This window comes from Pan paniscus, chromosome 3 (assembly GCF_029289425.2).
Source record: "Pan paniscus chromosome 3, NHGRI_mPanPan1-v2.0_pri, whole genome shotgun sequence".
Classification (NCBI taxonomy): Eukaryota; Metazoa; Chordata; class Mammalia; order Primates; family Hominidae; genus Pan; species Pan paniscus.
The window spans coordinates 59,525,956-59,598,044 of record NC_073252.2 but is presented as its reverse complement, the minus strand read 5'-3'; the positions used below and the strand labels follow the sequence as shown (position 1 = coordinate 59,598,044).

At 38.3% G+C, this 72,089-nt stretch overlaps 1 protein-coding gene across 2 annotated transcripts; it reads left to right on the top strand.

The window, feature by feature from the left end:
• Positions 1 to 31,624: 31,624 nt before the first annotated feature.
• Positions 31,625 to 45,783, top strand: AMTN (amelotin). 2 transcript variants are annotated; one of them, XM_057302242.2, is made up of 9 exons: positions 31,625 to 31,710; positions 31,819 to 31,887; positions 35,803 to 35,883; positions 36,913 to 36,978; positions 37,917 to 38,006; positions 41,769 to 41,804; positions 42,230 to 42,256; positions 44,079 to 44,340; positions 45,495 to 45,783. In XM_057302242.2, exons 2-9 carry the CDS (start codon positions 31,834 to 31,836, stop codon positions 45,503 to 45,505), a joined length of 627 nt encoding a protein of 208 aa, XP_057158225.2. In that variant the 5' UTR covers positions 31,625 to 31,710; positions 31,819 to 31,833; the 3' UTR covers positions 45,506 to 45,783. The 2 variants fall into 2 exon arrangements, with proteins under 2 accessions (XP_057158225.2, XP_003809041.5); XM_003808993.6 differs by having other exon boundaries at positions 35,800 to 35,883.
• The last annotated feature ends 26,306 nt before the right edge of the window (positions 45,784 to 72,089 follow it).

Sequence of the window (72,089 nt, the reverse complement as noted above, 5' to 3'; positions counted from 1 at the left end):
TAGCAATCCAACTTCCCCTTAGTAGTCCAGATCAATCACCCCAATCAATGTCTTAACTCCCTTTTTAATCTATTGACTTGGAGGCACTAGGTGCTTAAAGCAGCCAGTGGCAGTCTTACTTTCCAATTCTTTGGAATTATTGTTGTGTCTCCCAGTAAAGAATTCCTTCCTCTGAAACTAAGACCTCTAGGCCAGCAAAATATAATCTCATGGGAACAGGAAGCAAAAATTTTGCTAGCAGATCACTAGGGTTGATGGTGAGTGGTGCCACTCCCATTTCCACCCCTTGATTGCTGAACCTGTGAATCCTAACTATGGGAGAAACAGTGTCATATATTGGATGCTGATTCAGAGCACTACAGCCTTCTGGAGAACTCTGGCCCAACTGTGCAAAGTACTGACACCTACCTGGCACTGTAACTGCAACTTCAAAAAGCCATTTCACTGATCTATCAAGCCAGCTACTTCAAGATGATGTGGAATATTGTTAAGACCAGTGACTTCCACAAGCATGAGCCTATTGCTGCACCTCTTTGGCTGTAAAGCAAGTTCCTTGGTCAGAATCAATATGGTGTGGAATACCATGACTGAGGCTAAGATATTCAGTAGGTCCACAATGGTAGTTCTGGCAGAAGTGAGAGCTTTCCTTTGGCTTAATAAATTCTCCTCCACTCACTCTCCAGTGTCCATGCACCTAATTGTTCCTGGTTGTGAGACAAGAACTCGGACCTAGCTGAGCTAAGGAATGGAAAGTCTGTATCACAATGCTTCACCAACCATCTAGGAATCCTTCAATCGAGTCCAGTTAATACCTAACAGTAAGCATCACAATATGGATAAACAAATACCTAATTTACATAGTTACCTAAAAGAGAAATGAGACAGGGGCATTGCAGAAACTAGACTTCTGTGTTTATACCCTTGTGGATAGTTTTGTATTTTGAACCATGTAAATACACTACTTATTAAAAATAAATTTTAGTTGAAAAAGCTGACAACAATAAACACAATAACGATGTAAGTCATAGGCAGTATATTGTATTAGTTTTCTATTACTGCTGCAACAAATTACCACAAACATAGTGGCTGAAAACAACACAAATTTATTCTTTATAGTTTTGTAGGTTAGACCTTCCACACAGGTCTCACTGGGCTAAAATCAAGGTTTTGGCAGGGCTGAGGTCCTTTCTGGAGCTTCTAGGGAAGATTTATTCCTCACCTTTTCCAACTTCTAGAGGCTGTTTTCTCCATCTTAAAGCCAGCAATACTGTGCTTTTCTTCCATTATCACATCTCCCTGTGACTCTCTTCTGCCTCTCTCTTCTACTTTTTATTTTTTACGGCTATTTCCACATTAAAGATTATACTCGTGATTATATTGTGTATACTTGTGATTATATTATGCCCACCAGGTGATCCAAAATAATAGCTCAATTTTAAAGTCAGACGATTAAAAAAAACCTTAATTTAATCTGTAACCTTAATTACCTTTGTATCACATAATTTGACATATTCATGGGTTCTGAAGATCAGAATGTGGATGTCTTTTGGGTCATATGTCAAAGGTAATGAGTTTACATCAGCAAGGAGAACATGCTGCAATTCTAAACAGAGTGTGAAGATACGCCTCGCTGAGAAGATGATGTTCGAGCAAAGATAGGAAGAGAAAATCTTCTGAGCCTTTCTGATCTCATTGTTGTTCTTCAAACTATGCACTCGCTGACCTCTGGGTCTATGCATGACTGTCCTCTTTGCCTGAAACTCCCTTCAGCCAAATATCTTCATGCTTGACTTCTTTACTCCTTCATGTTTTGCTCAAAGATAGGAAACAGCAAGTGGGGTACAATTTATAGTGGCCAAGCTTAGAAGTGTCATACATTTTTTTCTGATCATATTCCATTGGCCACAACTAGACACGAGGCCCTAGATACAAGGATGGTAGGAAATTCAGATTAGCTGTGTCCCTAGGAACTAAAAATGGGTTTGAAAATGGGGTTGAATATTGAGCCAATGTCTTTTACAACTTTCCTTTTCATAGCACATGGAACTAATTAGGTATGCTTTTGAAAGACTTAGTAAATATTTGCATGAGTCCCTAACTGCCTGGCAGGTAAATTACATATTATGAGTATAAAGTTTTAATAAAGAATTGGGCATCTTAGTGCTAATGGCAATGGGAATCCAATGACCCAAAAGAATTTACATAGCTTAATCCCAGCACATGAAACTCACTGGGAAATCATGACTCAAAAAAATCACTGTTCCTCAGCAATGAATAGATATGAGAAGATCTGCTGCCAAACATCGTAACTGCTATTTCCTTGTGTGGATAAAGATTATAACTCTATAAGCGATCTTCCCTTCCAACAAAACTTTCTCCTATTGCCAATAAACACTGAAGACTATAACAAATAGTATGTCCCTTAACATAATACAGCCACTGGCCACCATCGAACTTCACCAACATTTTGACCTCTACATAAGAAGACGAAACCAAACACCGCATGTTCTCACTCAAAAGTGGGAGTTGAATAATGAGAACACGTGGACACAGGGAGGGGAACATCACACACTGGGGTCTGTCAGGGGGTGGAGGGCAAGAGGAGGGATAGCATTAGGACAAATACCTAATGTAGATGACGAGTTGATGGGTGCAGCAAACCAACATGGCACATGTATACCTGTGTAACAAACCTGCACGTTGTGCACATGTACCCCAGAACTTAAAGTATAATAATAAAAAATAAATGTAAAAGAAAGCAACTCCTTATAAAGGTAGATACTGGAAATTCTGAATTTGAGACTTCTTTTACTCAGATTCTTTTGCATAAGAATTCATAGCATCATATTATCTTTTCGTTTTTTTATTTTTAAAATGTGGATGCTTTATCCTGAGGAAACAGACTTGAAACAGGAACCCAGATTTCAACATTTGTAAAGAAAAGAGAGAAAACGACTTTTTTTTTCAGAAATACAAAGAATGGAGAGTTGCAAACTCCAGAGATTCAGAGATGACCTAGTCACCTGACAGGGTTGTATAAAAAGTTAACTCTCAGCAAATGGAACATTTTTCAGGCTGCTCTGAGTCAAGGCAGTGACAAATATACCTCTGTTACACCTCTATGATTATCACGTTTCCTTCTGCTTTTATTGCAATAATCTTACATATAACTTTTATTTTAAACATTGACCTTCTTCCCACAGGAAACTTGCTTTAGAGATTTCTGTATTCCCTACTGTGCCCAGCGCAGAGCCTGGCATAGATAAGTTATGTAACAAATATCTCTTACATAATTGAAGATGCTGGGGATTTGGGAACTGAGATATCTGCAATGATTATATTTACATAAGGGCCATACAGCTGGAGATCACTTTACATCTCTCAAAGTCCTGTCACATTACCAGATCATTTACTTCTTACAGTGACTCCAGATATGAGATATGTAAAATTCCTGAAGATTTTCTCATCATTATTATTCACAAGGCCATGTCTCTTAAAGATTATATATAAAAACATAAACTGCATTTTTTTCAATTAACTTGAACTTAATCAATGTATTCATCAGTGTGGCTGAGGAATAACCATCTGACCATTTTCAGGACATAACAGAAAAAGGTGAAAACACTCTCCCTGATTCTTGGACTTCGGGTAATGACTTCCAGCTTCTTGGTAAGTCTCATCAAGCACTATCTTCATCCTTCTTATTTTATTCAGATCACCTTTGCAAATACACAGTGATAATTCTCAACCTTTTTTGTGTTATCTGAACTTCCCAAATGTTAGAAATTTTGGCAGCACACTTAACAAGATTGAATTGTATCCATTTATTGAGCTATTCACTTGTCATCCTTCAAAGATGACTATGGCTACCGTGTGGAAAAAATGTACTGGATGAAGATGCTGCGTTAGCAGCTCTGAGTCCCTTCCCCAAGATTAATCCCAAATTAACTACAGAGAAAAAAAAAGCACTATGAAGGAAGAAAACTGGGAAAATATGGAGTGAAGGGATGGGGAGAAGTGTTTAAACTGATGTATGACATGGAAGGTTTTGGCTTTGGCAGAAGGCAGGTAGGCTTGGCAATGCAAAGAAGACAACATAGAAAGGGAACCATAGGGGTTCTGCAATCTGCTCTCCCCGACTTTGGCCTTTGGACCTCTGGCCCAGAAAACCTGAGGGGTGAGTTGGGGCAGCACAGAAGCCCTGTCTCACACAGTCCAGATTTCTCCTTCAGGACCAAGGCATTCAAGCCTACAGCTGCCTGCATTGCTGGTTGCTGACAGCTGATAGCCAATTCCCTCTCCAGGAATTGCCCTAGAAGAGAACCAACATATAAGCCCTCCCTAGGACAACCTACATTCAATTATTAATTAATGGAGTCAGGATAGTGGAACCAAGTTCTGGCCCCGTTGCCTCAATGTTAGACACACTGAATGGCTCTCCTTGCTCAGAAACTTTGGAGAGTTGCTTCCCTCGAAAGCCCAGCTATGAAATACAATCTGAGGAGCACTTCCTCCTATTGGTGCTTCTCTCTGAGATGCAAAGAGCTATTCTGCAGCAATAGGAGCAAAGAAATACGAGGAAGTGTGGCCGGGCATGGTGGCTCACGCCTGTAATCCCAGCACTTTGGGAGGCTGAGGGAGGCAAATCATGAGATCAGGAGTTCGAGACCATCCTGGGCAACAAGGTGAAACCCCATCTCTACTAAAAATACACAAAAATTAGCTGGGCGTGGTGGTGTGTGCCTGTAATCCCAGCTCCTCAGGAGGCTGAGGCAGGAGAATCACTTGAACCTGGGAGGCGGGGGTTGCAGTGAGCCGAGATAGCACCACAGCACTCCAGCCTGGGGGACAGAGTGAGGCTCCATCTCAAAAAAAAACAAAAGAAAGAAAGAAATATGAAGAAGCAGGTCAGCGAGCGAACTGACTCCTGACGAATGCTGAAAGTGCTGCAAGCTCAGTTCATTTTCCTTTCTCCCCTTCCCTTCTTCCCTGATTAATTTTAAAAAGTTTATAGGGACACTCAGACTTATATCTTCCATACCCATCCTACTACACAAAATAGAATGGAAACTATCATGATTTGCCCCCTATTTATCACTAGCTCAACAGCTCTACTAAGAAAAAGCAATGTTCCTAGACAGAAAATGGCATGTGAATGTCTGACATTTGGGCCTATCAGTACATAGATTAAATAGTACTAAGCCTTTTTTAAACTAAATACTGGATAAGTCCTATCATTTTCTTCCTACACTTAATTGATCATCTTTCACACACCTGGGGTGTGTGCACCCAACCCTGTAGATTTTCAAGGAAATGCAGTTAGCACCATGACTTCTGTGCAGTCCCTGTGCCCAGTCAAAGGCCTATCTTTGTTACAAGAGTACAGACAATACAGTCAAGTAATGAAACAACTTCCAAGATAAAGGACACCCTATTCAAACTTTAGGATTCCTAGGTTTGAAGTTGTGAGAAAAAGAATAAGGAAATGCCAGTGCCAAGAGTAGGTTTAGTGTAAAGCCTGTAGAGTTTTTGTTGACAGCCTCTCAAAGTTCAATTGTCACTAACACAAAAATATACTAGCATCAACCAACATTGCAAATTGTTTGTCTAACCTTTCTAAAATCCACACTTTTGTGGAAAGTGGAATAGAAAATATTTTGATGTTCCTTCAACTTATCTTTAGTTAAATCTCTCTGTGAACACAGGTCAATGTGCCAGGATAGAAAACAGTTTGGCTTCATTTAATAATTTTACTCTTTTCTCAAAATAATTTATCTCAAATAAATATATGGGTAACTGATCATATTATGTCTTTAAATTTTATTACGGTGCTGGAGATATGTATCCAAACACAAAGAAAAAAACTTTAAAATATAAGAAAAGTTATACTTAGGAATCATATTTTTTAATGGGAAGAACAAATTTATGTTAGGATAAAGCATCTTTGCACTTAATTCTCCCACACCACCCTCTCAACAAAGTTAATGAATTTAGTCATGTAATATTATAAACATAAAACAGTCCACCTGTTTAAGATCATTTAATATTAAGTTTTCACAAGTACTGAAATATACAAACATGGCCAGATGTGGTGGCTTATGCCTGTAATCTGAGCACTTTGGAAGGCTGAGGTGGGCAGATCACTTGAGCTCAGGAATTCAGGACTAGCCTGGGAAACACAGCAAAATCCTATCTCCACTAAAAATACAAAAAATTAGCTGCACATGGTAGCATACACCTGTAACCTGTAGTCCCAGCTACTCAGGATGCTGAGGTGGGAAGATCCCTTGAGCCCAGGAGGCAGAGGCTGCAGTGAGCCAAGATCATACCACTTCACTCCAGCCTGGGTGACAGAGTGAGATCCCATCTCAATAAAAAATATTAATAAATTTAAAAATAAAATATACAAACATTTGAACAGCGAATTAAAACCCTGTATCACATTGCATAAGATATTATACCATCCCTGGAATTTACCATGAAGTAATGGCTGAAGATCTTAGACAGGTAAATAGCTCCAATTTGTATCTGCTATCCCTTTTCAGTAAAATTGTCTTGCTGATATTAAATATCAGTTCTCTCTAACCCCTAACCAAGAATAGATTTCTAACCCACTAAAACAAAAAGGATATTCTATTATTCTCTATGTCTAGTACAGTAAATGTGTTGCCTAGTACAGTAAATGTGTAGTATGAGTAATGGTCATCCCACATCCGGGAGAGATCTGCTATGCAAACTGTCTTCCACCTATTCATTCAGAAAACAGTACTTACTTACTTAAATGCCATTCATTTTTCCAGATATCCAAAACATAAGATAAGCCATGCCTTCCCAAACAACTCTTAGTCAAATGTGATATTTGATTCCTGGAACACTTGCACAGAATCCCCTGGGGGACCTTCCCAGGCCTTTGTTAATTCTCTTAAGCCAGCTCCAAACCTCCTCTAACCATATTTACCAATCTCTCCATTTCACTCTTCAAAACTTCTTCAAACAACCCACTTACTCAATTAAATCCACAGTTGAAGTACTTATATACACTTACATTTCCATCAAAGAAACTAAGTACACCAAGATATATTTGAAGAATGACTCTGAAAATCAAAACCCTGTACTGGGTGATATGCAGAATACTAAGGAGGGTGATCCCTAGCCCTCCAAAGTCATTAGTTTCAAATGAATGCAAGAAAGTAAAAATTACTGACAATTCAAAGCAACTTAATAGGGTCAATGACTGGTGATAATAAATGCTCAGAAAAGACAAGGAATATTTGATGATTTTGTAAACATTTGCTTAAATTAGAACCTAAAAGAAATTTGTACACAATTTTAGACAGAGAAAAGGGAGGTCCAGGAGAAGCAATAAGAAAAATGTGCTTGATGTATCAGGGTAAACGAGCAAAATAACCTCGTTTGAAAGGAGAGTTCATGGTAGATAATTGCATTAGTTTGTCCGGACTATCAAAACAAAGTACCACAAACTGGGTGGCTTAAACAACAGATGTATATTGTTGAATTGTTGCTAGAACTGTGTCGAAAATCAATGTGTCAGCAGGGTTGATTCACTCTGGGAGCTGTAAGGGAGAATCTTTTATGCTCCTCACTTAGCTTCTGGAGGTTTGCTGGCCTTCCTTGGCACTCCTTGGGTTGTTCATTCATTACGCTAATCCTTGTCTTCATGTGCACATGGTATTCTCCTGTGTGGGTATCTATCTGTGTGTCTGAATGTTCCCTTTTTGTAAGAACATCAGTCATACTGGATTAAGGCTCACCCTAGTGATCTCATTTTAACTTAATTTCCTCTGCAAAGACCCTATTTCCAAAAAAGATCATACTTTGAGGTACTGAAGGTTAGGGCTTTAACATATCTTTTTGAGAGGGTTACAACTCAACCCATAACAATAATAAAGCGAGAGATGGTGAAGATGTGGGATCATCTTGCATAGCAATATCTTACCTGCTAAGCAACAGGGAAATTTTTAAATCTCATAAGGAGACATGTGACAGGATGAAAGTGTTTGGGAGGAGGTTATAATGGAGGGATAAGGGTGATAAATCTTGCACAGGAGAGAGAGAAAACTTAGAATTCAGACAATGTGGAAGCTATTACAATAACCCAAATGTAAGGTCCCGGGGGCAGCCTGGACTTCCTTTTACAAGAGACTAGTAAGAAAAATATATATATGCAAGAGACATGAGGGAAAGAATAAAACGTGTTGACTAATTAGATATAGGCGGTAGCAAAAGGATTCCATGCTCCGAATGCAAGTGCTGGAAAGAATAATGGAGTCAGGTTGGGAAACCAACTGCTCAGAGGCAATAAATTTGATTCTAGATATGTTAAATTTGAGGTAGCCTCAGGACTTTGAAGCTGAATGCTTAGTAGGCAGTACCAGAAGTTAGAAAGAGATCAGGTTTAACCTTGTAAATGTCAGAGTCATCATCAGCTAAGAGGATTCAAGGTTTCCTTTCACAGATCTTCAGAAGTCTTTTCTGAAATAAATTCTGAGAAGATTTAGCTCAACTCTGATCAATTAATTTTGCCACCGATTTTGTGAGCACCTGCTCTTGAGCGTGTGAGGCTGAGAATCAAGGTTAATGAGGTTTGTGAGTTTTGTTGTGTTTTTTTTTCAAAATAAGCTAAAATGGTAAAAGGTTTTATTCCAAGACTCAAGTGAGTATCATCAGCGTGATGTCATTTCCAGGAAAAGTTCAATATTTTAAATTCTCCTAATATTTTAGTTCCTCCTAAAAGCATGTTAGACACTGTATAAAATCACATTGAAAGACACCAAGAACAATAAGTTTCTATCAACTAAAGGTCTTCCTGTGGATGCACTCCCAGTAATGCAAAAGAGTTTAGATAGTTTTCAAAACTGACTCTGAAAGTACAAGTTGTGTACCAGAAGAATATGAATCTGTATTTGCTTAAGAAAAAAAAGTATATATATATATATATATATATATATATATATATATATATATATAGGATTCCTGCCAATTTCTACTCACTACAACTACCCTTTGTTTAAGAGAAGACCATCAGTCTAGAAATGAACTCATCAAACCTTTTTACATCATCCATAGAAATCCAGTATGAGGGACATATATAATCACCAATATTTTTCTACAACTTCTCCTTGTTAATGTTTTAAATTTTGAGTTACTATCAAGAGGAAGCTTATACACAATACTAATACAAGCCAATCTGACAAAGGCTTCTACCAGGATAAGTATATGGATATTTGAAAATAAGAACTTTACCTAAAATTCTTCAACTTAAAATAGAGTTTTTAATTAAGAATACTTATGAAAAATGCTAGGAAGCATTAACTGCAGCCAATCCAAAAACTCAAATGTGCCCTAAGTGAAAGAGGTGAAATATAATATTTTAAATTAAGATTCAAAGTTTTGCACATTGGAAAAAGAAACATGAAAATTTTTAAAAGATTTGAAGTTTTCAGTGACTGAATGTGACAAAGAAAAGAGTTTTGTTGTATTTTGTATTCGGCGACAGTTATTTTGGGAACAACCCTTGCAACTAAGATGAAATACAAAATCCAAACTCAGGCCATAGTTTTAAAAGCTCTGCATTAACATGCCGCTGGCTCTTCTCCAGCTTTATCTCAACCACTTCCCTGTTAACCACTGTATTCTGGCCACAATGGACTCTTTAAGATTGGCTTTTTTTTTTTTTTTTTTTTTTTGAGACAGAGCCTCACCCTGTCACCCAGGCAGTGGAGTGATCTTGGCTCACTGCAACCTCCACCTCCCGGGTTCAAGGGATTCTCCTGCCTCAGCCTCCTGAGTAGCTGGACCACAGGCATGTGCCACTACACCTGGCTAATTTGTTGTATTTTTAGTGGAGACAGGGTTTCACCATCTTAGCCAGGATGGTCTCGATCTCCTGACCTCATGATCCACCCACCTTGGCCTCCCAAAGTGCTGAGATTACAGGTGTGAGCCACCACGTCCGGCCAAGTTTGGCTATCTTTCTAGACAGGGTTTACCTCAAACCCTTTTCCCATAACTCCTTCATTGTCTTGCTAACTTTACTTGCCCTGCAGGTCTCAACATGCATGTTACTTCATCAAAGTGGTCTTTCCTATCCTTGCCCTACCTCTCTCAATCTGAATTGTCCCATTACAATTACTCCCTCTTATCGCAGTTTATCATTGGGTATTTATTTGTATACTTATTTAATTAACACTTGACTCCCTCAATTGTGTAAAATACATGAAACCATGGGAAAGATTAGACACTTGAATGTTATTTAGAGAGCAAAACAGAAATTGTTACTCTCATTGCAACTGTTATTTCCTCACTAGCACTTGTCACAATTATACAACTTCTTAATGTAATAAAAATGTAATTATAGATATTTGGAATGTTTATTTGCTGATTTCTGTCTCCTCCATTTGCCTATACCTCCAACAGGATAGGGAACGTGATTGTTTTGTTCTCTGTTTATCCTCAATGGCTACATAAAGAGCCCGGAGCAGAGCAAAATCTCAACAATTTTTTTGTGGCTAGATAAAAGGATAGGTGGATGGATGGATGAATGAATAGATAGATGGATGAATGGATGGATAAATGGATGAATGAATTAATGAATAAAATGAACTTTGTGGTTAATCTTCCCTCCAAGAAAAGGATTTAGGGTTTGAACTTTGCAATAAAAAATCAGTTTTCGAATAAATATATGCCTAACCTGATCATTCTGCCTTCTCAATCTTCCCAGTGTAGAATGATTTATAAATGCTCCATGAGAAAACATTGAGACAGTTATGTCCTGGACCCCAGTGTAGGAAAAGATGGTATATGCAGTTACTCCTTCTATTTTCCTACTGTCTCATCTTTAATTATTCCCACAAATATTACATTTTGCTGCTTGAAGCCAAGGCTCTCTCTCCTCCAGCTGTTCCATTCTTCCCATCTCTATGTCTTCAACCCAACTACCTGGTACCTTCTGTGGTTTGAACACAGTGCCAACACAACAGGCCTACCTCAAATAAGCAAGAGCAAAAGCCAAAGCCTCCTGTTAATGATGGACTCTTTGGGTGATCTTGGATCAATAGATCTGATAGAAACACAGTATCCCAGGATGAAAGAGCATTAAAATACATACTTAAGATGACTCAGGCCAGGTGCAGTAGGTCTGGCCAGGCACGGTGGCTCACACCTGTAGTCCCAGCACTTTGGGAGGCTGAGGTGTGAAGATCACTTAAGGTCAGGAGTTCAAGACCAGCCTGGTCACATGGTAAAACCCGTCTCTACTGAAAATACAAAATTAGCCAGGCATGGTGGCGCACATCTGTAGTCCCAGCTTCTTGGGAGGCTGAGGCAGAAGAATCGCTTGAACCTGGGAGGCGGAGGTTGCAGTGAGCAGAGATTGCACCACCGCACTCCAGCCCAGGTGACAGAGCAAGACTCTGTCTCAAAAAAAAAAAAGACTCATATTTAGTTTAGTTCAATTGCCCATGTAATATTTGAATCTATTTTATAATTAAGACTTGTAGAAGCAAAAAGAAAATGACATGTGTAAAAGTTTAAATCAAGAACACTCTGTCTTTAATTTCTCTACCTTATCCCAAGAATCTACCATGAGCAAATAAATCTCGGATTTCCTTTCCTAACACAAAAGCAGACTATTGTCAATTGCAAGATTAACAGACTGAAAAGAATGAGAATCATAAATGAATCAATAAAGAACAGGTGTTTGTCTAACCTTTTTATTGACATATTCACAGAAGATGATTGAAAGTCCAGCATTGTTTATTGACAATCCATTAGCCTTGTTTTGTTGAACATAAGATTTGATCTTGATTTACTCAACATGCAAATCTATATTTGTATATATCTTTGTGGCTTTTAATTTATAATTTGGGAGATTTCTCTAGACTGTAGTTAAGATACTCTAAAGAACATCAAATTACTGTGTTATATCAAATTAGTAACTATGAATTTTTCCTACACAGGGATTAGCAGCACACTATCTTGAACCTCTCCCTTGAATAAGTTACTCATGTCTTTAAACAGAAATGGTCTAAAATTTTTCAGGGAGTTATTAAATTAAGGATTTTCTATTTTTAGTGATGAAGCATTCCCTTTTAACCTCCCAAGGGTCTAACATCATGGAAGAAAATATTAGCAGTAAAGTCCCTTAGGAAGTGTGCATAGTGGGCCCTATCATCAGCTGTGTTCTTGCCAGTGACGGTCCATGAGAATCACAGGAGCGACATGATGGGATTTTGCAGAATGATAAGGTCTCCAACAAACAGAACTTTAAAAGTTTTGAGTGGATCATGATCTACCATTTAAAGTACTTATTTAAGGAAACTGTACTTAAAATTAGTTGTGTGTACTTTGTATGGTTATTTCCTTCTAATATTTGTGTTTTCATCCCATGCTCATGAATGGGTAGAATCAATATTGTGAAAATGACCATACTGGCAAAAGCAATCTACAAATTCAATGCAATTCCCATCAAAATACCATCATCATTCTTCACAGAACGAGAAAAAACAATCCTAAAATTCATATGGACCCAAAAAAGAGCCCACAGAGCCAAAGTAAGACAAAGCAAAGAACGAATCTGGAGGTATCAGATTACCCAACTTCAAACTATACTATACTACAAGGCAATAGTTCCTAAAACAGCATAATACTGATATTAAAATTGGCACATAGACCAATGGAACAGAATAGAGAACCCAGAAATAAAGCCAAATACTTACAGCCAACTGATCTTTGACAAAGCAAACAAAAACATAAAGTAGGAAATGAACACTCTATTCAACAAATAGTGCAGGGATAATTGGCAAGCCACATGTAGAAGAATGAGGTTAGGTCCTCATCTCTCACCTTATAAAAAAAATCAGCTCAAGATGGATCAAAGATGTAAATCTGAGACCTGAAATCATAAAAATTACGGAAGATAACATCAAAAAAACCCTTCTAGACATTGGCTTAGGCAAAGAGGTCATGACCAAGAACCCAAAAACAAATGCAACAAAAACAAAGATGGATAGATGGGACCTAATTAAACTAAAAAGCTTCTGCACAGCAAAAGAAATAATTAGCAGAATAAACAGACAACCCACAGAGTAGGAGAAAATATTCCCAAACTACGCATCCAACAAAAAACTAACATACAGAATCTACAAGGAACTCACACAAATTAGCAAGAAAAAAAACAAATAATCCCATCAAAAAGTGGGCAAAGGACATGAATAGACAATTCTCAAAAGAAAATATACAAATGACCAACAAACAAGCTCAACATCACTAATTATCAGGGAAATGTAAATCAAAATCACAATGAGATACAACCTTACTCCTGCAAGAATGGCCGTAATTATAAAATCAAAAAAATAACAGATGTTGGCATGAATGTGGTGAAAAGGGAACACTTTACACTGCTGGTGGGAATGTAAACCAGTACAACCACTATGGAAAACAATATGCATACTCCTTAAAGAACTAAAAGTACAACTGCAGGTTGATCCAGCAATTCCACTACTGTGTATCTACCCAGAGGGAAAGAAGTCATTATATGAAACGGACACTTGCACACACGTTTACAGCAGCACAAATTGCAAAAATATGGAACCAGCCTAAATGCCCATCAACAAATGAGTGGATAAAGAAAATGTGATATAGATATAGGTAGTTATAGATATAGGTATATGCACCATGGAATACTACTCAGCCATAAAAAGGAACAATGAGATAATGGCATTTGCAGCAACCTGGATGGAGTTGGGGACCATTATTCTAAGAGAAGTAACTCAGGGAAAAAAAACAAACAAACATCATATATTCTCACTTATAAGCAGGAGCTAAGCTATGAGGATACAAAGGCATAAGACTAATATCATGGACTTTGGGGACTGTATTAGTCAGGATTCCCTAGAGGGACACAACTAATAGGATAGATGTATATACAATGGGAAGTTTCTTAAGGAGCATTGACTCACACAATCACAAGGTGAAGTCTCACAATAGGCCATCTGCAAGCTGAGGTGCAAGGAAGCCAGTCCGAGTCCCAAAACCTCGAAAGTAGGGACATCAACAATGCAGCCTTCAGTCAGCGGCCAAAGGCCCAAGAGCCCCTGGCAAATCACTGGTGTAAGTCCGAGAGTCCAAAAGCTGAAGAACTTGGAGTCTGATGTTCCAGGGTAGAAAGCATCCAGCATGGAAGAAAGAGGAAGGCTGGAAGACTCAGCAAGTCTGCTCATTTCACTTTCTTCCACCTGCTTTATTCTAGCCCCACTGGCAGCTGATTAAATGGTGCCCACCCAGATTGAGGGTGGATCTGCCTCTCCCAGTTCACTGACTTAAATATTAATCTTGTTTGGCAACACCCTCACAGACAGACCTAGGAACAATACTTTGCATCCTTCAATCCAATCAAGTTAACACTCAATATTAACCATCACAGGGGCTTAAGGAGAAGGGTGGTAGGAGAATGAGGGATAAAAGACTGTACATTGGGTACAGTGTACACTGCTCAGGTGATGGGTGCACCAAAATCTCAGAAGTCCCCACTAAATAACTTTTGCATGCAACCAAACACCACCGGTTCCCCAAAAATTATTGAAATAAAAATTTAAAAATAATAATAATATCTGTGCTTGCATATTAGCCAACAAACATATTTCAAAGCACTTTGAACCATGTAACAGAAAAATCAGTGTCTTTCTGGTCATATAGATTTCAGTTTGAATTACCCACTAATTATTTACTTACTTTGACAAATTACTTCCTTTCTCTGAACTAGAATTTTTCCAGCAGAATAGAGATAACAATACCTAAATAGCCTAGAACCATAATGGCACATAGTAGATGTTCATTCCATTTCAGCTCCCTTCATCTATGTAAAAGTTAAGTGAGAATGGTATTATTATTAATACACTTGAATATAAAGTCAAGAACAAAACATACACTTAAAACAAACTGAAAATAACCCTCAGAAAGAATCAAGTATAGGCTGGGCGTGGTGGCTCACACCTGTAATCTCAGCACTTTGGGAGGCCCAGGTGGGTGGATCATGAGGTCAAGAGATCGAGATCATCCTGGCCAACATGGTGAAACCCTGTCTCTACTAAAAATACAAAATTTAGCTGGGCATGGTGGCACACCCCTGAAGTCCCAACTACTCAGGAGGCTGAGGCAGGAGAATCGTTTGAACCTGGGAGGCGGAAGCTGCAGTGAGCCGAGATTGCGCAACTGCACTCCAGCCTGGTGACAGAGCAAGACTCCATCTCAAAAAAAAAAAAAAGAAAGAAGGAAAGAATCAAGTATATAGCTATGTACTCACATAAGGAGATGTCCAAGATATTAAGTGGAGGGAAAAAAGCAAGTTTAAAAATAATATGTGTACTACTATATTTTGTTAAAATATTAATATTAATACTAAATGTTAATTTAAATAATATATAGGTATTTAAAATATATAGGATTTAAAAAGTATAGAGAACTATTATACAGCATACAAAAAGTGTATATTTTTAAATATATATGAATATATACCAAATTGTTAAAAATTATCTGAGAAAAAGTGGAAGTATTCATAGGGGATTTTAACTTTCTACAATATTATATACTTCTCTAATATCTAGATTATTTTTAAAATATTAACTATGGATGCATTGGCTCACACCTATCATTCCAGCACATTGGGAGTCCAAGGTGGGCAGATCTAAACCCCTGTTTAGATTCAATAGCAATTAAGTCCAAAAGTGTTCTTGGATCCTAAAGATCTATGTATTATGTTTTAGCAATCACATTGAGTAATGTTTATTTTAGAGTATGATGGGCTGTACTTGGTTCAGGTATTGTGGTCCCCAAGAGTTATTCATACTAGTTACACATAGGACTATTCTAACACATGTATTTGTGTGTAAGTCTGGGCCTAGAGAGAAATGATTAAGCTTCCAGAAGATTGATATAATCCTCACTCACCAATATATTATCATCTGCATATTTTGCTTCTGCCATGAAACTCTGGGTGGTGACCAAGGTGTTCTTAACATATCCCCTCAGCTAGACTAAACTTTAAATAGGTTTCTTTCTGACTGTAGGCTCTTGACCTCTCTTGTCCTAGAGCATTTTAGAAATATTGTGATTGCATATCTTTCTCCACCCCTTTGAAATGTAGATAAATCTCCCAGCCTCTTGCCAGTCTTACAGCCCCAAAAATGTCTTTCTCAAGGACCAAACTACCATCCTTTTGAAATGTCATCATCAAGAAAAATAGCCCCCCATCTCCCAGTCTCTGAGAGCATAGGAGTTTAACTCTCTAATTAGCTTAACTCATTAGCAAACAGATAGTCTAATCACATTGACCAACTTCCCGTCTAAACTTGTAGTACTTTGCTACTAGCTCACAGGAGGGTTTAAAACCCCTCCTGCCTTTTGTTTCAGTGAAACTGAGTTTATTCTCTCTCCCCTGTGATAACAGTCTTCTTAGCCTGTTTAATTATATCAAGTGCAATTTGTCTTTGACAGTTGTCAGGAAGTTTATACCTCTTTTAGAGAAAGTTGCTGCTTTCTCTGCTAAGGATTCTCACACCTGTTAGTATGGCTACTCTTTTTTTTTTTTTTTTTTGAGACAGAGTCTCACTCTGTTGCCCAGGCTGGAGTGCAATAGCACCATCATGGCCCACTGCAGCCTTGACCTCCTGGGCTCAAGCAAGCCTCCTGCCTCAGCCTCCCAGGTAGCTTGACTACAGGCATGCACCACCCCATCCGGCTAAGTTTTGTATTTTTTTTTTAATAGTGATAGGGTTTTGTCATGTTATGTTGCCCATGCTGGTCTTGAACTCCTGGGCTCAAGCGATTGTCTCTCCTCAGCCTCTCAAAATGCTGTGATTACAGGCATAAGCAACCACACCCAGCCTAGTATGGCTATTCTTAAAATGATAAGAGGTAAGTGTTGGTGAGGCTGTGGAGAAAAGGGAATCTTTGTGCACTATTGATGGGAATGTAAATTAATACAGCCATTATAAAAAAACAACATGGAGATCCCTCAAAAATTGAAAACAGGCTTGGCATGGTAGCTCACTCCTGTAATCTCATATTAGCTAGGCATGGTGGCTGACACCTGTAATCCTAGCACTTCGGGAAGTGGAGGCGGGCAGATCACTTGAGGTCAGGAGTTTGAGACCAGCCTGGCCAACATAGTGGAAACCCATCTCTACTAAAAATACAAAAAATTAGCTGGGTGTGGTGGTGCACACCTGTAATCCCAACTACTCGGGAGGCTGAGGCAGAAGAATCACTTGAACCTGGGAGGCAGAGGTTGCAGTGAGCCAAGATTGCACCACTGCACTCCAGCGTGGGTGACAGAGCAAGACTCCATCTCAAAATAGATAAATAAAAAAATATATTAATTAATGTAAAATAAAAATAAAATCTTCTAAAAGAATTCACTTAAGCCTCAAATGCAGCATATCTACACTCAGAAAAAAAGTACATTTCAAGGGATAACGTGCTTTGTGTTTCCTAAAAGGTATTCCACAGAAGAGTAGTTGCATGGAAATAAATTCTCCAATCAAATAAGTTTGAAGTATCTTAGACAAAACCCATTCATTGATGGTAGGACCTGTGAGAGCCTTGAACATGCTAAGAAGCAATGTGAATCTCCAAGAAGCTTTGCAATATGCAGCCTCTCCCAAACTTATTTGGCTATAAACACCTTTTTGTAGGGACCATTAATGGCTAAAAAAGGAAAGATATTACAATCAATTCAATGCACACTTTCCATAAACTAGCACTCTGACTGGGCACCTGAGCTACATTCCTCACCCACAAGGAGGCTTGGTTCTATATGGAAACATTGAAAAGTCAAATTAAGCAGGCTGTTCTTGTGGCTCTGGGCTTTCAAAGCAAAGAGCAATTTATGATTTAAAGTTCCTAAACAAATCAGGAATCCTAAAATATGCTTGAGTAATCTCCCCTGATTTTTTTTTTTTTTTGGTAAATTTTCTGGTTTAAACTTTTTGGAGTCAACTCTGTTCACTACCCAGATTCATAGGAATGGAGGTCCTAGAGAAAAGTTAAAGGAGATGGCAGTGCCACACTCGGAAAGAAAATGAGCCACGCCAAACTCCCCTCTCTCCTTCACTAGGTCATATGGAGTGAGTCGCTAAACAGTGCCTGGACATAGCAAGACTCAGTAAATATACAGTTGAATTAACGGATCCAAACATCACATTTACCATAAAGAGTACCTTCTAAATAGGTCTCCTATCGATTTTTTCTTCTTGTTTACACTTCCATTCAGTTAAAAATAAATAGCATAAATTTATACTCAAGGAGTTCCAGAAAATTTGATTTGAAGTAAGTCAGAAACTGTTACAGAATATTGATTAAAAAGATGATCACCTTGCAGCTTCAGCATCTTTTTAATTTGCAAATATGCCTACCACTATTGGATTTTTTCACTTTTTATAGAGAATTTCCATTTTTGGCGAAGACAGATATGACTTCAGAAAAACCACCTCGCCAGTCCCACGGCGTGGCCTTGACAGAGGCACCCTCTGGTGGCGGCCTCGCTGAAGTGCAGACACTGTTCTTGACTGGTGTTTGGTTTACTTGGGTTTGTTTCCTGGCTTGCTTGCTTGCTTATTTTATTTGTTTATTTTGTTTGAGAAGCACCGAGTCTCCTTAAAAGGCACAATCTTTAAAAATCTAAACATGTGGAGTTTAAAAGCAACAGCAAACATCACACTGCATCACATCTTCTTAAATTGCTGTGACTCAGGATTACTGCAATCTCATTTTTTTACTTTCTAACTGTATTACTAATATATAATAGCACATACAGAGAATACAGAATAATACAGACATGCTAAAAACAGAACAACATTGTCATCAGCAAAAGACTTAAACAAAATAATAATACATTATGCACACAATTTCTGATGATCAACTACCTTAGAAGTGAAGCTCACTCTTTTAGGCTATAAGCAGCAGGTCACATATCCTTAATCTTCCAAGGCAAACCTGTCAACCCTAGGAACTACCAGAGAGTAAATAGTACTTTACCTTGGCCAGGGACTATGGAAAACAAGGAACAGTAAGTAGCATCCTTACATAATTTCTGTGGACAAATACAACAACTTTGTCAGATAACTTCCAAAATAGTACTTAAAGAACACTTGAATGTTTTACCTATCTTCTCCACTTTATATCAGTGATGAGCATATATTAGCGATAGTACTCGTCATTGCTAGTTCGATTTTATTTCTCCATTGAATTATACATGTAGAAGTATACATGTAGAATTATACATATATACTGAATTTTTTATATATATATATATATACACACACACATATATACATATATTTGCTGGCTACAGTTTGAGCCTTGGAAGGAGTAACATTCCATTTAGGGAAAGAACTGCTTCTTTATTTAACTGCTTTTGATTATGCAAAGATAGAATTGATGGGATATCTGAATATTGCGATATGAGAAAACAAAGGGCAAAATAGCTGTACATATTATGTCAGAAACATTATAATTTCCAGCTAGTAGCATGAATGATAGAGAGAGGGTGGGGATCTCAAGTCAGGTTATATAAACTGCTCCCAGCCCCATCTAAACTGTGTACATTCTCTAGTGAATTGTTGAGCTCCAGAAATACAGGATTCCCAAGAACAATTGACTGGTGGTGCTAACTGTTCTTAACCCACACGTGCTAAGAAAACGCAACTGTAATCAAGAACTGGAGAACCAAGAAGCTATAAAGGAAGGATGGAGAAAAGCCCTTCATCTTTTGTGAAGAAGTAACCTTTTGTTGCTTAAAGCCACCAACAAAGTGACCCAGTGAACGTGTCCTTCCCACAGACACTACTCTACTGTCAGCTTAGCTTTGGGTCTCAGTTCTTAAACAGAAAATTAATATTAAGTATCCACTAGGAGCCAAGCATGGTGCTAAGTGTTCATAGACATACAAACTGTCAACTCTATAAGGCGAAGATGAAAATGCCAATTTATAGATGAAAAACTTAAAGGTTAGCAACGTTCCTTAATTTGCCTGTGACTTTCCAGTCAGTAAATAACAAAGTCGGAAGTGAAATGTAAATAGGTCTAATTCTAATTACAGTGCTGTTTCCACCACACCAAATGCCTCATTCATTCATTCAATAAATATTTTTCAAGCATTTTCAACCATTATGTGCCAGGCACCAAGACAGTAGTGGAAAAGACTATGCCCTTATTTTCATGAAACTTGTATTCTAGCCAGGAAGGGCATACAATATGCAAGTAAATAATATATAAGCAAGGTTATTAGAGGTGGTGATTAGTATTTTGAAGGAAATAAGCAGCATGATGTGATGGAAAGTGACAGAGAGCACTTCCCTGGGCACTAAAGCATGCTGGGAAAGGGCTCTCTGAAAAGAAGACATTTAAGTCAAGTCCTACAGGTTGAAAAGGAACCAGCCAGACAAACATCTCGGAGCCAAAGATTTCAGACAGAGGGAAAAGCAAGAGCAAAGGCCCTGATGCACTTGAGGAGAGCAGAAAGGAATCCAATGTGGCAAGAACATAACGAGCTACAAGAAGACTAGTACCAGAGAAGGTTGACAGAAACGAAATATTTAAGATTTTGTAGACCATAGTAACAAGCTTGTATTTTACTCAAAATTCAATAAAAAGTCACTGGAGATTTTATGTAGGGCAAGACATTATCTGATTGACATTTTATATAGGGACTGGATAGAGAGGCAACTTCAGGGAAATGTGAGCGGAAGCAGGGGACTAGTTAAAAAGCTACTGCAGCAATCTGTGCACAGATCATGCTACCTGGAAGTGGGAGGCAGCGGTAAAAGCCAAGAGATTAATTTGAAGGCTACTTCAGCAATGGTGTTAGAGCTAATGGTGTGTTAGACTGGATCAGGGGTTCTTAGTGATGATGCTGTGCCCCCTCCCACACAGGATATTTGGCAATGTCTGGAGACATTTTTGATTGTCATAGCTAGGGGCATGTTACTGGCATCAAGTTGGATAGAAGCCAGGGCTGCTGCTAAACATCCTACGACGCACAAGATTGTTCCCCACAAAAAAGAATTACCAGGTCTATCATGTCAATAGTACCAAGGTAGAAAAAACAAGAACTAAACAAGACTTGAAGAAACAAAGAACCAGAACAGAACTGGAGAACAATTGAGAGATTTGGGATATATTTCAGAAGTAATACTGACAGACATGCCAATACCTGTGGGGAGGGTTAAATAAAGTATAATTCCTAGATGTTTGCCTTGGGCAACTGGGTGGATGGGGCGCCACTTACCAAGATAGTGAAGATTTCAGGAAAAGTAAGTTTGGGAGGAAAATGGAGTGGAGTTAAGTATTTATTTTGGGTATTACATTCAAAATAACTGTTGGATATCCAGGTAGAGATGTCAGATAGGCCATTAGGTATAGAAGCTTTGAACTCATAGGAAAAATATGGGCAAAAATAAAATTGTGAGTTATCAACATTTGAATTGTATTTAAAGACTTGGAATCGGCCAGGCGCAGTGGCTCATGCCTGTAATCCCAGCACTTTGGGAGACCGAGGCAGGCAGATCACCTGAGGTCAGGAGTTCGAGATCAGCCTGGCCAACATGGTGAAACCCTGTCTCTACTAAAAATACAAAAATTAGCCGGGCATGGTGGTGGGTGCCTGTAATCCCAGCTACTTGGGAGGCTGAAGCAAGGAGAATCGCTTGAACCTTGGAGGCGGAGGTTGCAGTGAGCCGAGATAGTGCCATTGCACTCCAGCCTGGGTGACAGAGCAAGACTCCATCTCCAAAAAAAAAAAAGAAAGACTTGGAATCAAGTGAAATCACATAGGGAGACAGATTAGGGAAGAGATGACAAGAAATGAGAAGGGAAGGGAACTGAAGGGACAAGAATGAAAGAGAAGGCAAAGGAAGAAAGTCAAGACTAAACCCTGAGGCACTCTTGACTTTTCTAAAGACAATGCAAAAAAATAGAAAGAATAGTCAGGAGAGTTGTGTCATGGAAGCCAATAGAGAAAAGGAAGGTATTTCGAGAAAGAGGCAGTGGTTAATGATACAAATGCCACTAAAAGGTTGAGTAAAATGAAGAACCAGTAACATCCATTAGCTCTGACAACTTGGAGGTCATTGGTGACATTAAGCAAGAGCAGTTTCCATGGAGTGGGAATGAAAGCTATTGTGAAATGAGTAGATATGAGATGAAGAGTCAGAGAGAGAAAATGCAGACAATTTCTATAAAAAGGAGTCAAAGAAATAAGGCAGTTGTTGGATGGAGAGGTAGCTTCAAGAGGGTTTTGTTTCATTTCTTAATGTGGATCATGTTGATATGCTGATGGAAATGGTCCAAGACAAGGAGATGGAAAGATAGCAGAAAAAGTGAAGTCTTTAAGAAAGTAAAAAGGAATGGGAACAATAGTAGAGGAGTAGTTCTTTAGTAAGAGCAAAGATATTTATTTCATTGTAACAAGAAATTGAGTCCAGGAGCAGGTAGGTTGAAAAGATAAAACAGTTCTCTTATAATAGCTTTTATTTTCTTGATGCTGTCTCAATTAAGGCAGGTGAGGAAATTGGCTGGAAGAAGCAGGGAAGGAGAAGAGATCTGAGGAGGGACAATCCCAAATGAGGATCTTTAGCCAGTTGTACATTTGTCATAACACTGTGACTAGGGTACAGACATCCCACTAGAAACACAACCATCTGAACCGCATCACTGTAACAAAGATGCTGAGGGTTACTGGAGACAACCACACAGCAGAACAATTGGAATTACTAGAAATGCTTGCCCCAGACCAGTAGTCTTGTATTAGCATGTTCACTCACACACCAAAGGATTATATTATCTATTCTTCAATCTAAAATCTTGGTCTCTTTCCCTTCTCCTCCAACTCTTAGCAAATGAACTGCCTAACATTTCACAGAATAAACAGAAGTTGCCAAATTGATTCCTTTGATTCACTGTCACCCTATCTACAAATCTACCTGCATCTGTTCCATCATCTTCTTTATTCCTGTTACAATGACCTAGTCAAAGGTCAATCTCCATTTGTGCTCTAAATCCAAAAACATCCTCTCTCCATAGCCTTTTTTCCTGTAAATATTTCCCTGTTTTATATCTTCAGCCACTTCTTCTTTTGGGGAGGTTTCCCATAATTATTTAAGTGTCTTATTTTTGAAAAAGAAGAAGGAAGGGAAGAAGAGAAGAGGGGGAGAAAGGGAGAAGAATGGAAAGGAAGAGAAATAAAGAAAAGAAAGAACCACCACATTCCCCTTTATTTAATACTATATCTCACCACACCAATTCACAGCTGAAGTCTTCAAAGCCTGAGTTGCCTACAGATATTGCTCAATTCTTTATTCTTCACCTTCCATTTACTACTCAACATACTCTAATCCAGCTTTCACCCTCGACTCCAATTCCTAAATTTACCAGACCTATTGTTGCTAATTTCAGTGAACACATTTCAGTTTTGTTATTGTATTTTATCTCTCAGCAACTTTCCACACTTTGATCATTTAGCTGTTTTAAAAGAAAAAAAAAAGGACTTTCTATGCATTAGATAAAAACCACCCTCTCCAAGTTTTTCTCCTCAGTCACTTCTTCTCCAACTTTTTTACTCCACCACTTTCCACACTTCAAAACAGTGGACTTCCTCGGGACTGATTCTTAGGCCTTCTCATTTTATATAAGAGACAGCAAATTGACAACCTACTAGTTCAATCCCCAATGTCTAGCACATTGTCTGGAAAATAGTAAATATTGAATAAATATTTATTTGAGTAATTAATTAGTTAGAGGTATAGAATGCAATTGGACTTTAGGATAAGGGGACAAACTGTGAAGCTAACCACTAAGGCAAGCCCCAAGACAAGCAATTTCTCCCCACCTTACATCTACAAGTTCTCAAACTTATTAACATAATCTACCTAGACTGGACAGCCAATTAAGAAGCCAACAATTGACGCTTAAGCACCTCCTTGACATCTGGTGATTTTTAAACAAAATTAGGGAGCTGTTTGGAGTATCTTAGTCCTTAAGCCAAGGGTCTACAATCAAGAAAATCATACAATTAAATTATAGAGACAAATGAGAGCTAGTTTAGCCCTCGCAGTAAAATGAGAGTCAAATAAAAACACTACCATCAGCTTATCTGCTTGATTCTCTCCTAAGATTCAGTGATGGGTTTTGATGCTTATCCATCATCTCTCTTATCTATTCAGTAATATTCAACAAACAAAGGCCAGGACAGACAAAGAGCACAGTCTGATTTGCCTGTTTGCAGAACAATGTCATCTCAACATAACCCTGATCAAATTCAGCTTCTTCCAAAATCAGCTGATCAGCAAAGAATAGCTTCATATTAAATTCATTCAGAAACAGTTATTCATCCAAGATATGGCTCTATACGAAGTCACTGGAGATGAGCTAATCAAAAAAGAACCGCCCCATCCAAAACTCATCCAAAAACAGCTATTATTCAAGATTTTACTCCACACAAAGTCATCTGAAATCACCTTAACAGGAAAAAGCTCCCTTGCCCAAAGCTCGTCCATAATCAGCTGTTTGGGCAGGATAGGGCTATACAGTCATCCCTGCTTGTCTTCAGAAGATACATTCCAAGACCACCAGTGGATGCCTGAAACCACAGATACTATCAAACCCTATATGCACTATCTTTTTTTCTATATTATACAATTACATTATATAGGGCAAGTAGCGTATACAGAGTGGATATGCCAGACAAAGGGATGATTCACATCTCCTGCCAGGCAAAGCTGGACGGTGCAAGATTTCATCAGGCTACTCAGAGTAGCATTCAATTTAAAGCTTATGATTTGTCTGTTTCTGGATTTTTTTATTTAATATTTTCAGACCATGGTTGACCATGGATAAGTGAACTATGGAAAGCAAAACCAAGGATAAGGAGGAACTGCTCCACACAAATTATTTTAAGACAAGGTGATCTGCAAATAATTCTTTTGTCCAAAAAGCTATTCAGCAACCAGCCCTTGCAAAGAAACTCACTGAAACAAGCCGATATACAAAGAGCTGCACCATCCAAAACACGTCCAGAAATAGCACAAACTCATATTTAACTTAGCAGAATGCTTCCCCTTCAAAAGCTGGTCCAAAAACAGCTGTTTAGTTGCATTCTGGATCTACACAAAATCACTCAAGAATAACAAATAAGCAAAGAGCCAGCCCAATGCAGTGGCTCATGCCTATAATTCTAATGCTTTAGGAGGCTGATGAAGGAAGATCACTTGAGGCCAGGAGTTTTAGGTGACATAGTGAGACCTTCATCACCACAAAAAAAATTTTTTTTAATTAGCCAGGCATGGTGGTGCATGTTTGTAGTCCCAGGTTCTTGGGAGGCTCAGGTGGGAGTAATGCTTTAGCTAAGGAGTTTGAGGCTGCAGTGAGCTATGATCATGCCACTGCACTCCAGCCTGGGAGACAAAAAAATTTTTAAAAGCCAAAAGCCAGCTTGTTACTGGTGGAAGTTATCCAGGTTACTGGCAGTGAATCCGTACAGGTCTGCCACAACTCAATTCTTGCCTCCTCAGAAGAAATAATTCGACTGAGAGGCATAAGACAGAAAAAGAGACCGATGAAAGTTTCACAGCAGGAGTGGAAGTTTATTTGAAAATGTTTTATAACAGGGAAAGAAAGGAAAGTTCACTTGAAAGAGACCCAAATGAACACCTGAAGGTCAAGTCCAGTGTTTTACCTTGATCCTAGGACTTTTTAGGCTGGACCCTTTCTCATGATTCTTTCCTTAGGGTGAGCTGCCTGCATGTACAGTGCCCTCCTTACCCTTGGGAGGTGAGCATGTATGGTGTGTTTAGGAAGTTGTACCCATGACCATCTGAGGTTTTCTTCCCTTTTCTGGTAGTGTGCCCCCAGAAGGTCATACTCTGCCATTTTGTCTGTTAATGTGCATGCCCAGGAAGTTGCTTCTCCCTGGCATCTACATTCAGTTAACACTTTAATGCAACAGGTGTGGACCATCAGGAAATGACCTCTCCCTGGCACTGGCTACCAATTTATAACCTTTAGAGATGCAATGTTATCATTGCCAAATCGTCACCCAACATTCCTTGTGGGTCGGGGAGAGAGCCCTTTTCTGCCCTACTTATGCCTAACTACCTGTAACAAGCCCATCTAAAATGATTCCAAAGCAGTTATTTCATCAGGGATTGCCTTTTTGTATCACCATCTAAGTACAGCTGGAAAGCAAGGAAGTGTCCTGTCCAAAGCTCCTCTTAAAACAGCAGTTCAGTCAGGAGCCTGCTCTCCAGAACATCATATGAAACCTGTAGCCAATCAAAATCTCCTCTATCAAAATATTCCCCAAAATCTGCTATTCATTTTTTAAAAAATAAATCCCAGTCTTACCCAAAGCCACCTTTAAAAAAGTCTGCTCATATCAAATTTTATCCAAATCCACAAATCAACAAAAGACCTGGACAAATTCATCTAATAAAAGTGAAATTTTTCCTTTTATATCCCTCTATACAAACCCACATCTAGATTCAATATTTTTATTTTCAAGCTCTCACTCTCAAACCCAAACCAGTATAACTACCCCAGCTATCACTACTTCTAAAGCAACTTCTACCACCCATCTGCAACTCCAGTTTTAACTACAACTCCCATGCTATCATCTGCTACAATCATAAATCAAGCCGCATTATCCTACAACATCCCAGAAGCTGTCATATACAACAGCAACTTTGAAACAAAGGGTCCTCCCTATGATGGCACCAAACTATGCATTGACTCGGCATCCAACTTTGAAATCACAGAAACTTCTTATGACACCACAAAATACATACTGACCTTCCATTTGACTTTGAAACTACACATTTTCTCGATTGTGTCTACAAAACTGAAAGTAACTGCCCAATTGACAGTATCAACTCAAAGAACATAAATTCCCAGCACCTTCCTTACCCTTACCTAAAGCGTTATATTGTCGTCCAAACACTGAAATCATTAATTAATTCCTCACACTAGTACTGTATCTCTTACCTTCCCTTCAGCATCCTCATCTGTTGCCCATTTGCAGGGTGTTCTTTCCTATTTTAAATATCACACCCAAGCTTATTTTTTTAATTCCATAAGTGTGTAATTCTATTGTTGAGTTGAAATATTTCTACATAGGCCAGGTGCAGTGGCTCATGCCTGTAATCCCAACACTTTGGGAGGCTGAGGCGGGAGGATTGCTTAAACTCAGAAGTTCAAGACCAGCCTGGGCAACAACATGAAACCCGTCTCTACAGAAAATTAGCCAGATGTGGTGGTGCGCACCTGTAGTCCAGCTACTTGGGAGGCTGAGGTGGGAGAATCACCTGAGCTGGGGAAGTCCAGGCTGCAGTGAGCCAGGAGAGCCAGGTTAGCGACACTGCACTCCACCCTGGGAGACAGAAGGAGACATTGTCTCAAAAAAAGAGAAAGAAAGAAAGATGTCTACACAGACAGAATACAAAGTTGCCACACTCTTGCAAGCTTAACCCTATTTCATGAGTAAATTCGGTATAATATAGCCACATTTGTAATGACATTGTACACTGAACTTTATCACTTATGACAAAGGTCAATTCAATCTGCCAAGAAGTCTGAACATAGTTTCCTGATACCCCCTCTGGCAAAACTTTAAAAGATTAGTAAAAACCTATATAGTTTGATCTATTTAGTAGAATTTCAGATATGTTTAATTCAGTGGCTGTTTTTCGGGCACCTACTAAACTACTCCATAGAGAAGTTGCTCTACTTCTGGCCTCCAAGCGTAAGTCCAGGTTCCTCTGGGGACTGGTTGACAATTTTAAATACTTTTGTAAATTTATAAAGGCAAACAAGTCAATTCAATTCAACCCATATTTATTGTTCTATCACATGCAAGCTGAGAGCTAAAGAAAATATCAAAACCTATAATCTTCCTTGAAATTTAATATCTCAAAACAGTAATCAAACAACAATGGCATCAGGTGAGGCAGAATAAAATAAATAACAAAGTCATGAATTCCAAAAGCATCTCAGAGAAAGAAAAGGCTAACTCCAAATGAGAGGAACAAAAAGAAAGGCTTCATGAAGGTGGTAGCATAAAGAAGGATCTTTAAGGGTGAGTAAAACATTGACAGTCAAGGATGAAAAAGAGGACTCCAGGCAGAGGAAATAACATGAACGAATGCAGAAAAAGAAGATCAAAATGCAATATGGCTCTTTTCTAGCCTCTTGTGCATACATCCATTTTGCCTCTACCACATTATATAGTGATATGAGACTTGCTGCATTTTCCACAAGAACATAAATAAGGGCTTCCTCTTACTCACTTTTGTACCCGAGCACCTTGTACAATACCTTGTCCAGTACAGTGGAGGCTTCTGTTTAGTAGGTATCAGGGATTGCCATGCATCAAGAAATGCTGGATGTCGTTTCCAATTATCAAGGTACTTAATTTGTTCAATCAAGCTATTACTATAATTAATGATAACCTTGTGCGCAGAATCCTTTTGATGTTGTGAGTTACCAAGTGGTGTAAGGAAATATAGAAAATTTCCAGTCTGTTTTATCCTTTCATTGTCAAAAAGATGCTCTTAGACTGAGATTCATAAAGAGTGCCTCAGGTCTGGGTAATCCTAGATCTTCCTATATCCATTGAGTGTGATGGAGTTGGAGAGAGGGTATGTTTCTTGCCTTGAGAAATCCTAGAAAGCACAGGGATGACTCAAATCACTAAGGAATTCCACCAAGACTCCTCTAACCCAGAGATTTTTAACCTGTTTCTTTATAGTTGGGCTCTCAGGAGATCCATGAAATCCCTGAAGTTATTTCATAATCATCACATTCATAAACATATATGCATTTTTCTGAGGAGATGACATGTGCATTCAATCAGCTTCTCAAAAGGGTCCATAACCCAAAGAAACTTACAACTAAAGCTAATAAGAAAGATTAAGGAATGCCTGGAACTAAAGGGCTAAGAGATGTGTCCTATAGTTCATAAAACACTTTAATGAATTCTGATGTTCTATGTCATTTTGGAAACATAAATTATCTCACTGTTTTTGCTGATGTCTCCTTGTCTTGGAATGATTTAAGAATTCTTTTCCTTTTACAATATGTATTTCTTGACTCCCAACTCCGTAATCACATTATTGCAAGTTGTCTGCTTTCAGACTTAAAATTTCTTGCCTAAGAAATTACTCAGTGTTTTTAATTTTGCTTGTTTATTTTGATCTAATCCCACTGACTGCTCAGTTTCCTGGCTAGGGCATGTCCAATTCCCGCTGAGGGTTGGAGTCATGTCTGCAAAAAGCAATTGACTCACTGTGAGGTCCCTAAATCACCTGATGCCCAGTCACGAGGAATTATTCCATTCAAATAAACTATTGAATAGAACCACATTCTAGACTAACACTATAACACAGGTCTCCTCACCTAAGCCAAGAACAACAGTGACATAAAATTCAACTCTACCTCCACCCAAAAAAAAAAAAAATATATATATATATATATATATGACGCTCCCAACCCTCTACATTCACTGAAAATAATGCCCAAATAAAGTAGATGCCCAGTGTCATGGAGTCCCTCTCTTGCAATGACCTGGTTGAATATTTCATGTTCCCCCAACAAAACCTAAGCTCTTTAAGGGCAGGGTTTTTGTCCTTTCCATTAATTGTTTTATCCCAGAGACTGACACAATGTTGGTAAACAAAGAGTGAATCTATGTTAAATGAGGGCTGGAAAAATGAATTGATTGAATAAAAGAAACAATGAATTTGCCTGTGAAAGCCCATGAGAACCTAAAGTTGCTTTCCTTCCACATCCTTCAGCACTATGTCTCATTGCTCCTCTCACTATCAGCCACTTTAACATGCTAGTCTGTCTTGTGGATTATACTTATTCTCCAAATCCACCTAAAGCCCAATCTCTTCTCTAAAATCTTCCCTCAACTCAATCTTGCTCTGTTTCCCCATAGTATATGCCTTTACCATTTACTCATCAACATTCAATGACCACATGATGCTTTAAAATATTACAAACATGAAAGACTGAAGAAATATAAGATGCGGCCCCAGGAACTCTCCATCTAGTTCAAGAGAAACAAAAAGTCAGGAAATAATAAAAAAGCCATATAAAGTAATATCTGACCAAGTGCCAAAATCAGTGATAGAAACAAACCAAAAAAAGCTGCAGGTAGTTAAAATTAGATATCATCTCCAACCCTGTCTTCCACTGCTATCCTCACCCTATCTTGTTCCAGTGACAGAAAGCAATGTCACTACTTCAAATCTAGACCTTTGATCGGCCTGGGTGCTCTCCTTGCGTTCTTCATAAATTTTTTTTTTTATTCTTCAAATCCAAACTCAAGGATGATCTCCTCTTTTAAGCTTTTCCTGTCCTTTTGCCCCCAACAAAATTCACCACACTCTTTCTTACACCTGTGAATACTCCTATATTTGCACACACTTGTTGATCTTGTATTTCTCCTCCTACATAATGTTCCCCATTCCTAACAGAGTATCAGAGTAACAAACATTGATTATATAGATGAATTGAACAGTTAGAGAGAAGCTTTGAAAAAAAATGTATCATCTCAGTTAATTTTCCATTCATAGACACTCTATAGGTTTTTTTGTTTTTCTTTTTTAAAGGTCAAATCCCCAATCATGGTGCGACACAGGCTTATCATTGAAATGGTCTCAGAAATTGATGAACAGACCTCCACCTCCCTTTGGGGCATATCTCAAAAATTCCAGGTGAAGCCCACAGCTTCATGGTAAAATGTTAAGTAGCACTTAACTGTTCTTCTTGTAAAAGAAATCTCAGTTGATTCCCTGTGTTTTGCTTAGGTTATAGTATCATTTTCCCTGTTTAATATAAAGCAAGCCATTCACCATTTGGCCATAAATGTACATATCCTCTGATACATTACTTAAATGTACATATCCTCTGATACATTACTTAAATGTACATATCCTCTGATACATTACTTCTAAGAATAACACCTACGAAAATACTCCCATATGTGTGAAAAAAAAAGGTTTTATAAGAATGGTGCTTGTGATACCTTTGTAATTACAAAATAAACTGGAAATGGATTAAATGTTCATCAAAATGTGATATAATGATATGTACCCATTAAATAAATAAAATAAACCTGTATGTACTAACACATAAAGTTGTCCATTATTTGTTAAGTAAACATAAGTTCCAGAGCAATCTACATAGTAGACTTCATTTTTTAAACCTTGTACAGAGCCCTATATTTTGATGTTTGATTTATGTATTCATACTTACATGATAAAACACGTACATCTGAGAAATCATTTGGGAAGAAGAAGGAGGTGAAGAAGCATTTAAATTATTTTATTGTCTGCATCTTTTTTTAATTACATAAGGCATGTCTCCTTGAAACACCTTCTATTCAAATGCTAGACATTGGGTAACATAATGTCTGCAGCTAATAACCCACCTAATGAAGTGTTGGGAAATGAAAAAAAAACAAATGATTTAACAGACAGCTAAATCCTGATTGGTCTCTCAGTTTCCAATATCCTGGAACTGAGTTTAAATTTCTTCTACAAACACATACATCATTGAAGGGTAAAAATTTTCACCAGAGTAAACTTGAGAAACCAACTGGACCTTGAGTATTGTACATTTTGCCTCCTGGACCCAAAGGTAACATTAATTGACCATGTTTCAAGTAGAACTTTCTTTTTTAAAGTATCATTTTCTCTTAAAAGGAAAAAAAATACATGGAAGAGTAACACTTTTTTGTTGTTGTAGGTAGCAATTTGAAACATGAGGAGTACGATTCTACTGTTTTGTCTTCTAGGATCAACTCGGTCATTACCAGTAAGTATGTTATGTTTGTTTTATATGCCAACCAGTTTCAACAGCATCTCTAGCTGCAGACCTACCTCTCTCCTGCCCTCCATCAAAACTGCTCTGTTTTGTGACTCATTCCCTGAGAGTGTCCAGTGTTTATTTTCCAAGACAGAAAATGACAAGCTAATAAGCTGTTGGTACATATTTCAATGTACTTGCATTTTTTTAAATGCATCCACTCCATCGTGGTAAAAGGTCAATTATTTTGGCAGAGCAATAGGCTAGAAATTAGGAGAAAAATGAATGTGTTCAGTGGATGATTATTTTATTTTCCAAAAAGAAGTTTTTTCTCGGCAACTAGTTATTTGCTCATGAATAAAGAGGTAAACTATATTTTCTAATTTTTCTACTTGGAAATGCTAAATATCTAGATTGTATAAATTCTAAAAAGACCACCAAAACATATGATATCAAAGGCATATGATTAAAATGATCAAAATTTTTGACTTAGAACATTAAATCATAAATAGTATTCACATATAACAGGAAAAAATAAAAAAGCCCTATAACTCCAACATTTACTCTATTATTTTGTAGACATAGGGATGAATGGTTTGGATCTCTAGGTGGACTTCTCTTTGACTGTTCAAGGTGGTTCAAGACCATTAAGAAAAAAATTACAATATACTTGCTATGAAATAACAGAATAAAAGAAAGCATACTTAGTTGGGCCTCAAGCTTACTCAATACTTCTGCATCCATTCGTACAATCAACAAATATTTATTAAAAACTTTCTATATGCCAGACATTGTGCTAGAGGCTGAAGAAACAATAGTGAGAAGGGAAAAAAAGGCATAATCCTTCATGGTGTTCACAAGGATTGTAGACATTAATTTTTTTATTTTTTTTAACTTTTTTTTATTTTTACCAATGTCACTTGCCAATTTTTTTATTTTTTACTCAAATGATTTTTAAAGAAATGTTAAATTATAAATAATAACTGTGATTATTTATGTGAAGGAAATGAACAGGGTGGGATTATGCGGGGGGAGGATGAAGCAAGATACGGTAGCCAACCTCCTTCTTACTTTATCCCAAATACATACTACATACGTGTGTGTGTGTGTGTCTGTGTGTGTGTGTCCTCCTTGAAAGAAGTTGTCTGTAAAAGTTTAATTTTCTAAACAAGGTAAAGTATGAAGTTAATTTTTTTATAAAACAAATGGTTCTTTCACTTCGTCAAATACATTGACCGAAAGATTCTTCAAAATACAGTTTCTCTAGTATATTTAAATTACCACATAATTGGTGAAAACTCAAAACAAGCAAAACTTTCCAGGAGCGCAGCTCTCATGTGAGGTGGGCTGAGGTGGAGCAGGCCGGCTGTGCAGGCCACAGCAGATTGCTAATAGACAATGAGAGCAGCTAGAGAGCTAGTGGGGCAGGGCAGCAGGGAGGCGACACTGAAATGTCTATTCAGTATGGAAACAATACCAAATGAAACATCAGGACACATAGACAAGGTATTTTTTATTACTTGTAAATGAATTTATTGAGTTAGCATAAAGGTATAAAGAGTGAATCCATTTGCAAATGTGGACACATACAACAGCCTAGCAATTATTTTCAGTAGATCAAAAGTTTGAGGATAGGTATCAGATGGAAAACACAATGAGTAGAAGAAATAAATACAAGACAAATCAAATTTACAGAAAGTGAAGGCTCTAGAAGAAAACAAGATTTTATTCCTTCAACAAATATTTATTGAGTTCTTACTATATGCCAGACATGGATTTATCTTTTTGAGATGGATCATTGAATAAACCACAGTGAAGTCTATATTTTAGCAAGGAAATAAATGATAAATGGTGAGCAGTCTAAATCAGTAGGTCACATGACAGGTTAGGAGATAGTGAGCACTATGAAAAAAAGATCCCAGAGCAGGGTGAGATGGAGCAGGCTGGTGGTGCACAGTGGAGAAGGGGCAGGCTGCATGTTCAGGACAGCAGTCAGGTTTGGCCTCAATAAGGGGGAAATTCAAGTAAAGAAACAGGTGAGAGAGTAAAGCCAATGTTCAGGGAAAGAACATTCCAGACAGAGGGAACAGGTGGAGGTGAAATTCTGAAGCAGGAATGGACTTTACCTGTTGCAGAAACAGCAAAATGGCTGGATGGCCAGAGCAGAGTGAGGGAGGGGAAATGAGGTAGGAAAGATCAGAGAGCTACTGGGGGCCCAGAGCCCTGTAGACCACTGTGGGGTCTCTGGCTTTTACTCTGAGTGAAATTGACAGTCGTTGGCCAGGCACGGTGGCTAACGCCCGTAATCCCAACACTTTGGGGGCCAAGGCAGGCGGATCACTTGAGATCAGGAGTTCAAGACCAGCCTGACCAATATGGTGAAACCCCATCTCTACTAAAAATACAAAAAATTAGCTGGACGTGGTGGTGTGCACCGGTAATCCCAGCTACTCAGGAGGCTGAGGCAGGAAAATCATTTGAACCTGGGAGGTGGAGGTTGCAGTGAGCCAAGATCACTCCATTGCACTCCAATCTGGACAGCAGAACAAGACTCCACTTAAAAAAAAAAAAAAGAAGAAGAAAAGAAAGAAAAGAAAAAAAAATTGGTAGTCATTGCAGAGACTGAGAAAAGAAGCAACAAGATTAGACTATCATTTTCACAGGGTCACTCTGGCTACTATACCAACAATAGATTGTGGGAGATGAAAAGACTTACTTACAAAATTTATATATATTATATATATGTATTTTATATATATATATATATGTATATATAATCTTAAAGCTGAAAGGGACCTCCTAGAACAGATAATACCAACCTCTCTTTTTTTTTTTTTTTTTTTTGTGAGACAGAGTCTCACTCTGCAACCTCTGGCTCCCAGGTTCAAGTGATTCTCCTTCCTCAACCTCCCGAGTAGCTGGGACTATAAGCGTGCACCACCATGCTCAGCTAATTTTTATATTTTTAGTAAAGACAGAGTTTCATCATGTTAGCCAGGCTGGTCCTGAACTCCTGACCTCAAGTGGTCCGCGCGCCTTGGCCTCCCAAAGTGCTGGGATTACACGGTGGCATGAGCCACCGTGCCCAGCCCCAACCTCTCCTCATAACTAAGGGGGAAATTCCAGCGTGAAACCAAAACTGCTCCAGGGTAACCTTAGATGACTCAAGGGCTGGTGCAGAGCCAGAGGGCCACACCCCTGTGCCTTCCAGGATGCCTCCAGGAGCAAAAGCAGATTTGGTCAACCTGGCAAAAGAGAAGTTTTTTTTTCGGAGACTAAGAGCACTTACAGGGATCTAGCACTGGCTCTGCTGCTCACCATGTCACCTTGGGCAAGTTACTGTAAGCATCAGTTGCCTCATCTGTTAGAAAAAATAATACAACTAGACCAAATGTGTAGGAGGAATATTTTCATATCTAAAAATTCAGTGATTTTTAATACACTAATAAAATATCCAGGCCAGGAAGAAAAACTGAACTTCTGTTACAAGACCGATGTGGCAGGCATGGCAATAGTGGGAAGCTTCATGAAAAGGTAGTAAGAATGACGGCAGCTTACCTCAAGCCCTGAGAAAAAGCAAATGTGCACAGAGCTAAGGTACAGATTATATATTCATGTCCTGGCAAAAGAGAAAGAAAGGTACAGAAAAGAAATGGGAGCCAGGAACCACCACAAGACATCCCATGTGCTTGGGTTCATCCCAGCCCCCTTCCCTCCACACCATCCCACCCCTCCTGGGCTGGGATTTTTCCACTCTACATGTCCTACCATGCACATAATATTTCAGGGAATTAAACTCCTCTAAAATACACAAAGCCTAAAAGATAGACATGTTTGCATTGGGGGCAACCTGGATATAAATGGACACAAAATCTTAAACACATTCCTGCCTCATCAAATATGTATTTGTTTTCACAAAAGCAGCTCAAACCTGCTTTGGGACTCCCTCCCACAAAACTGGCTCCGGATCAGGGAACACTACCAAACCAACAGCAGTCAAATCAGGTAAGAGTCCTACAATACGGAACATGTACAAACCGGTAAAGAAAATACGGAACATGTACAAACCGGTAAAGAAAACACGTTAAGACTGGTAGGTTTAAAATCAAAATTTACATGAAGACTGTACAAGACTGAACAAGAGAGAGGCTTTTCGTTTGGGAGTGGGGAAAAGAACCGATATAATTTTCTGAAAAATTTGAATAGGAAAAGTAAAGTACTCTAATTCTTTTTCCTTTTATCTGAATAATAATTTGGTTTAGCAGTGAAACCTAGTCAACCTCGAAAAGGAATAGCTATGTCTGTTTACAAAGCTTGGTCATCTATGGACTTGAGGTACTGTGGCATTATCATATGCAGTATTTGCCAGCAATAGCAGGGAATCAGAGATGATCTATAAAAAATAACTGCAGATTTCCTCCTGGCTTTGTAAAGTTTCATTGTTGCTGATGTGTTGATGTGTTGCTGTTCAATCTGTTTCTTCAAAGCGTATTTAAATACTTTTGAAAACTGCATTATCTTTTGGCTACTGCCCTCCCTCCCACTTCAACTCTTCCTCTGCTGTGAAGGGCCATGGCTTACCTACTTCTACATTTTGTGAAGTAATATAATCAGATAACACTAGAGTCTAAAGTCTTCTCCTCAGTCAACAGAACACTCAAGTCAAGACCCATTCTCCCCGCTTAAGGAATCTGAATCTTATACAATTTGGGAACCTTCTTTAAGAAAAAGAATACAAAATTCGATATGTAAAATTAAGTACTGAAATAAATATTTATAATGTGATAAGAAATAAGAGTAAATCACAAATTTTCTTAAGCTGATAAGTACCGTAAGCTTGAGACATTGCTAGGGCACCTCCCAGGGCCACAAAGGGAGCAATGCTAGTGAGAGGCCCCGAGGCTTCATCTTTATTTACCTTCATGGCAAACCCACCTCTGACAGGAGTGTCAATTACATGAGGATATCCACCACTGACAGAGTAAGGGAAGCAGACAACCTCTTGTCTCATACATCACTTTCAATCCCCTGCAGGTCTTTCCTTCTTTAAGTCTGATACCATTAACACAGATGCTCACACTGGGGCCAGATCTGCATCTGGTAAGTGATTGTTTATATCATTTTAATACCCACTGTGAAATAAATATAATGCCTAATATTACAGTGGGGGGAGCATGCATATGGGTGCGTATATCCACAAATGAAAACACACATATACTTATTCACATAGATAAGTTGAAAGAGAGGAGAGAAGAGTCCAAGAGAGTTGGACATCATTAAACGTTTTTCTTAGCAAGAGAGTCTCTGAACAAATGGATCTAATTCTTTCCTTCTCCAGTTTCTCTAACCTCTTCTCCTCTTCTCTCCATTCCTCCACCATACCTTCCTTAATGCCCCTACAGCATCCACACATCCACATAAACACTATCACTGCTATTATCACCCACAATGACAGGAGCAAACTGGAAGAGACAAAGATCTTCAGTGTCTTCTTACAGAATATCTGTATAGATCTTCAGCCCTCTCATAGAATATCTGTATAATCTGTTTGAGAAGAACAATAAGTTTCTTTCCTGACTTAAAGTGGATTTTTTTAGTGGTCAAATTTAAATATAGCCCATGTTCCAGACAAAATATGTAGTCTGAACCTCATAATTTTCACGCATAACCTAGAGGAGTTAATTTCTTAATTGTAAAAAAGCTATCAGAAAATTTTCAGGAAGAATTGCTCTTGTAGCCAAAAGGAGAAAGCAAGGATAAAAATAAATCACTTAAGTAATTCTCAAACAGAATAGGTTAAATGCCAAAGAAAAACTTAACAGGGGAAAAGTTAGCAATAGCCCTTGTAGTCGTACAAGCAGACTAAATAAGTCTTTAAATTTCATCTTTGTGTCTAAGTATACATGCAATAGAACACTATGTATTTACATAGCAACTCCTTCCTTTAAATATATTTTACGTTTAGTAAAAACATTTTAGTTTCCTAAATATCCAAACTGAAAAAAAATACAATGAAAGTCTTCTTCCTTGCCCTACAGTTAAATCCTGCTGCAGGAATGACACCTGGTACCCAGACCCACCCATTGACCCTGGGAGGGTTGAATGTACAACAGCAACTGCACCCACATGTAAGTTGAACAGCTGGACCTTAGTTTTAACATTAGAGAGCATTTTCTCTCAGGTGAAAGCCTACAGCAGAAATTTTTTAAAGCTTCTTGAAAATTTTGCCCAGATTATTAACTGACGAATGTTCTGCTGAACATAGACCAGTATTTGACAATCTGGTTCTTAATGAAAATTCATAAACATACCCAGAGAACTGACCATGCTACCTCACAACCTCTCTAGAATATATGTTTAATGGACAGGAAACCTTGAAAAGTTGGGGAAGATTGAAAAGTGAAAAATACATGGGGGGAAATTGAGAGATCCCAGGATTTTTCTCTAGCATATTGTTTTCTCTTGAAGACTTTCTTGGTGACCAAGATCATCTCAAAGAAAAATTAAGAGGTGGATAAAATTTATCTTCAGCAAATCTAATTGTCCCATTTTTGCACCTTTTCATTCCCCCTTGAAAGTCCCCAAGGACTTTTCAGTATTTACCACCTCCCACTATCACTTGCTTTCAAAAAAAAGAAACCTGAAAATCCTCTTACACTAAGATATAAACGACATACTTTAGGCATCACCTGTTTTTGAAGTGTTTGCATTTTAACATTGAACAAATTCCAAATTTTTACCTTATGGAAACTTTTGTAAATAGTGTAATAGGCTCCAGAGGGGCTGGGTGCAGTGGCCCATGCTGTAATCCCAGCACTTTGGAAGGCCAAGGCAGGAGGATCACTTGAGCCCAGGCATTTGAGACCAGCCTGGGCAACATAGTGAGACTTATCTCTACAAAAAATAAAATAAAATAAATAGCCAGGCGTGGTGGGGCTCACCTATAGTCCCAGGTACTCGGGAGGCTGAGGTGGGAGGATCACTTGAGCAAGGGAGGTCAAGGCTGCAGTGAGCAGCGATTGTGTCACTGCACTCCATCCTGGGTGATGAAGGGGGATTCTGTCTCAAAAAAAAAAGAGAAGGAAAAGAAAGTCTCTGGAGGAAAATACAATAATCCTTTCACAGCAAGACTAAGTTGTTTGTAGATAACTTATTCTCCCCAACATGTGACCTCGGCCCCCATTATCCAACATAATGGTCTAATTTTTTGTAGAAGTATTTATTATTGTGTAAGTAATATATGTTAATTATAAAGAATTTAGGAAATGTAAATTTTCTAAAATTTACATATAAGCAAAAAATAAAATAAAATTCACTTGGAATCTCATTAGCCATAATCAAACACTGTCAACATTCTAGAGTATGTCCTTCCAGTCTTTTTTCTATACACATAAGTACATTTTTAAATAAAATGTTTTTGCTATAATGTTTTGTAACATGCTTTTTTCCACAAATATATTTTGAATAGTTTTCATGTTTTAAAATATTCACTCACAATGTTGTTTTTAATGACTGCTTAGTAGTCCATGGTATACTAAATTACTTATTATGAAAATTTGGGGGTTTTTCCAAAGTCTTTGCTTCTATAAACAACGCTACAGTGAGCATCCTTGTGACTAAGTCTATGATATTCCAATGACTATTTCCTTTGGACCAACTCTTAGGAACACAATTTCTGGAGCCAAAGACACACAAAGTATCTTGATAATAACATTTTTGATAATAAAAGTGACCCTCTGTAAAAGATTTAAGATGCAAATAAAAAGAGACTCTCCATAACAGGTGATCATACTATAATCTACATACTGATTGCCCAGCTTCAGTCTCCGTTGTTGCCCTCCTCTAACCTTGAAGGCAGACTTACTGCATCTTCATGTTCCCCAGAGAGTACCCTCCTAAGTCAAGGCATTAGTGGAGCCTGGAGGTGTTACAAAAGTTTCAGTACAGAGAGTTTCACGTTGTACACTCTCTGTGCAATATTATAAATCAGTCCCCATTTGCTGGGGGAATTCTTCAATGTCTCTAGAATGTGCTACCACCAAGGGTTCCCATACCTGACCTTCCCCTGGGCAGCTCTAGTCCCTCCAACCCTGCCTTTCCCTGTGCAGAGTGGCTTATTATCTCTGCCACAACCTGGACACCTACTGGTGGCTCACATTTATCAAAGAAAAATGAACCATGCTTGTGAACTCTAGAACCACACAATTTCTGGTTAAATGTCAGCTCTACACTTATTACTTATATGATGTTGGCCAAGTTACTTAACCACTCTGTGGCTCATTTTGCTCAAAATTTAAAATGGGCATTAAAGTAGAACCTTCCTCTACAGCTGTTGCAAAGATCAAATGAGTAAATATATGGAAAACACTTAAAACAATGCCTACCACATAGTAAACGTGCGATGTGTTATTACGATTTCAAATAATTTCTCTACCGACAACTAAGAAAAAAGTCCTCTTTATTGTTATATTGGTGAACAATTAGAGTACCTTTCATTACAGTTTTTACTTAGACATCTATGGTTTCCTCTTTTTATCTTTTTGTTCTTTCCACTCCAACTTTCCATTAAAAAAGAAATTTCCATTTCATTTTCTCTTAAATCAAAAATATACCAACCACTTTCCCATTGCCACGTGAAGGCTAGTTGGGTTTTTTGTTCTTGTTTTGTTGTCCTTTTTTGTCAGTAGACAAGCACCTGATTGTGAGTAAGGCTTTTTAATAAATGTATGTAATTTTTCCTTGTTGGCATTCCATAGTTCCATAATTCCTGCACCAACTGTCTTGGGAAACAATAGTTAACAGTCTATTTCATAAGACTTTCAAATCTTCTGGTTTGGTAATTATGAAATTAAGAGTCCCATTTTGATTACTTTCCTGACACTTTGAATTTTCTATAGAAATAAGAATAAATTTTTAAAACCTTAGCTTTCTTTGACAAACTTCTGGCCGGTTCTCAGAGTAGCAGAGTATGGGAGAATGCCAACACCTCATTCGAATCTTTTTCATCTTTTTGTGAACTAAATTTATAATATTTAGTTTGTTATCAGTGACCCTTGAATTATTTCTCGCCTAGTACTAAGAGCTATGCCAATGCCAGGGGTTACTGAGCAATATTCCCTATAATTGCTTTATTTTAACAGCAAGATGTCCAGACAACTATTGCAAGACTAAGTATATATACCTCAAGAAATCTTCACATTTGAAAATACCCATCGCATGTTTTAATGTGTCTTCTGAGATGCCATTTGAAAGAAATCTGTACATTTTAACATTATTGTTACTTGAAATAATTTTCAGTTTGGAGACTTCTTGAGAACAATTTTTTTTGTTGTTTATCCAATTTACTAACTTCTATCTTCTAAATGTGCTATCTTGAACTGGTTTCTAAATCTCTCTGGGACTGATATTCTTTTTACAAATTGGAAAAGTTCCAAACTCCCATCCAGATCTATGAATTTATATCTATGATTATAGATAATACATTAGTAATAAATATCTGTTTAACAGATACTATATCCTTTTAAGAAGATATCAATGGCCGGGCGAGGTGGCTCACGCCTGTAATCCAAGAGCTTTGGGAGGCTGAGGCAGGCAGATCACAATGTCAGGAGTTTGAGACCAGCCTGACCAACATGGTGAAACCCCGTCTCTACTAAAAATATAAAAAATTAACTGGGCATAGTAGCAGGCAACTGTAATCCCAGCTACTCAGGAGGCTGAGGCAGGAGAATCAGTTGAACCCAGGAGGCAGAGGTTGCAGTGAGCCAAGACCATGCCACTGCACTCCAGCCTGGGCAAGAGAGCAAGACTCCATCTCCAAAAAAAGATATCAGTATTTATACCATCTTCCAGAGCTTACTTTTGAAAGAGTTTTTCTCTCATTTTTTCAGGTGTTACCAATTTTTGTCACACAACTTGGAGCCCAGGTAAAAATTATGCTTAATATTGTCTTGATTTTAAATCACCTTGCTGTGAAAGGTGATTTTCTTTCCTCAATTCACTAGATAGTTGTGAGGTTTCCAATGTACTTTGTACTGTATGGACACTGATAATCACAAGAGCTTGCTTTCTGCATAAGTTTTCTTCAATGAACATCCACTTAATGATAGAAAAATATACACTTTTTGGATGGAGATTAACTCATTACTCAAAAAATGAATGTCAGCAGTCTCACATCATATGCTGACTTGAGTTTTGTAATATAGATCATAAGGCAGTTGAACATATTATTGGAAAGGCAAAATCTGTATAATCTTTGAAAGTATTTTAAGTTTTAAGTGATATTATACATATATTACTACAAATACATTAAAATGTGTCTAACAAATTGTGTTTGTCATTTTGCTTTTAGGGCACTATCCTAAGCTCAGAGGAATTGGTAAAAAAATTAAAAATACTATTTCAAATTATTTTCACTTCTATCACAATGTTTTCTGTCCTCATATAGTCTCTTTTGACCGTAAATCCTAAATATGGTATGTACTACAATGAACTGAACATTTTTATAGTTCCTTACATTAGATTATCCTTTCTTTGTTTGGGGATTTCATTATACTTCTCCAGCTACTTTTCTATTAATTTGACTTAGCTTTTGTTTCCGTTTATTGCTATCAGATTCAGTTCTATCCAGAAAGGCAGTGCACATTTTTTAACTTCATAAGGATTTCAGTCTAGGATTATAAACTATTGAAATGTATGCAAATGTAGAATAACATAAATATTGACTTTTTACAGGAAAGATTAAATTCCTTGACTTGGATATTTAATTTTTATGGAAAAATATATCTTTTTCCAGCATCAGATAGTGATAAATGAACTCTTTCCTACACACATAAATAATTGGAGGGCTGTACCTAAATATAGTTCATATCACCATTGCTAAACACTTCTATGCATTCCTCCATAGGTCCTTTTCTAGAGAAAAGGACTTGAATTAACATGATATCTAAACATGACAACAGTACAGAATTGAGGCAATATTTGGGAACACAGTTATTCAACAGCTTTTCTATTATGGAAAATGTAGATATTTTCTATATTGTCCATAAATAATCATCAAGGAATGGGGCTAGTGTCTGTTTTGCCAACATTGATGCATGAACATCCATATCCAGCTACTGAAGGTTCTTCTATATAACCAGCATTTTAACAGATCCTTTACATATGTTGCCTTCAACCTTCCCCAAAGCACAAAGCAGATATTTTTGACCCAGCTTTACAGATAAAGAAACTGAGGTTAAAAGTTTAAGTAATTTAGGCCTCAAAGGCAACAATGAGAAGAAAAGAGTGGATCCAGATCCAATGCCATTTTTTAACCTACTACACTAGTGGTTTTTCAAACATTTTTAACACAACTCACAATAGCAACTACATTTTTCATGCAGCTTAGCACACACACACACACACACATTCACAAAACAGCATTCACCTTTACTATATAGAATGCACTACTAGTCTACTGCCTGTTTTATTGTTTAATGATGACTGACACTCACCTTTTTTACTTCAAAACTGTGGATATCACAACCCTCAGTTTGAAAACGTCTGTACTCTACTCCTATCTGTCATCCAGCGTAAGTCTAATTCTGGTTTCAATATCTCTTAAATGTAACACAGTGTTTCCCAAACTTCATTCCTTGCCCAGCAAATCAGGATGGCATCAAAAGCTGGTTAAAAAGGCAGATTGCTAGGTCCTGCTCCAGACCTGCTCGATCAGAATCTCTCTAAAAATGAAAAACTCCAATAGACAGGAATTCTTTATGTATCTTCAAGGAACACACAATAGCTGAATTGCCAGGATAAATGTTTCTGACTAAGTATTCCAATGCCTTTGAAAAATACATCAAAAAAACTTGAAGGGATGAAAGCCATCAGGATTAATCTACTTGAATCAATTTTTCCATTAATTTTTATGCTCTTATTTTTTGAAAAAATGTTATGAGCAAAAGAAAGATTACATGTTAGGTTTAATAATATGTAATTTATTTCTGAGGGAAATGGAGCATAGCAAAGAGTCCCAGTATTGAATCAGACTAGGCTGGACCAAGGGTGTATTTCCCCTGAGGAATGCCAGGTCTTTGCTGTCTTCTCTGACTTTACTCTCTCCATCTTTCCATTCCTACCCAAACTTGCTCCCCTTAAAAGAGAAAAGAAAATGTGTTGCTTTTAACTTTGTTTTCTGTTTGCTTCCCTCATTCCAGCCACAAATCTTCACGAGCCTCATCATCCATTCCTTGTTCCCGGGAGGCATCCTGCCCACCAGTCAGGCAGGGGCTAATCCAGATGTCCAGGATGGAAGCCTTCCAGCAGGAGGAGCAGGTGTAAATCCTGCCACCCAGGGAACCCCAGCAGGCCGCCTCCCAACTCCCAGTGGCACAGATGACGACTTTGCAGTGACCACCCCTGCAGACATCCAAAGGAGCACACGTGCCATCGAGGAAGCCACCACAGAATCAGCAAACGGTAAATTCTCCTAGCTTGGAACATGCTTCTTGGCTATAAAAGTCATCTGCAGAATGGAAAAGAGGAGTTCTTTGTCTTGCCTTGACAAATGCAGATCTTAGTAAGATTAGGAAGCCCCTTTACTCACTCACAGTTAACTCCAGCAACATGAGGGAATATTTTTACTCAGCCACCAACCCCCAGGTATTAACACTGAAGGAAGAATTTGTGTGAGTGTTTTTGGTTGTTTTGAGACAGGGTCTTGCTCTGTTGCCCAGGCTGGAGTGCAGTGGCATGATCTCGGCTCACTGCAACCCCCGCCTCCTGGGTTCAAGCGATTCTCATGCCTCAGCCTCCCAGTAGCTAGGATTACAGGCGCACATCACCACAGCTGGCAAATTTTTGTATTTTTAATAGAGACAGAGTTCAACCATGTTGACCAGGCTGGTCTGAAACTCCTGACCTCAAGTGATGCACCCGCCTCGGCCTCCCAAAGTGCTGGGATTACAGGAGTGCGCCACCGCACCTGACCATACGAGCTAATTTTTGTATTATTTGTAAAAACGGGGTTTTGCCATGTTGCCCAGGCTGGTCTAGAACTCCTGGCCTCAAGCAATCTGCCTGCCTCGGCCTCCCAAAGAGCTGGGATTGCAGGCATGAGCCGCCATGACTGGCCTGAAAGATTTTTAATTGTTGGCATAACACATGTTCCATTTTGGGTCAGAACTGAAAATACTTGGAAGCAGAATGTGTTCCTTGCCCCAATACACACACACGCACATAGAAGCCTATAGGAGACACACTTCAGTTCATCATGACCCTGTCTCCACTCACTGATGGAGCCTCAGAACCTTCCTACTGTAATACTGCAAGCAGCCACTAGTGATTACCTACTGTAATAGCAGGCACTAGTGATAGCTAGCAGAGCAGATAAACCCATCTGCCGTTCTTAGATGGAACTTAAGAAATGTGACAAAAATAAGCTTTTCTTGCACCCACAAGCAAAGTTAATTGCTTAACATGTGAAAATGTCTAGAACCAAATATCCTTAGAGATAACTAAAGAATGATATGGATGCTCCTAATCCTGCAAAAGAAACTTGGATCTCAAGTAAAAGATATTTACGTTAAATATACTTTTTACCTACATTTAAAAGGTGTTTTATTTTCTTCCAGGAATTCAGTAAGCTGTTTCAAATTTTTTCAACTAAGCTGCCTCGAATTTGGTGATACATGTGAATCTTTATCATTGATTATATTATGGAATAGATTGAGACACATTGGATAGTCTTAGAAGAAATTAATTCTTAATTTACCTGAAAATATTCTTGAAATTTCAGAAAATATGTTCTATGTAGAGAATCCCAACTTTTAAAAACAATAATTCAATGGATAAATCTGTCTTTGAAATATAACATTATGCTGCCTGGATGATATGCATATTAAAACATATTTGGAAAACTGACTCTTTTTCTTCTTTGGAGATGGAAGAAAGTTGGCCCTTACAGAAACTACATTTCCTCAGGGCACTAACATGATACTCCAGGTCTAGAACTTTCTTTGGAAGTAGGAAGCACAGCAGTCAAGAAAGGGACACCCAGCAATGTGAAGACAAATTCTGGTCTCTTCACAGTTACCTCATCATTTGCTTTCTTATAAGAGTTACAAACTTAATTTTTAATAAGCAGAGTACTTTTGAACATCTAAAACATACAGTACAAAGAATTACAAATCATAATTCTGCCTATCCTCAAGTGTTTATATTCAGAACTCATGATAATGGCATTTAATGTTTAATTTTGGTATGCTTGAGTGTGAAAAATGGCATTGAAAAAAGTAATCATAATCACTAAAACAAACCAAGGTGACACTCTTGCTCCATTCACCTAAAAGGTAGAAATTAATCTGATTTAAACTTATAACAGACCATTGCAGTTCATCTATAGTGAGGGGGATTAATATAAACTGCAGTAGAGCCCCCCAAAAAGAAAGGTATGGATAGGGTTAATAACATTTCTCACTATATACAGCTCAACTCCATCAGTACGCAACAAATGGAAATATGCACCATGAAATATATTCCATGTTTAGTGTATCAGGTGGTTACAGATTTGCTAGTGGTTAATGATTTATTAGCCACCTTGTTTCAGATATGCAGAAGCTGAATAACTTACTTATAAACTGTCAATATTCATGACCAAATGAGAGTAAATTAGTATTCAAACTTCCAAAAATATTTTGCCACTTGTGATAATAATTAAAAGTGCTAATAAAGGACTTCCTGGATAACCATCTATCAAAAAAATATTCTTTCAGTTAGGAGGCTGAAGCAGGAAGATCTCTTGAGGCTAGGAGTTTAAAACTAGCTTGGACACAATAGGAAGACCATATGTCTAAAAAAAGTTTGAGAAGTTATCTGGTATGTACCTGTAGTCCCAGCTCCTTGAGAGCCTGAGGCAAAAGGATCATTTGAGCCCATGCGTTCAAGGCGGCAAAGAGCTATGATCGCACCACTGCACTCCAGTCTGGGCAACAGAGCAAGACTCTGTCTTTAAAATAACTAATTGATTAATTTTTTCATTTTTTTGAGCCTCATTTTTTTAATCTGTAAAATGGAGGCAAAAATCCCTGTCATGTTCAGGCACAGTGGCTCACCGCTGTAATCCTAACACTTTGGGATGCCAAGGCGGGTGGATCACTCGAGCCCAGGAGTTTGAGACCAGCCTGGGAAGCATGGTGAAACCCTATCTCTACAAAAATAAATAAATACAAAAATTAACTGGGCATGGTGGCATGCACCTAGAGTCCCAACTATTCAAGAGGCTGAGGTGGGTGGATCATTTGAGCCCAGGAGGTTAAGGCTTCAATGAGCCGAGATTATGCCACTGCACTCCATCATGGATGACAGAGTGACACCGTCTCTCAAAAAAAAAAAAAAAAATCCCTGTCATATATGTCCCACAAAGTTAATATGATCATCAAAGCAAATACACAAGGTGCTTTACAAATTCCACTATAGAAATCCATTTTGTTTACTTTCAATGTTCTTCAAACCAATCGAGGCTATCAATTATTCCAGCACCATATCTTCCTCCCTAAACTCCTGCATACATATTGCCATGACAGCATTAATACACAAGGTGTGAGATTACCATCTAGACCATCAAAGCCAGGGTGTCTTCCAGCTGGGATATTGCTACTCCTGGGGGAACCTGAAGACTTTCTAAGGGCTACAGGGTCTTAAGGGTTTAATTTCCATCCTCAACTCTCACCTATGTACTCTCTTGAGACATATCTGCCTGAGAACATGTTCCTTTTCCTCCTCCCCTTTCATACTCACTTTTTTCCCGCCTTCAAAAGACAGATCTATGAGGGAACTTCAAAAAGTTAATGGGAAAATGAAATTAAAAGTAGATTATTGGCTGGACGCAGTGGCTCACGCCTGTAATCCCAGCACTCTGGGAGGCCAAGGGCAGGAGTTCCAAACCAGCCTGGCCAATATGGTGAAAGCCCATCTCTACTAAAAACACACAAATTAGCCAGACATGTCACACCTGTAATCTCCAGCACTTTGGGAGGCCAAGGCCAGGAGTTCAAAACCAGCCTGGCCAACATGGCGAAACCCCATCTCTACTAAAAACACAAAAATTAGCCAGACATGGTGGTGCACTCCTGTAACCCCAGCTACTCCGGAGGCTGAGGCATGAGAATCACTTGAACCCGGGAGGCAGAGGTTGCAGTGAACTGAGATGGCACCACTGCACTCCAGAGCGAGATTCTGTTTCAAAAATAAATAAATAAATAAATAAATAAATAAATAGATTACAGAATAAAATTTATAGAGTAAAAAGAAATATATCATTAAAAATATAAGCTTCATTGCTCAACATAAGCTCCTTCAAGTTCAAGACACTGAATTACAACTAGCTAGGGGCAATAAGTACTGGTATTCTATACCGCTGTAGAATGACTGTAGTTAACAATAATATATAGTTTCAAATAGCTAGAAAAAAGTATTGAACATTCCCAACATAAAAAAATGATAAATATTTGAGATGATGGATATGCTAGTTACCCTGATCTGATCTTTATACATTATGTGTATCAAAACACTGCTATGTACCCCATGAATATGCACTATTACTGTCTGTCAACTTTTAAAAATAAAATTAAAATTAACTTTTTTTTAAAAAGGACACTTCTAGCAGGCACAGTGGCTCATGTCTGTAATCCCAGCACTTTGGGAGGCCAAGTTGGGTGGATCACTTGAGGTCAGGAGTTCGAGATCAGCCTGGCCAACGTGGTGAAACCCAGTCTCTACTAAACTACAAAAATTAGCTGGGCGTGGTGGCACAGTCCTGTAATCCCAGCTATTCAGGAGGCTGAGGCGAGAGAATCATTTGAACCCAGGAGGTAAAGGTTACAGTGAGCCAAGATTGTGCCACTGCCCTCCAGCCTGGGTGACAGACTCAGTCTCAAAAAAAAAAAAAAAAAAAAAAAAAAGACACTTTGGTAAGCAATGATACCAGTCATTTAGTCCATCCTTAAAGAACTGAGGGTCCTGGGAATTTAATCATGTCAATGAGGTCTTTTTCACATTATTAACTGAAGAAAAATAGGTGATCTTAAAGATGTTTTAAGATTAGGAAACAAAAATAAGTCAGAAGGAGCCAAATCAAGACTATGAGGTGGATGCCTAAGGATTTCCTATCAAAACTCACAAAATTGCCCATGTTTGATGAGAGGAATGAGCAGGAGCATTGCTGTAGTGGAGGAGGACTCTCCAGTGAGAAGCATTTTTCTGCTAAAGCTGTAGCTGACTTTCTCAACACATCCTCATAATAAGCAGATGTTCTCATTCTCTGGCCTTCCAGAAAGCCAACAAGCAAGATGCCTTGAGCATCCCAAAATAACTATTGCCGTGACCTTTGCTCTTGACTGGCCCACTTTTGCTTTGACTGGACCACTTCCACCTCTTGGTAGCCATTGCGTTGATTGTGCTTTGTCTTTGGGATCATGCTGGTAAAGCCATGTTCCATCTCCTGTTCCAATGCTTCAAAGAAACGCTTCAGGCAATGGTAACAAAAGCCAAAATTGACAAATGGGATCTAATTAAACTAAAGAGCTTCTGCACAGCAAAAGAAACTACCATCAGAATGAACAGGCAACCTACAGAATGGGAGAAAAATTCTGCAATCTACTCATCTGACAAAGGGCTAATATCCAGAATCTACAAAGAACTCAAACAAATTTACAAGAAAAAAACAACCCCATCAACAAGTGGGCGAAGGATATGAACAGACACTGCTCAAAAGAAGACATTTCTGCAGCCAAAAGACACATGAAAAAATGCTCACCATCACTGGCCATCAGAGAAATGCAAATCAAAACCACAATGAGATACCATCTCACACCAGTTAGAATGGCGATCATTAAAAAGTCAGGAAACAACAGGTGCTGGAGAGGATGTGGAGAAATAGGAACACTTTTACACTGTTGGTGGGACTGTAAACTGGTTCAACCATTGTGGAAGACAGTGTGGCGATTCCTCAGGGATCTAGAACTAGAAGTACCATTTGACCCAGCCATCCCATTACTGGGTATATACCCAAAGGATTATAAATCATGGTGCTAGAAAGACACATGCACACGTATGTTTATTGTGGCACTATTCACAATAGCAAAGACCTGGAACCAACCCAAATGTCCAACAATGATAGACCAGATTAAGAAAATGTGGCACATATACACCACGGAATACTATGCAGCCATAAAAAAGGATGAGTTCATGTCCTTTGTAGGGACATGGATGAAGCTGGAAACCATCATTCTCAGCAAACTATCGCAAAGACAAAAAACCAAACATCGCATGTTCTCACTCATAGGTGGGAACTGAACAATGAGAACACTTGGACACAGGAAGGGGGACATCACACACCGGGGCCTGTTGTAGGGTGGGGGAACGGGGGAGGGATAGCATTAGGAGATATACCTAATGTAAATGATGAGTTAATGGGTGTAGCACACCAACATGGCACATGTATACATATATAACAAACCTGCACATTGTGCACATGTACCCTAGAACTTAAAGTATAATTTAAAAAAAAAAGAAAAGAAAAGAAATGCATCAGGATCCTTCTGCCACTTGTTTATAATTTCCATCGAAAGCTCTGGTCTTGACTGCACTGATCTGGGCCCCACAGTTTTGGCACCCATCGACTGGAAAGTTGGCTCAACTTTAGTTTTTCAGTCAGAATTGTGTAAGCTGAACCAATTGAAATGTCTGTGGTGTTGGCTACTGTTTCTGCTATAATCATCAGTGCTCCTCAATTAGGGCACAAACATGATGAATTTTTTCCTCGCAAATTGATGTGGACAGTCTACCACATCTTCGCATCTTCAGCATCATCTTGTCCCTTCTTGAGTTATCCATTTATAAATTGCTGATTTTTGAGGTGTTGTCCCCATAAACTTTTGTAAAGCACTGATGACTTCCCAAGTCTCCCACCCAAACTTCGCCATCAATTTCATGTTTGTTCTCACTTCAATTTTAGCAAAATCCATGTTGCTCTGATAGGGGCTCTTTTCAAACTGATGTTTTATCTTCTTAGTGCATCAAATGAGACCTTGTTCAGACAAGTTAGTACAAGTTTATTTTGGTGCGAAAATATTTTTTAATCCATCCACAGTTTTTCATAATACACGTTTTCCATAAATTTTTGAAGCCCCCTCACATTTCTTATCTATCACTGATTTCGCTGTGGAAAATTTTTCTGTCTTAAAAACCTCTAGGACACAAAACAAATTGAGAATCTGAAATATTGATACTGTTGTTAAAAATGAAAATGACCTTTTACAAATCAGGTAGTTCAGGTAGTTTCAAATATCAATAGGATTAAATAGGGACCTAATGGAATCATCAGGTGACTAATCATTAAAAATAATTTTGGTGGTAGAAAGTAAAAATATTTAGTTATGAATCATTTTTAAATATCAAAATACATAAATTATATATTAATACAAATAACTTACTTTTGATGAAAAATTACTTTTTTACTTTGATGAGAAGGTGAGGTACTTAGTTTAATGAACAAAATTTAGTGAGAATAGTAACTTTATTCTTAAAATATCTTTCATGTCCGATTTAATCAAAAATATTAAGATTTTTGTGTCTGCTTCTCCATTCACTGTATCTGTCACAATATTACATATGTTGTGCTGAAAATTTATACTGTAACTTGAGAGAATAAGAATGAAACAGGAAAATAAAACCTTGATATTATAAAAGTAGTTTACCTTGATGACCATCAAAAGGATCTCAGAGACTTTCAAGGATCTTCAAATCAAACTTTGAAAAAAACTTTGAACAGTATTACACCCATTTATTTTTATCCTCTTTCTAGTTACATATACTGAAAACCACATGATTTCATGTGTGTATGTAACTCACACATACTCTCATTGCTTGTTATACTACTACAGGAATATACCCCCACAAACACGGTAATTCTCATAAAACCAGTTTCATTCAATTCTCAACAAAAAAATTATAGTAAATGTATAATTCTATGTGCTTTAATATCAAACATACTCCTGACAGAAGAGATCTTCCTGTTACATGAGGCAGCAATGAAAGATGAAAACTCTGCTTCCAATTTTACTGTCTGACAACTGGTAGAATTTCCCACAGACTACTTTCTGGCTTCCAACCTTACAGACTTTTTCTCTTCCATTCACCACATAACCACATTACTTCTGCTACCAAACATCACAAGACACATTGTGATACCAGCTCTGGCCTTTCACTTGGTGTCCCTATACCTGTACTTGGTGCATTGGAACTTTGGGGAATGGGTGAAATAGGAGTATTTCTGGAAGCTATTTCTAAAATAAAACAACCAGAAACAACTATTTACAAGCCACATAAATATACCCCACTAAACCCAAACTAAAAGTGTTCTCAATTTAACCTTTCATAGGTGGATCACAAAAACACCTGTAACTACATCAATGCCATTTGACACAACATGAAGTATGATAAAAGGAAAGTCAGAGTAGAAAGAGAAGTCATAACTTGTTGTGGTTAAAATATCTTACTTTTTCAAAAGCTACAAAACATAGGATCCTGTGAACCCATGCTAGTATCATCTTAGGATCTTGGAAGAGACCAGTATAAGTGAAGGGCCCTGAAGTTTCGACTTAAACTTCACTAGCTTCATAATAAATACATCTCTGCCTCCCCACTTTTACCCAATTTTAAACATTCTACTTGCCCTTCTTTCCTCTGCATTTTGGGTTTTTCAATAATCCTATTTATGTCTTTATTAGAAGATACCAAGTTTGTAATAATACCTGCCTTGTTCTGGGTGACAAATTCTGCTTATACCATAAAGTATGTACCTCATGTAGTATATACTGAGGGCATTTTACAAGGGAAGTACAATATATTTCTGGAAAATTAAATTCTAATTTACTCTCTTTTGGCCAGAAAAACTTTGACAAGGTAATAGATACCAAAGTCTAGAGAAGTGCTATCCAAAAGAAATATAATGTGAGCCACATATGTGTCTGTAAATTTTCTAGTTGCCACATGAAAAAGGTAAAAAGAAGCAGAAAAAATTATTATTTTTTTTTTTGAGACAGAGTCTCACTCTGTCACCCAAGCTGGAGTACAATGGCACAATCCTGGCTCACTGCAACCTCCACCTCCCAAGTTCAAGTGACTCTCTTGTGCCTCAGCCTCCCAAGTAGCTGGAATTACAGGCGTGTGCCACCATACCCAGCTAATTTTTGTATTTTTAGTAGAGACAGGGTTTCACCATGTTGGTCAGGCTGGTCTCAAACTCTTGGCTTCAGGTGATCCACCCACCTCAGCCTCCCAAAGTGCTGGGATTACAGGTGTGAGCCACTGCGCCTGGCCAAACATAGACAAAATTAATTTTAATAATATATGTTATTAATGTAATAAATCCAAAATATTCATTCTAACATGTATTCAATATTTTTAAATTATTAATGATCTATTTTACATTCTTTATTTTTGTTTCTAAATCTTTGAAATCCAGTATATATTCTCATTTACATTTCACTTTGAGCTCGCCACATTTCAAGAGCTCAATTAGCCACTACCGTGTTGAACAGCACAGGTCTAGGGAAGAAGAACCATGAGGCTAATAGTAACAACCCTACTTAACTAATGGGGAATCTAAATCTTGTTTTGTGTAAGTAACATGTCCAAGATCATAGAGGAGCTAGCATTTTGTGAAACTGGGCTTTGAACTTAATTTTGCATAAAAGTTATGAAGTTTAAAGAAACTTTTCTAAATCATCAAAAATAAAATGCTGATTTAATCAATAATGCTAGAGGAAAGACTGGATCATCTTTCTATTCCTTTTATTAAAAAAACTATGAAATCATTGTCATATGAAGAGACAATCAAAATTCAAAAAGTGTAAGGAATAAGTATTATAAAGATGTGTCAGGGCCAGAAGCAGTGGTTCATGCCTGTAATCCCACACTTTGGGAGGCCAAGGCATGCAGATCTCTTAGCCCAGTAGTTTGAGACCAGCCTGGGCTACATGGCGAAACCCTATCTCTACAAAAAGTGAAAAAGCTGGACATGCTGGCATTTGCCAGTGGTCGTAGCCACTGAGGAGGCTGAGGTGGGAGGATCACTTGAGCCTAAGAGGTCAAGGCTGCAGTGAGCTTTGATCATGCCACTGCACTCCACCCTGTTCATCAGAGTGAGATCCTGTCTCAAAAAAAAAAAAAAAAGATTTGTCAAGTAGTTAAACAATAGTATTAACCATCTGGATTTGGTGATGTTTATGTGGGTTGTCAGCTTTTTTAATTAATAATTTGTTGTGACATCTTTCTTCATTTGAAATAAACTTTCACTCTCTTACTAAATTGTATTTTTAATTTTGTACTCTTTTTTCTCTGTTGTCATAAGTCCATCCTGGCATTGCTGAGATATTGACATTCTGCCTGGCCAATAGTCTTCGCAGGTTACTACTGTATCCTACTCACCCACATTCTGCCTCCCCCTGCTCCCCCTGGGAAATCTCCGCAAAGCTGCCTTAGATCTCTCTGCCTAAACTCTGTCCTAGGACTCTTATACTCCATCACTCCTGAGACTGGCACACGAAAACACTGCCATTAATGCTGTCTCCTGGGGCACATCTAAAAGAAGGGCTGAGCTTCCCTCTCCTCCCTTTCAGTTTCTCCTAAGCTACCTAGGGTTCTAATGTTCCCCACGCTGATCCCTTCTTCACAGGGCATCTTATCAGAGACACAGATTCTAAGATCTTTCTTCCCTGCTTCCCTTGTCTTCTCCTAGTTTGTATAATCTTTTCCGTTATATTTTGGAGAAGAGGGCAAAAATATTGGCATTGATCCGTTCATCCAGATCTATTTTATGGCATTTACTTTATACCAAATGCTTCAGATCTTGGCTTTTAAGACCAAAATTATTTTCCCTCAAACCATAGTTTCTACCGTAAAATTCTAAAGTTTATTTTGAAGCTGAAAGGCCAAGAATGCACTAATTTTTATCTTTCAGTATTTCTGCTCTTCCTTTTTTCTCTGAGGGAATGGATTCTAAAGTCTAGAGAAAAGTGATCTGATAGAAATATAATGTAAGCCACAAATGTAATTTTAAATTTCCTAGTAGCCACATGGAAAAGACAAAGAGAAGCAGATAAAATGAATTTTATGAATATATATTTAAGTGAATATATCCCCAATGCATTTTTACATATATTCAATATAAAAAATAATAAACTATTTTATATTTTTGTTATTGTTACTAAGTCTTTGAAATCCAATGTGTATTTCCATTTACATCTCAATTTGAACTAACCACAATTCAAGTGCTTGATAGTCACATGTGGCTAGTGGCTACCATATTAGATAATTAGTACAGGTCTAGATCGAATGAAGGAAGAGCTACAAGGTTGAAAGTAATAACACAGAACAAAAATACACTGGTAAAATATGCAAAATTCAAGAAATCAAAGATCTAAATAAATGGAGAAATATTTTATGTATTAATGGATAGAAAGATTTATATTGTCAAGATGTCAGTTCTTCCCAACTTGATTTATAGGTTAAATGCCATCTCACTCAGAATCTCAGCAAGTTATTTTGTGGATTTTGACAAACTAATTTTAGAGTTTATATGGAAAGCCAAAAGACCCAGAATAGCCAACACAATATTGACACTACTCAACTTCAAGACTGACTATAAAACTATAGTAATTAAGACAGTGTGGTATTGGTGAAATAATAGAAAATTAGATCAGTAAAACAGAACAGAGTACCAAAATGGATCCACACAAATATAGATAACTGACCTTTAGCAAAGAAAGTCAACTCAGCACAGAAAGGATGATCACTGGACATCCCATGCAAAAAAAAAAAAAAACAGACTTTAGACACATTATACCTTTATGCCTAAAGGTAAAATGCAAAACTATAAAATTCCTAGAAGATAATGTAGGAGAAAATCTAGGTGGCCTTGAATTTGGTTATGACTTTTTAGATACAATACCAAAAGCACTATCCATGAAAGAAAAAATAAAGTTGGGCTTCATTAAAATTGAAAACTTCTGTTCTGCCAAAAACAGTGTTAACAGAATGAGGAGATACGCCATAGACTAGGGAAAATATCTTTGCAAAACATATATCTTATAAAGAAGTGATATACAAAATATACAAAGAACTCAAAACTCAGAAGAAAATAACCCAATTTAAAAATCAGCAAAGATCTGAAGACATCTCACCAAAGAAAATACACAAATCTTAAACATGCATATGAAAAATGCTCAATATCACGTCAGCACGAAATTACAAATTCAAAAACACCGAGATATCATTATATATCTATTAAAACAGCTAAACCCTATAACACTTTATAATACCAAATGCTGTCAAAGATGTGAAACACCATGAATTCTCATTCATTGCTAATGGGAATGCAAAATGATAGAACTACCTCAGAAGACAATTCGGCGGTTTCTTACAAAACCTAACAAACTCTTAACCATACAATCCTTGGAATTTACCCCAATAGTTCAAAATTTATGTTCACACAAGAATCTACACAATTCATAATTTATAATTCATAATTGCCAAAACTTAGAAGCAATCAAGAAGTCCTTCAATAGGTTAATGAATGAAAAAAATGTGGTACATCCAGAGAATGAAATATTATTCTGTGATAAAAATAAACTGTCAAACCACAAGATATGAAGGACCCTTAAATGCCTTATTGTTACTGAAAGAAGCCAGTCTTAAAAAGCTACATACAGGCTGGGCTCATTACCGTAATACCAACACTTTGAGAGGCCAAGGCAGGAGGATTGCTTGAGCCCAGGAGTTCGAGACCACCCTAGGCAAAATACTGAGACCTCATCCCTAAAAAAATAAAATAAAATAAAAATTAGCCAGGCATTGTGGTAGTCCTAGCTACTCAGGAGGCTGAGGTGGGAGAATCGCTTGAGCCTAGGAGGTTGAGCCATGATCACACTACTGCACCACTCCAGCCTGAGTGACAGGGTGAGGCCCTGTCTCAAAAAAGAGCAGCCTGCCCAGTATGGTGAAACCCTGTCTCTACACTGTATGGTTCCAGCTACATGATCTTTCTGGAAAAGGCAAAAATATGGGGATAGCAAAATGATCAGTAGTTGCCAGAGGTTCAGGGGGAAGGGAGGATGAATAGGCGGAAGACAGAAGATTTTTTTAGGGTGATAAAACTATTCCGTATGACACCATAATAGTGATACATGCCATTATACATTTATCAAAATCCATAAAATACACAATGCAAAGAGTGAACGCTAATGTAAACTATAGAATTTGGTTAATAATAATGTATTTTATTGGATCATATATTTAATGTATCTTAATGTACAATTGTAGCACCAATTGTAACAAATGTGCCACATTGACGCAAGATGTTAATAATAGAATTAACTGTAGGGGAAAGGAAGAGGAGGTGTAAGTGGGAACTCCTGGACTTCCTCTTCAATTTTTCTGTAAACATAAAACTACTTTTAAAAATCTATTAATTTTCCTAAAATATACACACACACAAAAAAAACCCACTGGTTAGTATTTTAAAATATTAGCCCACAGTGTTTGCAAATTGGTGTGGTTTGCTTAAAATGACCTCCCCCTAGTGGTGCTGAGATAGAAAAACTAGAAGAGTAGTGAACTGGCTGTGTAGCCAGGGAAAAGACAGCAGGGTGCTACTAGAAACAAATTGTCTCAAATCAGATTGCAGTCTGTAAACCCAAGTAAGGACTCAAGTAGTCAGGCAGGAGGGTGGTTAAGAATGACACTTTGGGAAAACCAGACAGTGTCTGAGCAAAGTAAATGAGTAGGTGATCCCTACAACACCATGGGAGTGACTCAGAAAAAAAGGAAACCAAATTCTATAATTATGTATCCCTTAGATAGGAAGATCTCCCACAGACCAGGAAAAGAAGTCACATGAAAAGGGCCATAAAATGCAGGCTAATCCTCCAAATGAAATGTTTGCAGATTTGACCAGTAGGGATCTAATCTAAGATTTAAGAAGCCACATTCAGAAATCTCAACAGTGCTAAGAAACAAGTTGAACTTTTAATTGTTAATTTAATTAAAACTTTAAATTTGTAAAACTAAAATTGATAACTACATACCCAGTATGAAGTCAGTATATAATAGATTTTAGATCAACAAATAGTACAAATAATTGCAACAATTATTCACTTCAGAGTCAAATTAAAAATAACAATTTGAATTCAACTTATTTTAAACTTAAAATCACAAGAGGATGTTATGTATAAGAACATCTCAAAAAGTCATGTACTTATATCCCTTCTGGAATCTACTAAACATTTTCTAAGAGTCCACTATTCATATCTTATCAAAGTGTCTATATATTAAAGCATCTACTATTTTATTTAAGTGTTCCTGTGTAACTGAGAATAGAATCATTTGAGAAGTCAAAGGAAGTTAGCACATAGAAAATCACTTTCTTTACAAATATTTACAACATCTCCTCACTGCCTTTCTAGATAGATACCTACCACTGGTTTTGGTAGACTCATTCATGCTGCAAATTGCATCCTTAATACTGTGAGTGCAACCTTATATATATATGTGTGTGTGTATGTGTGCGTGTACATGTATAAATATATACACGTGTATATATATATATAGCTTATATATATATATATATTGCTAAGGACTTTTACTGTCATCCTACATTCTAAACTTCTGATCTATATTTCATTCAGTACTTCTTTCCTCAGCAGTGTGTAATCTGTTGTTAAACCCATCTAACCCATCTATTTTTCTCTTAATTTTGTTTATTGGCCTTTTCACTTCTAGAATTTTTATTTGGCTCTTTTTGAAATCTGCTATACCATATTTTATAGTTTCCAGTTCCTTGTCAAATTTTTCAGCCAGGCACAGTGCCTCACTCCTGTAATCTCAGCACTTTGGGAGGCTGAGGTCGGCAGATCACCTGAGGTCAGGAGTTCAAGACAAGTCTGGCCAGTATTGTGAAACCCCATCTCTACTAAAAATACAAAAATTAGCCAGGTGTGGTACCATGTGCCTGTAATCCCAGCTACTGGAGAAGTTGAGGCAGGAGAATCGCTTGAACCTGGGAGGCAGAGGCTGCAGTGAGCCAAGATGGAGCCACTGTACTCCAGCCTGGGTGACAGAAAATTCCATCTCAAAAAAAAAAAAAAAAAAAAAAACCTTTGCTTTTATCTTCTTGAATATAGTCTTAGTTTTTTTGAAAACAAACTATGATTCTAATTATCTTGATTCCATATGGGTCTTTTTCTATTGTCTGTTTTTCTTTCCATTCTTCCTCACAGGATCTTTCTTCCTACTGAGTCAGGTTGTCTTTGATAGCATGTTCAAAGTTGCTTCTAAAAAATTTTTGTAGAAACAATGAGTGCCAGATAATATTTTTGTTTGTTTCTACTAGGAGCCAAGGTGAACAACAATCTGGATCATCTTAATCCAGTTTTGCAGTTTGAGATTTTTCTGGGCCACACAAACAACAGAAAGCTAGGCTGCGGTCCTTGTGAAGGCTAACTGACTTCTGTTTCACCCCTAGAGTTCCCTAGTCTATTGCAAGTCATAGTTTTTTAGGGCTCCCACCTTGGTGGGCTCTGAACTCTGACTTTAGACCCTCTAGCCCAGCTAGACTATCAAGTATACAGTTTAACCACTTCCAGATCAGCAACCAGCTCTAGGGCCAAAATGGTCCCAAATGCTGGGCTCTCCCTTCTAGACTTCCATACTCTCCCCGATCTTGACCTAGTAATTCCTCACTATCTTATTAACTCTGATAGTTTTCAGTTTTTTAAACAAATCATTCAGCTTTTTAATTGTCTTGAACACAGTTAATTCATCCAAATTACTCAATCTACCATTATTAAAACTAGAAGTCCATTCCTGATCATTGCTCCTAACCCCTTTCCACAGTATCTTTGGCAAGAATATCTATTACCAACCAATAGGTGTAGAGTGCACAAGAGAATTACTGGTCCTAATACCTGATGATTTCCTGAAACAAAGAATGTGGAGACTCAGTCCCTATTGTTCCCATTTGGGGTTTAGTCACTAATTCTGATGAAGTAGGAACAACTCCACATGGTGCCTCACACTACCCTATATCAAATAAGTGATTATTTTAAAATACAGTACATCTGGGATTCTCAAAAATTAACATTAGCAGTCCTCTCCTTCCTGAAGAAAACATTAACAAGAACTCTGAACTCTATACAGAAGGCATATGAGTGTGTTTGTGTATATGCATAGTGGACTCCAGAATATTACTCTAGTCATCTTTTTGCTTACTTTGAATATGTAAAAATATTTTCATTTAAAAAGTAAAACAAATTATTATACCAGTGTAAAATATGCACTATTTTTAAAAATTAATTTACTTATTTTAGTTGACAAAAATTATATATATTTATCATGAACAACATAATGTTTTGAAATATGTATATATTGTGAAATGGGTAAATTGAGGTCATTAACATATGTACTACCACACATACTTTTGTGATGAGTACACATAAAATCTACTCTTTTTAGCAATTTTCGAGAAAATTGACTATAATCACCATGTTGTATGATGGATCTCTTGAACTTATTCCTTCTCTCTAACTGAAATTTTGTATCCTTTGACCAACATTTACCCAACTTTCCCCCTTGGCCCATGGTATTTTTTGAAGCTGGTATAGCATATCAAATAATGAGATTTATGGTCACCAACTGATTACTATGACTTTGTTTTTTAAAATAGAAGCAGACAGAAATTTTTCTAAATATAGAAGATTATTTTAAAAATTAGTCCCTCAGGCCAGGCATGGTGGCTCATGCCTGTAATCCCAGCACTTTGGGAGGCCGAGCCGCGCAGATCACTTGAAGTCAGGAGTTCAAGACAGCCTGGCCAACAAGGTGAAATCCCATCTCTACCAAAAATATAAAAAATTAGCCAGGTGTGCTGGCTTATACCTGTAATCCCAGCTACTTGGGAGGCTGAGGCTGGAGAATCAAGCGAGAAATTGCTTGAACCCGGAAGGCAGAGGTTGCAGTGAGCTGAGATCATGCTACTGCACTCCAGCCTGGGCAACAGAGCAAGACTCCATCTCAAAAAAAAAAAAAAAAAAGTAGTCACTCAAATCCTACCATTCATGTGTTACTACCATTAACATTTTGATGAATATTTTCCATTAACTGTTTTCTATGCATATTATATGTATATTTTCACAAAGTTGGGTTTATACTGCAGTAGTATATACTGCTATATGTACTACTATCTACATATCCTACCTTTCACATATTTTCTTTTGTCATTATTCTGCTTAAACATAATTTTAATGACTAAATTGCATCCTCTTTATTGATGAACCATTATTATGCACCAATTCCCTAACATTCTTAAAGAAATTTTGGAGGTAGCTGGCAAGATGGCCCAATAGGAACAGCTCCGGTCTGCAACTCCCAGTGAGATCAACGCAGAAGGCGAGTTATTTCTGCATTTCCTACTGAGGTACCCTGCTCATCTAATTGAGACTGGTTAGACAGTGGATGCAGCCCATGGAGGGCAAGCCAAAATAGGGTGGGGCATTGCCTCATCTGGGAAGCACAAGGGGTCGGGGAACTCCCTCCCCTAGCCAAGGGAAGCCGTGAGGAACTGTGCTGTGAGGGATGGTGCTACCTGTCCGAGACACTACACTTTTCCCATGGTTTTCACAACCCGCAGACCAGGAGATTTCCTCAAGTGCCTATATCACCAGGGCCCTGGGTTTGAAGCATAAAACTGGGAGGCCATTTGGGCAGACACCGAACTAGCTGCAGGAGTTTTTTTGTTGTTGTTGTTGTTGTTTGTTTGTTTGTTTGTTTCCATACCCCAGTGACACCTGGAACACAAGCAAGATAGAACCGTTCAGTCCCCTGGAAAGGGGGTTGAAGCTAGGGAGCCACGTGGTCTAGCTCAGCGGATCCCACCTCCATGGAGCTCAGCAAGCTAAGATCCACTGGCTTGAAATTTTCACTGCCAGCACAGCAGTCTGAAGTTGACCTGGGACACTTCAGCTTGGTGGGGGAAGGGTCGTCTGTCATTGCTGAGGCTTGAGCAGGCGGGTTTCCCCTCATAGTATAAATAAAGCCGCCAGGAAATTCAAACTCCACAGAGCCCACTGCAGCTCAGCAAAGCTGCTGTAGCCAACTGCCTCTCTCGATTCCTCCTTTCTGGGTAGGGCATCTGAAAGAAAGGCAGCAGCCCCAGTCAGGGGCTTATAGATAAAACTCCCATCTCCCTGGGACAGAGCACATGCGGGAAGAGGCGGCTGTGGGAATAGCTTCAGCAGACTAAAACGTTCCTGCCTGCTGGCTCTGAAAGAACAGTGGATCTCCCAGCAAAGCATTCAAGCTTTGCAAAGGGACAGACTGCCTCCTCAAATGGGTCCCTGACCCCCGTGTCCCTTGACTGGGAGAAACCTCCCAGCAAGGGTTGGCAGACACCTCATACAGGAGTGCTCCGACTGGCATCTGGCAGGTGCCCCTCTGGGATGAAGCTTCCAGAGGAACGAACAGGCAGCAATCTTTGCTTTTCTGCAGCCTCCACTGGTGATACCCAGCCAAACAGGGTCTGGAGTAGACCTCCAGCAAACTCCAGCAGACCTGGGGCAGAGGGGCCTGTCAGAAGGAAAACTAACAAACAGAAAGGAATAGCATCAACATCAACAAAAAGGACGTCCACACAGAAACCCCACCTTAAAGTCACCAACATCAAAGACCAAAGGTAGATAAATCCAAAAAGATGAGCAAAAACCAGCACAAAAACGTTGAAAATTCCAAAAACCAGAATGCCTCTTCTCCTTCAAAGGATCACAACTCCTGGCCAGCAAGGGAACAAAACTGGACAGAGAATGAGTCTGACAAATTGACAGAAGTAGGCTTCAGAAAGTGGGTAATAACAAACTCCTCCAAGCTAAAGTAGCAAGTTCTAACCCAATGCAAGAAAGCTAAGAACCTTGAAAAAAGGTTAGAGGAATTGCCAACTAGAATCACCCAGTTTGGAGAAGAACATAAATGACCCGATGGAGCTGAAAAACACAGCACTAGAACTTCGTGAAGCATATGCAAGTATCAATAGCCAAATCAATCAAGCGGAAGAAAGGATATCAGAGATTGGAGATCAAATTAATGAAATAAAGCATGAAGACAAGATTAGAGAAAAAAGAATGAAAAGGAATGAACAAAGCCTCCAAGAAATATGGGACTATGTGAAAAGACCAAATCTACTTTTGATTGGCATACCTGGAAGTGACAAGGAGAATGGAACCAAGCTGGAAAACACGCTTCAAGATATTATTATCCAGGAGAACTTCCCCAACTTGGCAAGGCAGGCCAACATTCAAATTCAGGAAATACAGAGAACACCACAAAGATGCTCCTCGAGAAGAGCAACCCCAAGACACATAATTGTCAGATTCACCAAGGTTGAAATGAAGGAAAAAATGTTAAGGGCAGCCAGAAAGGTCAGGTTACCCACAAAGGGAAGCCCATCAGACTAACAGCAGATCTCTCTGCAGAAACCCTACAAGCCAAAGAGAGTGGGGGCCAATATTCAACATTCTTCAAGAAAAGAATTTTCAACCCAGAATTTCATATCCAACCAAACTAAGCTTCATAAGGAAAGGAGAAATAAAATTCTTTACAGACAAGCAAATGCTGAGATTTTGTCACCAACAGGCCTGCCTTACAAGAGTTCCTGAAAGAAGCACTAAATATGGAAAGAAAAAACCAGTACCAGCCACTGCAAAAACATACCAAATTGGAAAGGCCATCGACACTATGAAGAAACTGCATCAACTAACAGGAAAAATAACCAGCTACCATCATAGTGACAGTATCAGATTGACACCTAACAATATTAACCTTATATGTAAATGGGCTAAATGCTCCAATTAAAAAACACAGACTGGAAAATTGGATAGAGTCAGGACCCATCAGTGTGCTGTATTCAGGAGACCCATTTCACATGCAAAGACACACATAGGCTCAAAATAAAGGGATGGAGGAAGATTTACCAAGCAAATGGAAAGCAAAAAAAAACCAGGGGTTGCAGTTCTAGTCTGATAAAACAGACTTTAAACCAACAAAGATAAAAAAGACTAAGGAGGGCATTACATAATGTTAAAGAGATCAATTCAACAAGAAGAGCTAACTATCCTAAATATATACACACCCAATACAGGAGCACCCAGATTCATAAAGCAAGTTCTTAGAGACTTACAAAGAGACTTAGACTCCCACACAATAATACTGGGAGACTTTAACACCCCACTGTCAATATTAGATCAACGAGACAGAAAATTAGCAACAATGTTCAGGCCTCGAACTCAGCTCTGAACCAAGCAGACCTAATAGACATCTACAGAACTCTCCACCCCAAATCAGCAGAATATACATTCTTCTCAGCACCACATCACACTTATTCTAAAATTGACCACATAAGTGGAAGTAAAACACTCCACAGCAAATGCAGAACAGAAATCATAACAAACAGTCTTTCAGACCACAGTGCAATCAAATTACAACTCAGGATTAAGAAACTCACTCAAAACAGCACAACTACATGGAAACTGAACACCTGCTCCTGAACGACTACTGGGTAAATAATGAAATTAACGCAGAAATAAATAAGTTCTTTGAAGCCAATGAGAACAAAGATACAACCTACCAGAGTCTCTAGGACACAGCTAAAGCAGTGTTTAAAGGGAAATTTACAGCACTAAATGCCCACAGGTGAAAGTGGGAAAGATCTAAAATCGACACCCTAACATCACAATTAAAAGAACTAGAGAAGCAAGAGCAAACAAATTCAAAAGCTGGCAGAAGACAAGAAATAACTAAGATCAGAGCAGAACTGAAGGAGAGAGATGAAAAACGCTTCAAAAACAAAAATCAATGAATCCAGTAGCTGGTTTTTTGAAAATGATCAAGTCAGCTTCATCCCTGGGATGCAAGGCTGGTTCAAAATATGCAAATCAATGAGCATAATCCATCACATAAACAGAACCAATGACAAAAACCACATGATTATTCAATAGATGTGGAAAAGTCCTTTGATAAAATTCAACACCCCTTCATGCTAAAAAAACTCTCAATAAACTAGGTATTGATGGAACGTATCTCAAAATAATAAGAGCTATTTATGACAAGCCCACAGCCAATATCATACTGAATGGGCAAAAACTGGAAGCATTACCTTTGAAAACCAGCAAAAGACAAGGATGCCCTCTCTCACCACTCCTATTCAACATAGTATTGGAAGATCTGGCCAGGGCAATCAGGCAAGAGAAAGAAAAAAAAACGTATTCAAATAGGAAGAGAGAAAGTCAAATTGTCTCTGTTTGCAGATGACATGATTGTATATTTAGAAAATCCCATCATGTCAGCCCAAAGTCTCCTTAAGCTGATAAGCAACTTCAGCAAAGTCTCAGGATACAAAATCAATGTGCAAAAATCACAAGCATTCCTATAGGCCAATAATAGAGAGCCAAATCATAAGTGAACTCTCATTCACAATTGCTACAAAGACAATAAAATACCTAGGAATCCAACTTACAAGGGATGTAAAGGACTCTTTGTGGCTGACTGCCATGGTTACTACTTGAGACCATCACTACAGCACTTACTACTGTTACTGCTTGAGAACATCATTACAGCCGAACAAAGGGATGAATGTAGAAATGAAAACCAAGCAAAAAAGAAACTGTTTTAAGGAAAAGCTAGCATGGGGAAGAAGAGCCTCTGCCTCTTTGGTTAGTTGCCACCAGGTAAAACTTTCCACTGATAACAAGAGACAGGCTCTTTCTGATTAACAGAAGACAGAGAAAGTAAATCAAGGCTTATCCTCCTTATAAACAATCCTCAAGATTTATTAACATGAGAGACCAGTCTCTTGCCCCCGTATCCATAAGCCCACAAAACTTATTTTCTTCAATCTACACTGCACAAGTGGGTCTGTGAGATGCTATGGGATGTGATAGATAAATCTCTCTCCTAGTTGCACTTCCAAATCCCTGACCTCCTTGCTTCCTCCTACATAGAGAAGGGTGCAATTTACAGGGAATAAGCAACAGTTGAGCAACATATTCTCCCGGTTCAAAAACCCAAAGATCTTGTGATATTACAACCACCTGAATTTCTCCTTCACAATCTGAGTCAACAACCCCTGAGACTACAGTAATGTCCTATAAGTTAAGATGACTTTTACCCAAAATTAATCCCATATATCTTGTTAGCAAAGATCTCCAAATACAAGTGTGAATCTTAGTGGGTTTGTTTCTTCCAATTAACGTAACCTGTTCTCTAACTGGGAGAGCTAATCCTGCACTTCCAGGTGTTCCTGGGGAGAGACAATCAATGTGCCTCCGGAAACCCACCCCTGAAACCGAGATATGGCCTGGACAGGGTATGCCCTCATAGTTTGAGGTGCCTGGGTCCAGGCTGCCTTCTCACTTCCCGACAGGAAGATGCCATTTTGATGAAATTTTGAGTGGCATTGATTAGCCCAATGATTGCAATGAGGGCGAAGTCCTGGCGTTTTGTTGTTAAGATGGGAACTGTGTTACAAGATCCCTTTTTTCCGGAGGTCTGGCGTTGTTCTCTTTTGAAACGCCTAATTCTTCTACACTTATAACACTTTCCCACTTTAGGGCTTGACCCTTGGCTTCTTTTAGATCTGTCAGCTACCAAATTAGCCATAGCCTGAGTCAAAACTGCAGAGCAATGAAGCTCAGTTCCCACATCTTGACAAGCTCTGAGAAAACCTCTCAAGTCCTCTGCACATCTCACAGGTGCCAGTGCATGTTTACAATCGACGAAAGCCAAAGCTAAAGTTAGCCTTTCTATAGCCACAAGAGACGGTACAAGCCAATTTCCATTGTCTTTCCTGTTCACCACTTTCCATAGGTGCTGTAGGTGTGGGAAAAAATTATCTCAAATTTTGAAATAGCAAAAAGGTGGTACATACCAAACTCCAAACAAACAAAAAAAAAAGAAATAACCAAATTATTCCTCATGTTAACCTGATTCAAAAACTTCTCTTTCTTTGTACCTCTAGGGCACTGACCAGTACCTTTTTAAAGCACTGACCTTATGTTGCTGCCGGCAGATCTGTAATAGGGTTTCTCATTCGTCTGGGTTGGTTTTAGTTTTTTCTGGGCTTTAGTTTTTTCTGTTCCAGCAGACCTTCCTCGTTCAAGTCCCTGTAGGACCCTACCTATCCCTATCGGTCCTTGCAAATCTCTGCCAGTCTTTGCTAGTCTCTACTTTTGTACCTCTTTAGGGTACTGACCTTATATTGCTAGTCTTTGCTAGTCTTTATCTATCCCTATCTGTCCCGGTCTGTCCCTATGGTACCTGTTAGTTCCTGCAAGTCCCTGTCTTTTCTTACCTATCTCTACTTATCTCTATTTATCTCTATCCCTGCAGGCCTCTTCAGGTCTCTTCAGGTCTCCGTTTGTCCCTGATAGTCCTTGTTGGGGCACCACTTGTGGCTGACTGCCACGGTTACTACTTGAGACCATCACTACAGCAGTTACTACTGTTACCACTTGAGACCACCACTACATCTGAACGAAGGGACAAACATAGAAATGAAAACCAAGGAAAAAAGAAACTGTTTTAAGGAAAGGCTAGCATGGGGAAGAAGAAGAGAGCTCCCTACTACCCAATGATCAAAGGCCACCCCCTGTATATATTGGATAACAAGAGCAGGGAGGAGGAGGTAATGATTGATCAGCTGCTCAATTGATCACAGGTTCATATTTTTACTAACAGGCTTCAATCATGCCCAATCATAAGAAACACTTGTGCGGCCTCCAACACCTCCTCAAGGAGAACTACAAACAATTGTTCAAGGAAATAAGAGAGGACACAACCGAATGGAAAAACATTCTATGCTCATGGATAGGAATAATCACTGTCATGAAAATGGCCATACTGCCCAAAGTAATTTATAGATTCAATGATATCCCCATCAAGCTACCATTGACTTTCTTCACATAATTAGAAAAAAACTACTTTAAATTTCATATGGAACCAAAAAAGAGCCCATATAGCCAAGACAATCCTAAGCAAAAAGAACAAAGCTTGAGGCATCACGCTACCTGACTTCAAACTATACTACTACAAGGCTACAGTAACAAACACCATGGTACTTGTACCAAAACAGATATACAGACCAATGGAACAGAAGAGAGGCCTCAGAAATAACACCACACATCTACAACCATCTGATCTTTGACAAACCTGACAAAAACAAGCAATGGGGAAAGGATTCCCTGTTTAATAAATGATGTTGGGAAAACTGGCTAGCCATATACAGAAAACTGAAACTGGATCCCTTTTTACACCTTATACAAAAATTAACTCAAGATGGATTAAAGATTTAAACATAAGCCTAAAACCACAAAAACCCTATAAGGAAACCTAGGCAATAACATTGAGGACATAGGCATAGGCAAAGATGTCATGACTGAAACACCAAAAACAATGGCAACAAAAGCCAAAATTGACAGATGGGATCTAATTAAACTAAAGAGCTTCTGCACAGCAAAAGAAACTATCATCAGAGTGAACAGACAATCTACAGCATGGGAGAAAAATTTTGCCATCTATCCATCTGACAAAGGGTTAATATTCAGAATCTACAAGGAACTTGAACAAATTTACAAGAAAAAAAAAAAACAACCCCATCAAAAAGTGGACAAAGGATATGAACAGACACTTCTCAAAAGAAGACATTTATGCGGCCAACATACCTATGAAAAAAAGGTCATCATCACTGGTCATTAGAGAAAAGCAAATCAAAACCACAATGAGATACCATCTCACGCCAGTTAGAATGGCAATCATTAAAAAGTCGGGAAACAACAGATGCTGGAGAGGATGTGGAGAACTAGGAACGCTTTTACACTATTGGTGGGAGTGTAAATAAGTTCAACCATTGTGGAAGACAGTGTGGTGATTCCTCAAGAATCTAGAACCAGAAATACCGTTTGACCCAGCAATCCCATTACTGGGTATATACCCAAAGGATTGTAAATCATACTGCTATAAAGACACATGCACACGTATGTTTATTGCAGCACTGTTCACAATAGCAAAGATTTGGAACCAACACAAATGCCCATCAATGATAGGCAGGATTAAGAAAATGTGGCACATATACATCATGGAATACTATGCAGCCATAAAAAAGGATGAGTTCATGTCCTTTGCAGGGACATGGATGAAGCTGGAAACCATCATTCTCAGCAAACTAACACAGGAACAGAAAATCAAACACCACATATTCTCACTCATAAGTGGTAGTTGAACAATGAGAACACATGGACACAAGGAGGGGAACATCACACACCGGGGCCTATTGAGGGTGGGGCACTAGGGGAGGGATAGAATTAGGAGAAATACCTAATGTAGATGACGGGTTGATGGGTGCAGCCAGCCACCATGGCACACGAATACCTATGTAACAAACCTGCACGTTCTGCACATGTATCCCAGAACTTAAAGTATAATTTAAAAAAAAAAAATTTAAAAAGATAGTTGACAAATATTACATGATAGTAATAAACCATAATGTATCTGAAAAAAAAAGAAATTTTGAATCAAAAAAAAATTTGTCTCTGTTGATCCAACTATATAAAAAATTAAGTTGGAATTTCCTATCATTGTGAATTGTTTACTCTTTATCCCTTCCTGAAAACTGGAATCAGTGAGATAATTTGTTTTTTTCTGTTTATCCCTCTCTGTTGCTGCAACATGATATTTCCTAAGGATAACAGAGGGGGCATTTGGTAAGAGAAGAAAAAGAAGGGAAGGGAGAGTTTTTAGGAATAATATCAAATGGAAGACAAGCTAAGAGGTGGTCTGTCTTAGCAATGTGAAAGATCTTACCACCTCATAGGCACTCCATCCATGGAATGAGACCGCTCCATCAGCACTATCCAATGAGAAATCAGATAGAAATGACTACTTGCTTTGGAAGCCTGGGACAAATAAAGTGTGGGGCCTAAACTAAAATAATCTAGCAGCCATGGAAAATGCTTAAATCCAAAGGGAAGGTTTCTTTGTTCCCCTCTGCTGTATAGAGTAATATATAAACTTAAACTGTTATTTCTATGAGAGATGGAAGAACTCTTATCTGTGAGTAGCCAGTGAGGATGACTAATTGCACCCATGCCCCTGAGGGATCTATATGAGTTGCAAGATATGACTCTGACCAGGACTGTGTTGTACATTCTTGTGGGCACTATTTGTGTGATTGATCAGCTAATGTAAGATTGCTTAATTATGTCCTATTTCTCCCCAAACTCTAACACTCGGAAGGATGTAGTTGTGGGGTAACAGAAAAGGAAAATTCCTGTACTATAAGCACCAACATGCATATATAACACTGCTAAAAATCAGACGTTGTGTCAGCAAGTTTCTTCTAGTTAATTACCAATCATTCACCCACCTCCACGTTCTGTCTGCCCTACACACTGTAATCGTAATCTGGTTTGCTTTTCAAAGAAATGTCTCACCAGACTAATTGAAGCTAGTTACACCAATGCAATCTTAAGAAACATGCTTAGGGAAGCTTTTACACCATGCCAAACAAGTGACTACTACATGACTGCCGAAAGTCATAAGCTTACATTCTTAGATCTCATCAAATCTGTCTTTAAACCATTACAATCGTAAGCACATTAAAATTTTGACAAATTATTCTAGATGCTTTAAAGAAGTCAAATAGTGGGCATACTGCAGAGTTGACATTACACACATGACATATTTGAAAATGCAGGCTGGGCACGGTATCTCACGCCTGTAATCCCAGCACTTCGGGAGGCCGAGGCGGGTGGATCATGAGGTCAGGAGATGGAGACCATCCTGGCTAACACGGTGAAACCCCATCTCTACTAAAAATACAAAAAAATTAGCCAGGCGTGGTGGTGGGCGCCTGTAGTCCCAGCTACTCGGGAAGCTAGGCAGGAGAATGCTGTGAACCCAGGAGGCGGAGCTTGCAGTGAGCGGAGATCACGCCACTGCACTCCAGCCTGGGCGACAGAGCCAGACTCTGTCTCAAAAAAATAAAAAGAAAAAAAAAAAAAGAAAATGCAATTCTCTTCCCCTTCCCCCAAGTTTCTCTTTCTTCATCCTTATTTTTGTTAATGGTTCTACCACATTCCACATTACCAAAGCTCATAACCATCGTGACCCTTTATGCTTCCCTCTTCTCCTGCCCATCATATTCAATCAGGTGCCAATCCTCTGCTTGTCTGCTTCAACACCCTGGTGACATTGCAAAGAACTTAAGTAAGAGCATTTACTTGGAAAACAAACTTGACAAACTCTCTAGCATGTCATAAAAATTAAATAAAGATTGACTATAATTATTATTTATTGCACTGTAAGTTTTCTGGCCTGTAAGAAGAGCAAGAGAATTTTACATTCCACTTTCACTTTCAGAAAGTGTTGGAAAGTTTCAGGGAGGAAGGAAAGAGTACTGGTCAATAACCTGCTCTGTGTCCTTAGACAACTTAACATCTCAAAGCCTACATTTTGAAATCTGTAAAACAGTGATGCTAACTAGTAACAATCACCCTATCTCAGTGCTGTGGAGGATAAAATGAGAAATGAATTCAAAGCTGTTCTGCAAAATTTGAGCAATATATACTTATAATTTCAATTCTCTTCTTAAAATACAAAGTGAAAATAAACAGGTTGGACTACGTGATAGGTTTAAGATAAAATTCTAGCCGGGCGCAGTATCATACACCTATATTCTCAGCTACTCGGGAGACTGACTCAGGATTATTTGAGCCCAGAAGTTTGAGACCAGCCTGGGCAACATAGCAAAACCCTGTCTCTTAAAAATTAAACAAACCAAAAAAAAAAAAACAAAAAAAAGAAAAAAACAAAAAAAAACTCAATTGAATCCAAAGAAAAGTTTCAGAAATGCCTATATCAAAAAAAATTCAGGCCGGGTGCGGTGGCTCACACTTGTAATCCCAGCACTTTGGGAGGCCGAGGTGTGTGGATCAACTGAGGTCAGGAGTTTGAGACCAGCCTAACCAACATGGTGAAACCCTGTCTCTTCTAAAAATACAAAAAATTAGCCAGGCCTGGTGGCGGGCACCTGTAATCCCAGCTACTCGAGAGGCTGAGGCAGGAGAATCGCT

Coding starts and splice junctions, on each gene's coding strand:
- AMTN (XM_003808993.6), top strand. CDS start 31,834: ATGAGGAGTACGATTCTACTGTTTTGTCTTCTAGGATCAACTCGGTCA. Junction 36,979..37,916: donor TGGGGCCAGATCTGCATCTG/GTAAGTGATTGT, acceptor CTTGCCCTACAG/TTAAATCCTGCTGCAGGAAT. Junction 38,007..41,768: donor AACAGCAACTGCACCCACAT/GTAAGTTGAACA, acceptor TCATTTTTTCAG/GTGTTACCAATTTTTGTCAC.